The 70,979-nt window shown below is 51.4% G+C and overlaps 1 protein-coding gene, 1 long non-coding RNA gene and 2 other non-coding genes across 4 annotated transcripts; all 4 read right to left on the reverse strand.

Annotated features, from left to right (window-relative positions):
- Nucleotides 1-27,464: 27,464 nt before the first annotated feature.
- On the reverse strand, nucleotides 27,465-27,546 carry TRNAS-GCU (transfer RNA serine (anticodon GCU)). The gene has a single exon. It is a non-coding gene; the product is annotated as a tRNA-Ser (tRNA).
- Nucleotides 27,547-51,101: 23,555 nt separating this feature from the next.
- On the reverse strand, nucleotides 51,102-51,183 carry TRNAS-GCU (transfer RNA serine (anticodon GCU)). The gene has a single exon. It is a non-coding gene; the product is annotated as a tRNA-Ser (tRNA).
- Nucleotides 51,184-52,798: 1,615 nt separating this feature from the next.
- LOC127054331 (uncharacterized) lies at nucleotides 52,799-54,316 on the reverse strand. The gene is made up of 3 exons (XR_007775224.1): nucleotides 54,282-54,316; nucleotides 53,203-53,346; nucleotides 52,799-52,884 (listed from the first exon to the last, which is right to left on the reverse strand). It is a non-coding gene; the product is annotated as an uncharacterized LOC127054331 (long non-coding RNA).
- A 3,856-nt stretch (nucleotides 54,317-58,172) lies between these two features.
- Nucleotides 58,173-61,466, reverse strand: LOC127053871 (zinc finger protein 707-like). Its single transcript, XM_050959227.1, has 4 exons — nucleotides 61,376-61,466; nucleotides 60,511-60,637; nucleotides 58,639-58,689; nucleotides 58,173-58,177 (listed from the first exon to the last, which is right to left on the reverse strand). The coding sequence occupies exons 1-4, from the start codon at nucleotides 61,454-61,456 to the stop codon at nucleotides 58,173-58,175; spliced, it is 264 nt and encodes an 87-aa protein (XP_050815184.1). The 5' UTR covers nucleotides 61,457-61,466.
- Nucleotides 61,467-70,979: the final 9,513 nt, after the last annotated feature.

The raw sequence follows: 70,979 nt of genomic DNA on the forward strand, positions 1-70,979 counted from the left end.
AGCAAAGCCTATCAGGGCTCAGTGGGGATTGGCAGAGTCGGGTGTGGGCAGACACAATGCTTTAAGCAGCGGCAGGCACCATGGCTTAGCTGGTTACAGCACCTGCTTTGTAAACAGGAGATCATGGGTTCAACTCCTAGTGGTGCTTAGTTGAGTGGCTTCTGTGGCACCTGCTGTTAGCAACTGTCAGAAAACAAGGCTCAGAACTAGATGGACCTTTGGTCTCACCCAGTGTGGTTTTTCTTATGGTTTAAGTTACACTCACAGGCACTGTTAACAGAATTAATGAAAGTTTGGGTGTTAAGAGTTGGTAGGTCAGTGGTCCAGTCCCCTTAATACAGATTTACCATTTCCACTTGCTAATCTCCCTCCCGACCTGGGCTCCTAGAGCAGGGGACTGAGCCTGAGCCGAGACACGGACACTGCAACTTTACAGCCCAATCCGCATGACCCTGATTAATGTGACCCAGGCCAGCCGTGGTGTTTCATTGCACTGGAGACGTAGCCTAATGTTATGTCATCACTGCGATTAACACACCCAGGGCACCTGTCTCAAAGCCCAGCCAGCTGACTCAGGTTGATGGGGCTTCGGCTCCAAGACTATAAAATTACAGTGCAGACAGATGGGCTTGAGCCCAACATCTGAGACCCCAGGAGGGGTGAGGGTTTCTGAACCCAGGCTTCAGTGTGAACACAAATATCTGCACCACAGTTTTTAGCCCCTCAGCTTTAGCTCCATGGGCCCAAGTCAGATGACCCAGGCCGGCCATGCTGCCATCTTTATCTTAGGAGAAATGGACTCTAAGGGTACATCTCCATTGCAATGTCAGCCCAGGTGTGGCATGCTGTGCTCAAAGCAGCACCTGGAAGCCCCATATTCATCACTCTCATATAATGATGATACGGTTTGTACAAAGTCTGCCTGGTGAGGTATCATTTCAAAAGTCTTGATCTGTTGAACATTAATATTGTGTTGGACTGTGTGTGTAGCATTGATTGGGAAATTATGAAGTTTGCTGTGTGTGTGTTACTGAGATATGGTGTGAGTTTGGGAAATGCCCACCAACAGCCTTTCAGGTGTGACAATGGACTATTTCTAAAAAGACTTTTGGCTACTACAAGCTCACCTCTACTATGTATCTGAACCTCAAGAATTGAATTCAAGTCTGTATGTGTATTGATCTTTTAACCAACACTCTCTCTCTTTTCTTTTCTAATACATTTTAGCTTACTTAATAAGAATTGGCTATAGCATGTATTTTAGGTAAGATCTAAGGTATAATTGAACCTGGGTATGTAGCTGATCCTTTGGGATTGGAAGAACCTTTTTTTTAATAAGTTGAACTAAGATTTTTAGGAATCATCATCATATCTGACAGGTGTGACTGGACGGAGGCCTGAGGTTCGGTACTTTAAGGGAACTGTGTGGTTTAAACTTCTACGAAACCAGTGAGGTACTACAGAAGTTGTTTTGTGCTGGCTTGGTAAATCTAAGTATTGAAATCACCACCAGCGTTTGGGATTTGTCTGCCCTGTTTTGTTTGCAGTTCACTCTGATTAAGTGACCTCAGCTGGCTCCCACAGGGAGCACCGTCACACCTACATCCAGGCTGTAGGGGTTCGAGGGATCTTAGGGGCCCTCAGGTGCACAGATAACTACGTCCAGGCTGTAGGGGTCCCTGGGGGGCTTAGAGAGTTTTGGGGGGGGACACAGATACCAATCTCCAGGGTCTAGGGGTCCCAGGGGGACTTAGGGGGTTTGTGGGGGGCATAGATACCTACGTCCAGGCTGGAGGCATCCTGGGAGTCTTAGGGGATTTTTGGGGGCCCAAGTTACCTATGTCCAGGCTGTAGGGGTACCAGGGGGTCTTAGGGGTTCGAGTGGGCACAGATACGTATGTCCAGGCTGTATCAGTCCCAGGGGCAATTAGAGGTTTTGTGAGGGGCACAGATATCTACACGCAGACTGTATATGTCCCGGCAGAGGGTTAGGGGGGTTTTGGGGGTAGAAATACCTATGTCCAGGCTGTAGGGGTTCCTGGGGGGTTAGGGGGTTTCTGAGGGGCACATATACCTACATGCACACTGGAGTATCTCGGGGGGCTTATGGAGTATATATGGGGCACAGATACCAATGTCCTGGCTGTATAGGTCCCTGGGGGGTTTAGGGGGCTTGTGAGGGGTACAGATACCTAAGCCCAGGATGGAGGGGTCCCAGAGGGGCTTAGGATCTGTCACGGAGTGTGGGGGAGTCCGGTCCTGCACCTCTCTTCCTGGGACACACAGTGACTCCCAGCCAGCCAGTAAAACAGAAGGTTTATTGGACAACAGGAGCGAAGTATACAGCAGAGCTTGAAGGCACAAGTAGGACCCCTCAATCGAGTCCTTCTGGGGGTTCAGGAAACTTAGCTCCCAGTTTGGGATTCCCTGAATTCCAACCACCCAGACCAAAACCGAAACTGAACTAACTTCCTCCAGCCGGCCCCTTCCTGTGTCCAGCTTTCCGGGCAAAGGTGCTGACCCCCTCCCCGGGGCCTAGCTCAGGTTACAGGCTGAGCAAGTGTCCGGTCCTAAAGTCACCACCCGCTCTCCCATCCCCCACACAGACAGTCCCTACTCCATCATAGTAATGCCCAGAGCATTTCCCGCATGGAGCAACAGTGACACCGTGTGGCCACGCAGGGTAATGCACAGAGGATTTCCCACATGGAGCAACAGTGACACCGTGTGGCCACACAGTGTAATGCACAGAGCATTTCCCTCACGGAGCAACAGTGACACCGTCTGGCCACGCAGGGTAATGCACAGAGCATCACACCCATTTAGAGGCTGTACAGATCCCTGGGGGGCTTAGGGGTCGTGGGGGGCACAGATCACTACGTCTAGACTGGAGACATTCCGGTGGGGATTAGGGGCTTCATGTGGGACACAAATATCTACATCCGGGCTGGAGAGGTCCCTGGACGGCTTAGGGCGTTGTGGTGAGCACAGACACATACGTCCAAGCTGTAGTGGTCCCTGGGGGTTTAGGGAGTTGGTGAGGGGCTCAGAAACCTATGCATGGTCGGGAGGGATCCCTGGGGGACTTAATGGGCTGTGGTTGTGCACATACCTGCATTCTGGTTGGAGGGGGCCCTGGGGAGCTTAGGGGGTTTGTGTGTGGAACACATAGCTACAACCAGGCTGGTGGGGGCCCTATGGGTCTTAGGGGGCTTGTGGGAGGCAGAGATATGCATGTCCAGGCTGGAGAAGCCCTGGTGAGGGCTTAGGGGGTTCCTGGAGGTCACAAATATCTACATCCTTGCTGGAGGGGTTCTGGGGGTATTTAGGAGTTGTGGGGGGGGGCACAGATACCTATTTCGAGGCTGTAGGGGTCCTCGGATTGCTTTGAGGCATTTTGGGGTACAGATACCTACGTCCATGCTGTAGGGGTCTCTAGGAGGATCAGTGGGTTCGTGAGGGTGCACAGATACCTATGTCCAGGCTATGAGGATCCTGGTGGGCCTTAGGGGTTTGTGAGGGGCACAGATACCTGCGTCTAGGCTGGAGGGGTTTCGGGGGTCTTAGGAGGGTTGTGGGGTCAGAGATACCTATGTCTAGGCTGGAGGAGTCTCGGGGAGGATTAGGTGTGTTGGGGGGAGCAGATACCGACGTCCCAATTCTAGGGGGCCCTGGGTAGCTTAGGCACTTTGTAGGGGTCACAGATACAAACATCCATGCTGTAAGGGTCCTGAGGGTCTTTGTGTGGCTCTGGGGGTCACAGGTACCTACCAACAGGCTGGAGGGGTCCTGTGAGTCTTAGGGGTTTGTGGGGCTTACAGATGCCTACATCTGGGCTTGTGGGTTCCCTGGGGGGCTTAGAGGTTTGTGGGGAGCACAGATACCTTTATACAGGCTAGATGGGTCCCGGTGGGATTAGGGGGTTGTGAGGGGCACAGATACCTATGTAAGCAGAAGCAGGATGAGCTCTACTCTGACATCTGGTGGTGAATTATGGCAAGTGTGGAAAAGAATTTCAGGGGCTGATCGTGTTTGCATTGGCACACCCATCCCGCATGACAAGGCAACGGCAGCCTGGGATGGCTGCTTTGGCAGCTGTGGTATCCCCAGTTTATTCGTTTTTGGGGCATGAGATGTGGAGTGTTCTCACCCTGATTGTGTGGATGAGGAACTGTGAAACTGCTTTGAGACAGGGATTCTCACCATCAATTGAGTGGCACTTGCTAGACAAGGGAGTGGGCTCCTTGGGTGAGTCAGAAACATGAATTGCATTTTTTTTTCTTTTAGCAGTTGAATAGTAGAATTGTTTTTTGGTTCTTTTAACAATTGAAGTTCTAGGTTCTTGAGCTGAAATCACTAAAGAGCTGTGTTAGCCAGTGGGGGAGTTTGAACCTATGTTGCAGAACAGAGCAGTTGATGGAGAGGAGCAGTTTGTGAGATGATTGGAGTGTCCCATGGAGTGAGGTGAGCTGAGCAGTGTTTTAAGATAGCTAAGGCAGATCACAGGTCGGCTGGTGGAGCAGAACAGCTGGTGGATGGAGCTGAGCAGTTCGTGGGGAAGGCGGAAGCAGAATCCCACAGAGATGCAGGGCTGTCGGTAGTGGACCATTAAGGTGCCCCTTTCTACTCAGGCTGGCAGGGTGAAAAACCCTGCAGATGGACTCTTGAATTCTGGGGTTGCGGGACTGTGGGTGATTTTGGGGTTGCTGGACTCTTGAAACATTTGAGGCATCGGACTTTGAAGTCTTGGGGTTATTTGGGGATTGCTGGACTCAAGAGCCCAGGGAAAAGGACACGGCTTAGTTGAGGTGTTTCCCCAATTTAATGCTATGTTGTTTATCTCACGTTATTAAACATTTTCTGCTACCCCAGACTCTGTGCTTGTGAAAGGGGAAGTATTGCCTCTTTGAGGCACCTAGGGGTGTGTATGTAAATTTTCCCCATGTCATTGGGTGACGGCTCGAGCTGGTTTGCATTACGTTGTAGAGAAGGGACCCCTGTGTATTGAACCCAGTCCTTGCTGCTATCAATTCAGCCTGGCAGAAGGGTTCCACCTACGTCCAGGCTGAAGGGGTCCCTGGGAGGCTTAGGGGGTTCGTGGGGGGCACAGATATTTAGGTCACGGAATGTGGGGGAATCCGGCCCTGCACCCCTCTTCCTGGGACACACAGTGACTCAGCCAGCCAATAAAACAGAAGGTTTTTTTGGCCAACAGGAGAGAAGGATACAGCAGAACTTTTGGGCACAACCAGGACCCCTCAATCGAGTCCTTTTCGGGGTTCAGGAAGCTTAGTTCCCAGTTTGGGATTCCCTGAATTCCAACAACCCAGCTCCAAACCAAAACTGAACTAACTCCCTCCAGCCGGCCCCTTCCTGTGTCCAGCTTCCCAGTCAAAGGTGCTGACACCCTCCCCACTGCCTAGCTTGACTTACAGGCTTAGGTCCTGTCCCTCACCTAAAGTCACCCCCTGCTCTCTCATTGCCCACAAAGACAGTCCCTACTCCATCACAGTAATGCCCAGAGCATTTCCTGCATGGAGCAACAGTGACACCGTGTGGCCATGCAGGGTAATGCACAGAGCATTTCTCTCATAGAGGAACAGTGACACCCTGTGGTCATGCAGGGTAATGCACATAGTATCACACCTACGGAGAGGCTGTAGAGTTCTCTGGGGGGCTTAGGGGTCATGGGAGGTACAGATAGCTACGTCCAGGCTGGAGGCATTCCGGGGGGCTTAAGGGGGTTCGTACAGTCACAGATACCTACATCCAGGATGGTCGGGACCCTGGGGGAGCTGGGGGGTTGTGGGGAGCATAGATACTTGCATCCAGGCTGCAGAGGTCCTGGTGGGGATTAGGGGCTTCATGGAGGACACCAATACCTACGTCTGGGCTGGAGGGATCCCTGGATGGCTTTGGGGTTTGTGGTGAGCACAGTGATCTGTGGGGGTTTAGGAACTTGGTAAGGGGCACAGATACCTATGTATGTCCTGGACGGGTCCCTGGGGGGCTTGGTATTGTAGGGGACACAGATACCTACGTCAAGACTATAGGGATTCTGGGGTTCTTAGGGAATTGGGGGGGCACAGATACCTACATCCAGGCTGGAGGGGTCCCAGTGGACTTAGGGGGGTTGTGAGGGGCACAGATATGTACGTCCAGGCTGGAGAGGTTCTGGGGAGGATTGGGGGGTGTGCGGATGGCAGAGATACCTATCTCAAAGCTCTAGGGGTCCCTGGGGGGCTTAGGGTTTTTTTTGGCAGGCATAGATATCTATGTCCAGGTTGGAGTGGTTCCTGGGGGGTTTAGGGGGTTCCTGGGGGGCACAGATACTAGATCCATGCTGTATGGGTTCCTGGGGTGGATTAGGGGTTTTCTGAGGGGCACAGATACATACGTCTAGGCTGTAGGGGTCCCTGGGAGGTTAGGGGGTTTGTGGGGGGCTGAGATACCTACGTCCAGGCAATTGGGCTTCCAGGGGGAATTAGTGTGTTGGGGGGCACAGATACCTAGGTCCAGGCTGGAGGTTTCCCAGGGTCGGGGGCTTAGGCAGTTTGTGAGGGGCACAGATACCTGCATCCAGGCAGGAGGGGTCCCTGGTGGGCTAAGGGGGTTTCTGGTGGGCACAGATACCCACCTCCAGGCTGGAGGGGTTCCTCGGCACTTAGGGATTGTGCGGGGCAGAGATACCTCCATCCATGCTGGAGGGTCCCTGGCGGGCTTAGCGGGTTCTTGGGGGGCACAGATGCCTAAGTCCAGGCTGGAGAGGTACAGGGAGGGTTTATTGGGTTCGGTGGGCACAGATACTTATCTCTAGGCTGTAGGGGTCCCTGGTGGGCTTTAGGGGTTTTGGGGGGCCCCAGATACCTAAGTCCATGCTGTAGGCGTCCCTACAGATGCTTATGGGTTATTGGGTGCACAGATACTTATGTCAAGGCTGGAGGGGTCCCGAGGGGGGTTGAGGTTTCGTGGGGGGCACCGATACGAACCTCCAGGCTGTAGGAGTCCCAGGGGGGCTGTGGGGGTACAGAGACCTACATCTAGGCTGGAGGGGTCCTGGGGGTATAGGGGGTTTGTGGGGGGCACAGATACCAAGGTCCAGGCTGTCGGTGTCCCAGGGAGATTAGGCAGTTCACAGAGGGCTCAGGTACATCCAGGCTGGATGTGTCCCGAGGAGCTTAGGGGGTTCATGGGGTGCTCAGACACCCTGAGTCCAGGCTGTAGGGATCCCTGGGGGCTTCGGGGGTTCGTGGGCGACACAGATAGGTACATCCAGGCTGAAGGGGTGGCTGGGGCGTTTAGGGGGGTTGTGGGACCACAGATACCTACGTCCAGGCTAAAGGGATAATGGGGGTGCTTAGGGGATTGGGACGGACACAGATACCTATGTCCAGGGTCTAAGGGTCCCGAGGGGATTGGGGGTAGAGGGGGGAACAGATGCCTAACTCCTAGCTGGAGGGGTCCTGGGTGGTGTAGGAGGTTTGTTGGAGTCACAGATACCTACTTCCAGGCTGTAGGGGTTCCTGGGACGTTAGGGGGTTTCTGGGGGTCACAGATATCTACATGCAGACTGGAGAGGTCACGGAGTACTTAGGAGATTTATTGGGTGCACAGATACCAATGTCCTGGTTATAAAGGTCCCTGCGGGGCTTTGCAGGTTCGTGGGGGGCACAGATACCTACGTCCAGGCCGTAGGGGTTCCCGTGGGGATTAGGGAGTCTGTGGGGGGCATAGTTACCAACGTCCTGGCTGTAGATGTTCCTGGGGTGCATAGAGGGCCTGAGGTGGCACATAACCCGACATCCAGGCTGTCGGGGTCCCGTGGGGGATTAGGGGGTTCGTGGGGAGCTCAGATACCTTCGTCCAGGTTGGAGACGTCCTGGGAAGGATTAGGGAGTTTCTGGGGTTCACAAATACCTATCTCCAGGCTGTAGGGGTCCCTGTGGGCTTTACGGCTTCGTGGGGGGCAGAGATAACTATCTCCCACCTTTAGAGGTCGCTGGGTAGGCTTAGATGATTTGTGGGGGGCCCAAATACCTACATCCAGGCTCGAGAGGTCCCTGGGGGGCTTATAGGGTTCGTGGGTGGCACAAATACCCATGTCCAGGCTAGAGGGGTGGCTGAGAGGTTTAGGGAGGTTGTGGAAGCACAGATACCTAACTTCAGGCTATAGAGGTCTCAGGGGTGCTTAGAGGTCGGGGCGGGCACAAATACCTATGTTCAGGCTGTAGGGGTCCCGAGGGGATTGGGGGTTGTGGGGGGCAGAAATACCTATGTACAAACTGGAGGGCTCCCAGGGGGTTTAGTGCATTTGTTGGGGTCACAGATACCTACGTCCAGGCTGTAGGGGTCCCGTGAGCACCTTAGGGGATTGTGGGGGGTACAGATACCTAACTTCAGGCTATAGGGGTCCCAGGGGTGCTTAGGAGGTGGGGGGGTGCAGATACCTATGTCCAGCCTGTACGGGTCCCTTGGGGGGCTTAGGGGGTTGTGGAGGTAAAGATACCTATATCCTGGCTGAAGGAGTCCTCAGGGGGTTCGTGTGGGTCAGAGATACCTACGTCCAGGCTGTAGGGGTGTTGGGGGGCTTAGGGGGTTTCTGGAGGTCACAGATACCTCCATGCAGACTAGACGGGTCCCGGGGGGATTAGGAGGTTTATGGGGTGCACAGATGACATCTTCCAGGCTGTCCAGGTCCCTGGGGGACTTAGGGGGTTGTGGGGGGCACAGATACCTATGTCAAGGCTGGAGGGGTCCCTGGAGGGCTTAGCGGTTCATGGGGGCACAGATACCTATGTCCAGCTGAGCTTTTCCCTGGGACAGCCTGCGCGCAGCTGCGATCAGCTGTTTGCTGGGCAATCTCCGCTCAGCTGCTCCCCCCTCCCTGCTCTTGCGGGGGCTGAGTGAGTCCCCCCCATAAATAGCCTCAGGGGTCGGGGTGGGTGGGGGTGCGGGTCCAGCAGCAGCACAGCCCGCCCTGCTCCCTGGGGCTGCCCCTCACCTCTTGGGCTGATGGCTCTGCCATAGCCTCCGCATGAATCACTGCTCCCTGCCCGCCAGGATCGGCTGTGGCCACAGCAGCATCGGGTGCCCCAGAGAGCCTGGCTAGGCTGGGGCTGGGGGCAGTGGGAGGTTGGAGGGAGGAGAAGCTCCAGATAGTGGCAGGGGGCGCGGGGGGAGAGGAGTCCAGCTGGAGTGAAGGAGGAGATGCCCCGAACTGGGCTGGAGCCACGCTGGGGAGGGGGCGGGGGAGGAGAAGCCCAGACCCCAGCAGGAGCTGCAGTGGGGAGGGGGAGAAGCGCCAAGCTGGGGCAGGGGAGGAGAAGACACGCAGGGTTGGGAGGCGGGGGGGGGGGGAGAAGCCCAGACCCCAGCAGGAGCTGCACTGGGGGGGATGGAGGGGGAGAGGAGCCACCCTGGGGCAGGGAGGAGAATCCCTGGACCCTGGCAGAAGATGTGGGGCTGAAGTTCCCATCTTGGGAGCTTTTTAACAGGTCTGTGCATTTCATCATTTTATTTCTGTCTTATGATTAAATTCAGTTCTTTGAGTAATGAGTTCTAAAATGCCTCACCTCTCCTGGCTGCAGTAATTATCATTATTACTGTTATTACCATATTGTACTGCTTCTCCTCCCCCTAAATTCCCACCCCGAACCCTGAGGCTGTTTGGAGGGGACTCACTCAGCCCCCGCAGGAGCAGGGAGGGGGGAGCAGCTGAGCTGAGACTGCCCAGCAAACAGCTGATCGCAGCTGCGCGCAGGCTGCCCCCAGGGAAAAGCTCAGCAGGACGTAGGTATCTGTGCCCCCCACAACCCCCTAAGCGCCCCAGAGACCTATACAGCTTGGAAGTTGTCATCTGTGCACCCCATAAAACTCCTAATCCCCCCTGGGACCCGTCTAGTCTGCACGGAGGTATCTATGACCTCCAGAAACCCCCTGAGCCCCCCAAGACACCTACAGCCTGGACGTAGGTATCTCTGACCCACACGAACCCCCTGAGGACTCCTTCAGCCGGGATGTAGGTATCTTTACCTCCACAACCCCCTAAGCCCCCCAAGGGGCTGGACATAGGTATCTGCACCCCCTCCGCCTCCTAAGCACCCCTGGGACTCCTATAGCCTGAAGTTAGGTATTTGTGCCCCCCACAATCCCCTAAGGCCCCCCGGGAATCCTACAGCCTGGACATAGGTATCTGTGACCCCCACTAATGCACTAAACCCCCAGGGAGCCCTACAGTTTGGACGTAGGTATCTCTGCCCCCCACAACCCCCAATCCCCTCGGGACCCCTACAGCCTGGACTTAGGTATCTGTGCCCGCCCCGACCTCTAATCACCCCCGAGACCCCTATAGCCTGAAGTTAGGTATCTGTGCTCCCACAACCTCCCTAAGCCCCCCAGCCACCCCTCTAGCCTGGACATGGGTATCTGTGCCACCCACGAACCCTATAAGCCCCCCAGGGACCTCTCCAGCCTGGATGTAGGTATTTGGGCCCCCACAAACTATCTAAGCCTCCCCAGCGACCCCTAAAGATGAGAGATAGTTATCTCTGCACCCATGAACCCGTAAGGCCCACAGGGACTCCTACAGCCTGGAGATAGGTATTTGTGCACCCCAGAAACTCCCTAATCCTTTCCAGGACATCTCCAACCTGGACGTAGGTATCTGAGCTCCCCACGAACCCCCTAATCCCCCCCTCGGGACCCCCACAGCCTGGATGTAGGGTTATGTGCGACCATGGCTCCTATATGTGCCCCAGGAATATCTACAGGCAGGACGTTTGTTTCTGTGCCCCCCCAAAACCCCCTAATCCCCACGGGAACCCCTACAGCCTGGACGTAGGTATCTATGCCCCCCACAACCCGCAAAGCCCCCCAGGGACCTTTACAGCCAGGACATTGGTATCTCTGCCCCCCATAAATCTCCTAAGCCATCTGGGACCCCTCCAGCCTTCACATAGGTATCTGTGACGCCCAGAAACCCCCTAACGTCCCAGGAACCCCTACACCATGGACGTAGGTATCTGTGACTCCAACGAACCTCCTAAACCACCCAGGACCCCTCCAGCTAGGAGTTAGGCATCTGTTCCCCCCTCTACCCACAATCCCCTCGGGACCCCTAGACCCTGGATGTAGGTATCTATGTCCGCCCCGATCCCCAGAGCACCCCCATTATCCCTTTAGCTTGGACGTAGGTATCCGTGTTCCCACAACCCCCCTAAACGTCCCAGCCACCCCTTCAGCCTGGACGTAACTATCTGTGACCCCCCACGAACCCCCTAAGCCCCCAGGGATCCCTACAGCCTGAACACAGGTGTCTGAGCACCCCACGAACCCCCTAAGCTCCTCGGGACACATCCAGCCTGGATGTATCTGAGCCCCCAGTGAACTGCCTAATCTCCCCGGGACAATGACAGCCTAGACCTAGGTATCTGTGCCCCCCACAAACCCCCTATACCCCCCAGGACCCCTCCAGCCTAGATGTAGGTATCTGTACCCCTACAGCCCCCCTGGGACTCCTACAGCCTGGAGGTTCGTATCTCTGAGCCCCACGAAACCCCAACCCCCCTGGGACCCCTCCAGCCTGGACATAAGTATCTGTGCACCCCACGAACCCATAAGCAACTGTAGGGACGCCTACAGCATGGACTTAGGTATCTGGGGACCCCAAACCGCCTAAGCCCACCAGGGACCCCAACAGCTTAGAGATAAGTATCTGTGCCCCCTCGAACCCCATAAGCCCCCCCGGACCCCTCCAACCTGGACTTAGGTATCTGTGCCCCCCACGAACCCGCTAATCCCCCCAAAGACCCCCCAGCCTGGACGGAGGTATCTGTGCCCCCCACAACCCCTAAGTGCAGAGGAACCCCTCCAGCCTGGATGCAGGTATCTGTGCCCCTCACAAACTGCCTAAGCTCCCCCCCGGGAACCCTCCAGCCTGGACATAGGTATCTGAGCCCCCCTAACATACTAATTCCCCCTGGAAGCCCTATTGCCTGGATGTAGGTATCTCTGGCCCTCACAAACCCCCTAAGCCTCCCAGGAACCCCTACAGCCTAGATGTATATATCTGTGCCCCCCAGAAAACTCCAAATTCCCCCGGGGACCCCTACAGCATGGATCTAGGTATCTGTGCCCCCCAGGAACCCCCTAAACCTCCCAGGAACAACTCCAACCTGGACATAGATATCTGTGCCTCCCAAAAAAACCTTTAGCCCCCAAGGGACTCCTAGAGTCTGGAGATAGGTATCTCTGCTGTCCGCAAAAGCCCCTAATCCTTTCCAGAACCTCTCCAGCCTGGACATACATATCTGTGCCCCCCACAAACCCGTTAAGCCCCCCGGGACCCCTCCAGCCTGGATGTAGATATCTGTGCCCCCCGACACCCTAAGCCCCCCCAATCCCTATAGCCTGGACGTAGGTATCTGTGTCCCCTACAATACCATTAAGCCCCCCCAGGGACCCCTCCAGGACATACAGAGGTATCTGTGCCCCTCACCAAGTCTCTAAACCCCCAGGGACCACTGTGCTTACCACAACCCCCTAAACCGTCCAGGGACCCCTCCAGCCCAGACATAGGTATTGGTGTCCTCCACGAAGCCCCTAATCCCCACCAGGACCTCTACAGCCTGGATGCAAGTACATATGCCCCCCACAACCCACCTAACTCCCCCAGGGTCCCGACCATCCAGGATGTAGGTATCTGTGACCCTACGAACCCCCTTAAGCCCCCCCGGAATGCATCTAGCCTTGACGTTGCTGTCTATACCTCCCATGACCCCTAAGCCCCCTAGGGATCTCTACAGTCTCTACGTAGGTGTGATGTTCTGTGCATTACCCTGCGTGGCCACACAGTGACACTGTTGCTGCATACAGGAAATGCTCTGTGCATTATCCTGCATAGCCAGACGGTGTCACTGTTGCTCCGTGAGGGAAATGCTCTGGGCATTACTGTGATGGAGTAGGGACTGTCTGTGTGGGGGATGGGAGAGCAGCGGGTGACTTTAGGTGAGGGACAGGACCTAAGCCTGTAAATCGAGCTAGGCGTGGGGAGGAGGTCAGCACCTTTGACTGGGAAGCTGGACAAAGGAAGGGGCCGGCTGGAGGGAGTTGAGTTAGTTTAGTTTCGGTTTGGGGTGGGTAGTTGGAATTAAGGGAATCCCAAACTGGGAACTAAGCTTCCTGAACCCCTAGAAGGACTCGACTGAGGGGTCCTGGTTGTGCCCAAAAGCTCTGCTGAATCCTTCATTCCTGTTGGCCAAAAAAACCTTCTGTTTTACTGGCTGGCTGAGTCACTGTGTGTCCCAGGAACAAGGGTGCAGGGCCGGATTCCACCACACTCCGTGACACCCCCTAAGCCCCTCCGGGACCCCTGCAGCCTGGACGTAGGTATCTGTGCCCCCACAAAATCCCTGACCCCCCCAGGGACCTCTTCAGCCTGGACATAGGTGGAACCCTTCTGCCAGGCTGAATTGATAGCAGCAAGGACTGGGTTCAATACATACGGGTCCATTCCCTATAACGGAATGCAAACCAGCTCGAGCCCCCACCCAGTGACATGGGAAAATTTTACATACCCACCCCTGGGTGCCTCAAAGAGGCAATACTTCCCCTCTCGCAAGCACAGAGTCTGGGTGTAGCAGAAAACTTTTAATAATGTGAAATAAACAACATAGCATTAAATTCGGAAAACACCTCAACTAGGCCATGTCCTTTTCCCTGGGCTCTAGAGTCTAGCAATCCCCAAACCACCCCAAGGCTCCAAAGTCCAATACTTCAAACGTTTCAAGACTCCAGCAACCCCAAAATCACCCACAGTCCCACAGCCCCAGAGTTCAAAAGTTTATCTGCAGGGTTTTTTCCCTGCCAGCCTGGGTAGAAAGAAGCACCTTACATGGTCCACTGCTAACCGCCCTGCTTTTATCTTTCCCACTAACTGCTCAGTTCAGTCCACCAGCTAATCTGCTCCAGCTATCTCCAAAAACTGCTCTACTTATTTCACTCAATGTACCACTCCAACCATCCCACAAACTGCTCTTTTTTTTCAGCCCCACTGCAATATAGTTTCAGACTGCCTCACTAGTTAACACAGCTTTTTAGTGATTACAACTTAGAAACCTGAAACTTCAATTCTCAAGAGAATCAAGAATAAACTCTACTATTCAACTGTTAACAGAAAAGAAAGTGCAATTGGTGTTTCTGGCTCATCCAAAGAGCCCACTCCCTTGTCTGGCGAGTGCCACCCAATTGATGATGAGAATCCCTGTCTCAAAGCAGTTTCACAGTTTCTCATCCACACAATCCGGGTGACAACACTCCACTTCTCACACCCCAACAACAAATAAACTGGGGATACCACAGCTGCCAAAGCAACCATCCCAGGCTGCTGTGGGTGTGTCAGGTGGGGTGGGTGTGTCTATGCAAACACGATCAGCCCCTGAAATTCTTTTCCACACTCGCCATAATTCACCACCAGATGTCAGGGTAGAGTTCATCCTACATAGGTATCTGTGCCCCCCACAACCCCCTAATCCCACCGGGACCCATCTTGCCTGGATAAAGGTATCTGTGCTCCCCACAAACCTCTAAGCCCTCCAGGGAACCCACAAGCCCAGATGTAGGCATCTGTATGCCCCACGCACCCCCAAAGACCCACAGGACCCTTCCAGACTGGAAGTAGGTATCTGTGACCCCCAGAGCCCCACAAAGACCCTCACGACCCCACAGCATGGATGTTTGTATCTGTGACCCCCCACAAACCGCCTAAGCTATCCAGGGCCCCCTACCATCAGGACATAGGTATCTGTTCCCCCCCCCAACACACCTAATCGCCCCCGGGACCCCTCCAGCCTAGACATAGGTATCTCTGACCCCACGAATCCCCTAAGCCACGACAGGACCCCTCCAGCATGGAAATAGGTATCTGTGCCCCCACAACCCTCCAAAGATCCCTGAAACCCCTACAGCCTAGACGCAGGTATCTGTGCCCAAAATGAACCCCCTAAGGTCCCTAGGACCCCTCTTGCCTGGATGCCCCTTACAAACCCCTTAGCCCCCCAGGATCCCTATAGCCTGGACGTAGGTATCTGTGCACCCTCACTAACCCACTGATCCTCCCAGCGACCCCTACAGCATGGAAGTAGGTATCTGTACCCCAAAATGCCCCAAAGCAACCCCAGGACCCCTACAGCTTCGATATAGGTATCTGTGCCCCCCCCCAAACTCTCTAATACTCCCAGAACTCCTCCAGCCTGGATGTAGATATTTGTGGCCTCCAGGAACCCCTTAAGCCCTCCCGAGGACTTCTCCAGCCTGGACATAGGTATCTCTGCCCCCCACAAACCCCCTAAGACCCATAGGGCCCCCACCAGCCTGGTTGTAGCTATTTGTATGCCACACAAACCCTCTAAGCTCCTCAGGACCTCCTAAAACTGGGACGTAGGTATCTGCGCAACCACAACCCCTTAAGACCCCAGGGACCCCTCCAGACCATACGTAGGTGTCTGTGCCCCTTACCAACTCCCTAAACCCCCAGGGACCACTACAGCCTGGAAGTATGTATCTGTGCTCGCCACAACCCCCTAAGCCGTCCAGGGACCTCTCCAGCCCAGACGTAGATATTTGTGTCCCCCACGAAGCTCCTAATGCCCACTGGAACCCTCCAGCCTGGACGTAGCTATCTGTGCCCCCCCATGACCCCTAAGCCCCCCAGGGATCTCTACAGCCTCTACATAGGCATGATGCTCTGTGCATTACCCTGCATGCCACACAGTGTCACTGTACCTCCATTCAGAAAATCAAGAATGCCTTAGCCTGCGTGGCCACAAAGTGTCACTGTTGCACCATGCAGCAAATGTTCTGTGCATTACCCTGTGTGGCCACACGGTGTCACTGTTGCTCCATGCAGGAAATGCTCTGTGCATTACTGTGATGGAGTAGGGACTGTCTGTGGGGGATGGGAGAGCAGTGGGTGACTTTAGGACCGGACACGTGCTCAGCCTGTAACCTGAGCTAGGCAGCGGGGAGGGGGTCAGCACCTTTGCCTGGGAAGCTGGACACAGGAAGGGGCCGGCTGGAGAGTTGGGTTAGTTTAGTTTTGGTTTTGGGCTGGGTGGTTGGAATTCAGGGGATCCCAAACTGGTAACTAAGTTTCCTGAACCCCCAGAAGGACTTGATTGCGGGGTCCTGCTTGTACCTCCAAGCTCTGCTGTATCCTTCGCTCCTGTTGTCCAATAAACCTTCTGTTTTACTGGCTGGCTGAGAGTCACTGTGAGTCCCAGGAAGAGGGGTGCAGGACCCTACTCCCCCACACTCCATGACAGACCCTAAGCCTCTCCGGGACCCGTATAGCCTGTAAGTAGATATCTGTGCCCCCCACCAAACACCCAAGACCCTTGGAGACCCCTCTAGCCTGAACTTAGGTATCTGTGCCCCCCACAGACCCCCTAAGCCCCCTAGGGACCTATACAGCCAGGACATTTGTATCTGTACCCCATATAGACTCTATAAGCCCCCTGGGACACTCCAGTGTGCACGTAGAAATATGTGCCCCTCAGAAACCCCCTAACCCCCCAGGAACCCCTACAGCCTGGACAACCCCCCTAACCCCCCCCCCTCGGGGACATCTACAATCTGGACGTAGATATCTGTGCCCCTCATGAAACCTCTAACCCCCCCGGGACCGATACAGCCTGGTCATAGGTATCTGTATCCACCCGAAACCCTAAGACCCCCTGGTACCCCTACAGCCTGGACATAGGTATCTTGGGCCCCCACAAATCTCCTAAGACTCCCAGGATGCCTCCAGCCTGGACGTAGGTATCTTTGCCCCCCACTAATCCCCAAAGCCCCCTGGTACCACTACAGCCTGGATGTAGGAATATGTGCCCCTCATGAACCCTCTAAGCTTCTGGGACCCCTAGAGCCTGGAGATTGGTATCTGTGTCCCCCTCAAACTCTTTAAGCCCCCCAGGGACCCCTATGGCCTGGATGTAGGTATCTGTGCACCTCAAGGCCCCTAAAATCCCCCGGACCCCTACAGCCTGGATGTAGGTATGACGGTGCTGCCTGTGGGAGCCAGCTCAGGTCACTCAATCAGGGTGAACTGCAAACAAAACAGGGCAGACAAATCCCAAATACTGGTGGTTATTTCAAAACTTAGATTTACCAAGCCAGCACAAAACAGCTTCTGTAGTACCTCACTGGTTACTTAGAAGTTTAAACCACGCAGTTCCCTTAAAGTACCCAGCCTCAGGCCTCCGTCCAGACACACCTGTCAGATATGATGATGATTCCTGAAAATCTTACTTCATCATATAAAAGAAAAGATTCTTCCAATCCCAAAGGATCAGCCACATACCCAGGTTAAATTATATCTTAGATCTTACCTAAAATACATGCTATAGCCAATTCTTATTAACTAAGTTAAAATGTATTAGAAAAGAAAAGAGAGATAGTGTTGGTTAAAAGATTAATAGACATATAGACTTGAATTCAATTCTTGAGGTTCAAATACACAGTAGAGATGAGCTTGTAGTTGCCAAAAGTCCTTTTAGAAATAGTCCATAGGTTATAGTCCAATTTCCATATTCAGGGTGGCTCCAGTCAACGACTGGGGATCTCAATCCTTGAGGCTTAAGGTTTCCCCCTCTTGAAACCCAAAGCAGATCTGAGATGAAGAAGGATCGTGTCCCAGGTTCTTATACATTTCCAGCAGCCTTTCGGCCTGAGAAAACAATAGGCTTAACTCTCCTTCCAAACATCCTGGCAATTAGTACAGGGTAATTTATTCATCAAACAGTTCAAATCCACACTGGAGACCTGCTCTACATGCCTATGGGTCCCAATCTGGCTGACTCATTATACAAGGAGCACTTCCATGCTGGGCAAACAATGTTAGCCAATGAGGGAATTTATCAGATTCCAAGTTCAGACTGCAGGATACGTGAATGCTGACTCCCGACGCTGTGGTTTAGTCCAGGCCTGCATAACTCGTAAAGTGGCAAGGGCAATATTACTCCAAAGAAAACAGCTGAGGGCTGAAACCTCACAGAACGCCCCCCAGCACCGCCCAGCCCCTCCGAAACACAACCCCCCCAACACCACCCACCCTGCAAAAACAATGTCACCAGCGCCGCCCAGGCCCCCCAAAACAATCCCCCCCCCAAGTGCCGCCCGCCTAGTGGAAACAAACCCTCCTTCCCCAGCACCGCCCTGCCAAAACAGGGGTAATGAACCTTGCTAATATGTTATAGGGGGCCCCTAAGGTAGTGTAATTAAGGTAAAAGAAAACTATCTCTTTGCTAGAAGTAGAATAAGATCTTCCCCCCACTTGGTAATCAGTTGCCCTGTTGACTGAATGAGGTATGACTGAGGAAGGCGTGGAAGGCAGCACCTCCAGAGAGCTGCAACCCTTGGCGCGGGGTTGGGAGCCAGAGCAGATCAGTAGAACAGGTCAGCCACTGACTCACCATTCACCTCCTCAGCCCCTTGCTCAACTCCTCAACCCCCCTCCCCTGCTACTGGCTCACCTGCCCTGTCTGTCACTGCCCACCCACTCGCCTCAGCCCCCGCAGCTCACCTGCCTGCCCACCCGCTCGCCTCCTCAGCTCTCCTCCCCCACCGCCAGCTCACCTGACTCCCCTGCCAATGCCCGCCCGCTTCCCTCCTCAGACCCCCACTCCCCCAGCTCACCTGCCCGCTGCTCACCTCTGTTCCCCTCCTCCCTGGCTCACATACTCACACCCCGCCATTGCCCACCAGCTCGCCTCCTCAGCCTAACACCCCTGGCCAGTGATGAACTGCCAAAATCTTAACAACCAGTTCCCTCCTCCCCCCACGTGGGGGTTGTGGCCCACCCCTGCCCCTTGGGACTCCTGCCCCATCCAACTCCCCATGTTCCTTGATGCCCCCCCGGGAACCCCTACCCCATCTACCCTCCTTCCCTGTCCCCTGCTGCCCCATCCAACCTCTCCTCTCATTCCTGATGCCCCCCGGGACCCTTGCCCCATTATACCACCCTTCTCCCTGTCCCCTGATGGCCCCTGAAACCCCTGCCCATGACGGTTCACATGGGAAGGCTGGGAAGGCTGAGAAGCAAACGGCGGCTTCTTGCTCAGGCCCAGGGAGGCAGAGGGGAGGTAGGTGAGCTGGTGTGGGAAGCAGTTCCCCAGTGCCCCCCGCGGGTTATCTGCTGCGGTGCGGGCAGCCCCCTTGCCCCAGCTCACCCTTTTCTGCAGAACTGCTGCCTGGCCATTCGGTCCCTAGTGTGTAACAGTGAATGGGATTCTTCCATCCTAAGTGCAGGATTTTGCACTCGTCCTTGCTGAACCTCATCAGATTTCTTTTGCCCCAATCCTCTAATTTTTCTAGATCCCTCTGTATCCTATCCCTACACTCCAGGATATCTACCACTCCTCTCAGTTTAGTGTCTTCTGCAAACTTGCTGAGGGTGCAATCCACACCATTCTCCAGATCATTAATGAAGATATTGAACAAAACCGGCCCCAGGACTGACCCTTGGGGCGCTCCACTTGAAACCAGCTGCCAACTAGACATGGAGCCTTTGATCACTGCCCATTGAGCCTACGATCTAGCCAGCTTTCTATCCATCTTACAGTCCATTCATCCAGCCCATATTTCTTTAACTTGCTGGCAAGAATACTGTGGGAGACCATATCAAAAGCTTTGCTAAAGTCAAGGAATAACACATGCACTGCTTTCCCCTCATCCACAGAGCCAGTTATCTCCTCATAAAAGGCACTTAGGTTAGTCAGGCATGACTTGCCCTTGGTGAATCCATGCTGACTGTTCCTGATCACTTTCCTCTCCTCTAAGTGCTTCAGAAGTGATTCCTTGAGCACCTGTTCCATGATTTTTCCAGGGACTGAGGTGAGGCTGACTGGCCTGTAGTTCCCCGGATCCTCCTTCTTCCCTTTTTTAAAGATGGGCACTACAGTAGCCTTTTTCCAGTCATCCGGGACCTCCCCCGATCGCCATGAGTTTTCCAAGTTAATGGCCAATGTCTCTGCAATCGCATCCGCCAACTCCTTTAGCACCCTCAGATGCAGCACATCCAGCCCCATGGACATGTGCTGGTCTCCAGTTTTTCTAAATAGTCCCAAACCACTTCTTTCTCCACAGAGGGCTGGTCACCTCCTCCCCATGCTGTGCTGCCCAGTGCAGCAGTCTGGGAGCTGACCTTGTTTGTGAAGACAGGGGCAAAAAAAGCATTGAGTACGTTAGCTTTTTCCACATCCTCTGTCCACTAAGTTACCTCCCTCATTCAGTAAGCGGCCCACACTTTCCTTGACTTTCTTCATGTTACTAACATACCTGAAGAAACCGTTCTTGTTACTCTTAACATCTTTTGCTAGCTGCAACTCCATGTGTGATTTGGCTTTCCTGATTTCACTCCTGCATGCCTGAGCAATATTTTTATACTCCTCCCTGGTCATTTCTCCAATCTTCCACTTCTTGTAAGCTGCTTTTTTGTGTTTAAGATCAGCAAGGATTTCACTGTTAAACCAAGCTGGTCGCCTGCCATATTTACTATTCATTCTACACATTGGGATGTTTTTTCCTGCAACCTCAATAGAGATTCTTTAATCCTTTAGAGAACTGGAACTGATTTCAGTGGAGGCACATGTTTGCTAGGTTTTTATGCATTTGCACAGGAAAATATTGAGTGTTTCCATTCATTTCAGGGATCCCTATTCAGTGGAACGCCTGAACATAAAGGAAATACCATTACTTTTGTTGAAGGAAGAGGTTTATAAGGTGCCAATAGGATTTGAACCAAGGACTTTTATTTTGCAGTCAAACACTCTGCCACTGAGCTACACCCCCATGACAGCAGTGGAGGTAAGTCAGTGATCTTAATGATTTTGAAGGACACGCCCTGCCTCGGAGATCTCCTGTTGTCTTCCCAGACCACAGTGCTTTTAAAAATGGGGTTTCATTAAACTTATAGATACATGTAGACACCACAGCTTGCACACCCACCCACATAGCTTCCCCCAGTGACATAGCTACCACCTCTTGGGGAGATGGATTAACTCCATGAAGAGAACAGCTCTCTCCCCTCTGCTTAGAGCATCTTCATTCTTTATGAATAGGTAGGAAAGAACCTCCTGAATGGACAGTAACCAATTGATCAAATATTGTTGGGTCTGCATTCAATACTGGTAACTGGTCATGTTGGGCTGGATGAGTAGGAGCATCACCAGCAGATTGAGGGAAGTGATTATTCCCCTCTACTCAGCAGTGGTGAGGCCACATCTGGAAGGGACCTTGAAAAGGTCATCGAGTCCAGCCAGCTGCTTCCACTAGCAGGACCAAGTACTGATTTTTGCCCCATATCCCTAAGTGGCCCCCTCATGGATTGAGTTCACAACCCTGGATTTAACAGGCCAATGCTCAAACCACTGAGCTATCCCTCCCCTCCTTCTGGATCATTGCGACCAATTTTTGCCCTTCCACTACAGAAACAAATTGGAGAGAGTCTAGGGGAGGGAAACAAAAATGATTAGGGGGCAGGGGACTTATGAGGAGAGACTGAGAGCAGGGCCACCCAGAGGGGGGGCAAGTGGGGCAATTTGCCCCAGGCCCTGCAGGGATCCCATGAGAATATATTATTCTATAGTATTGCAACTTTTTTTTATGAAAGGGGCCCCCAAAATTGTTTTGCCTTAGGCCCCCTGAATCCTCTGGGCAGCCCTGCCCACTCCACCCCCTTGACTCATTCTCCTCCCTCTGAGGCCCCACCTCTGCTCTGCTCTCACTCCCATTTGGCCACTCTCCCACCCCTGCTCTTTCTCTTTGGCTGAGGCCTGCTGGTCCACCTTTTGCTCACTCCTCTCCTCCCCGAAAGCCTCCTTGTGTCTCTCCACCCCCACCCCCAAGGTCTACCTGCTACCCCCACCTCTCTGCCCTTCCCCTGAGACTCACCCTGCCCAAACCTCTCTGCCCCCTCCCCTAAGACCAGCCCTGCCCAGCACTCACACCTCTTTATCCCCTGCCCTGACCTGCCCTGTCCACCACCCACACCTCTTTGCCCTGCCCATGAGACCGGCCCTGCCCACCACTTGCACCTCTCTGCCCCTCACCTGAGGCCCGCCTTGTCCACCTCTTTCCTCGGTCATCTGTTGTTGTTCCTTGAAACATCAAGGATGGAATAAAAAGCTGAGTTTACTCCAGGGTGAGGAAAGAAAGGAGCCACCAACCCCCTGACAAAGCTCAGTGCCCCAGAGAAAACCTGCCCCCTGCTATTGCAATCACTGATGTGCTGGGGATATGATAGTAAAGGAACTGTCTGAATGATCAAGGCAGGAAATGGACAACAATCTACAGGAACGTCATTGACCACAAACACACTCTCCTCATGCTCCAGCCAGAAGGGAAATGAGCAGGAATTCTTGCAGTTCAGCCAGGGACACACTTACACAATGGCACAGCAGTGTGTGAGTTGTAGAAGCTGGTCTGAGGGAACAACTGGAATTGATCACTCAGTGAGAACAGAACTGGAGTGTAGTGAGAAACAAATCTCAAGCAAGTAGTTGCGGCCGAGTGGTTAAGATGATGGGTTAGAAATTCATTGGGGTCTTCCTGCACAGGTTCAAATCCTGACAACTCCGAAGGAAGTTGTGGTTCTTCAGTTTCAACAGAGCTGAGTCTTGTCCCACTCTCAAGCTGTGTCTACACTATTGGGTAATGTGGCTTTAAAGTGTTTCAATTAAACAGCTATTGCATGTCCACACTATGCCCCTTGTGTTACCAGAGCACATCCAGGCTAGACTCTTGGATGGCCAAAGATAGCAGTGCATTGTGGGTAGCTGTGCAACTGGCTGGAGGTGCTTTGGGAAAGGTTTGAAATGCCTCACAGGCTGGTACAGCATCACATGATGCGGGTTTCTCTATCCCATTGTTCCATGGGAATCCTACTAGTTTGCCAGCTGCTTTTCAATTGCAATGTGTTTGTGTGGGGGGGGAAGAGTGAGTGACTGTGTGGGCACACTGTCTCTAAGTTAAGACAGCTGCTGCAAGCAACCAGTCCTGAGGCAGGGGGAGGGGCACAGCCCCAACATCAGCCCCTGCTTTCCTCACTGGATCAGCTCAGCACAGCAGCCTCTGTGACACACACACACTGCTGCCTGCTTAGCTGTGTGTCAGGGGTGCTGGAACAGGGGGTTAGAGGGCCATGGCCCCACCACTCTTTACTGGCTGTTAGGACAAATGATGGAGTGGGGGGAAGGGTGGAGTCTTGGGGGGAAGAGGATTTCTGTGGGTGTGGCCTCTGGGGGAGGGGTGGTGTGAGTGTGGGTCCTTGAGAAAGGGGTGTCATGGGAGTGCCACAGTGCGGACAACGGTGCCCCCCCCACTGTAAGGAAGCTCCCGCCCCCCCTGTTCTATGTTTATAGCGCAGGCAAGAGCAGCCTTCCACAACAGTGATTTGCTCCCCGGAGCTCTGGCAGGGGGGCTCAGGCGGCCATTTAAAGGGCCCAGGACTCTGGCCTCTGCAGGGAGCCCTGGGCCCCTTAGATCACCAGCTTGGGGAAGCCGGGCCAGGCTGGCACAGCGTACCCACTCTTGCCAGTACCCGACACTGGAACGTACCAGCTTTTTGTTAGTAATACAGGAAATTGGGGGCTAATCCTGAAAAGCTTCTTTGATGTAGTTTACCCCCCTTGGCCTAAAATGTCCTGATGTTAAACCTGACTCCAAAGGATGGGGTGGGGGAATGTGTGTGAGAGATAGAGCAGAGGAGAAAACTGATCCAGTGTTGATTTGAATGATTTGTATTTCAAAAGTAACTTATTTTGTTTGGCTTCCAAGTCAATTTCTGTGTAGGTGTGTTAGCTAAAAGAAGGTCAGAGAAAGTGTGGGCCCCTTACTGAATGGGGCAGGCAACCTAGTGACAGATGATGTGGATAAAGCTGAAGTGCTCAATGCTTTTTTTGCCTCGGTCTTCACAGACACTGGCAGCACAGTACGGGGAGGAGGTGAGCAGCCCTCGGTGGTGAAAGAACAGATTAAGGACTATTTAGAAAAGCTGGACATGACCAAGTCCTCAGTTCCAGATCTAATGCATCTGAGGGTCCGGATGGAGTTGGCAGATGTGACTGTAGAACCGTTGGTCATTATCTTTGAAAACTTGTGGTGGTTGGGGGAGGTCTCGGGTGATTGGAAAAAGGCAAATCTAGTGCCTATATGTCTCCACTGCAATTTGAGTCTTGCAGCCCAAGCCCCATAAGCCTGAGTCAGCAGACCGGGCTTTGAGACAGGTGCCCTGGGTGTCTTAATCATAGTATACACATAACATTAGGCTACATCTACAGTGCAATGAAGCAGCCACGGCTGGCCCCTGTCACATTAATCAGAGTCATGCAGCTTGGGCTGTGAAGTTACAGTGTACGTATCTCGGTTCAGGCTCTGTACCCTGCTCTTGGAGCCCAGAAGGTTAGGAGAGAGTTTAGCTAGTGGAAATGGTAAAACCGCAATGAAGTATGGACTCATGGCATTTCTCCATTGTTCTATCTGCTTTGGGGCAGGCACAATGACACGTCCAGATGCATTTGTTATTTCAAAGGGTAGTTTAGGATTTTCATTCTCACTCATGGTGCACAAAGCAGGACTCATCCCTTGGTGTTAACTAAACGAGCTGCCCACAGATTCTGGCAGCCACAATGAGCCTTTTGGTGTGAGAGTTCAGACCTGCCCCTGTCCCAGAGGGAGGGGGTCATCTGTGACGGGCTGGAACACTGACCTATCAGCTCTTAACTTCCAAACTTTCAGTAAGTCTATTATCAATGCCTGTGAGCATAATTTAAATCATAAGAACAGCCATACTGTACTAAAGCTGCATCTAGCTCTGTGTTTTGTCCTCTGGCTGTAGCCAATACCAAGTGCCTCAAGAGCTACTCAGCAAAGCACCCCTGGGAGTTGAACCCAGGATCTCCTGTTTACAAAACAGGTGCTTTAGCCAGCTAAGCCATGGTACCTGCCTGTTGTGAAAGGGCACTGTCTGTGCACACTTGACTCCCTGCCATTCCCACCAGGGCCTGACAAGCTTTGCATGTGTTTGGATTCTGCAAAGCAGAGGAGCAGGTGACATTTTCCTTGCAAACTGTGTGTATTTAAATCTTTGGCCAGGTCTGCACTACAAAGTTATTTTATCATCAGGTGTGTGAAAAACACACAACGCTCCCTCGGTCAGCACCCTTCTCCTCTGTCCCAACCCACAGCCCTCCTATTCCCAGTGCCCCTCAATCCCAACCTTGACAAGAGGCCTAGAGCTTTTTTCAGCAAACTTAAAGCGACAAATTGTCAGTGTAAATGCTGCTGTTCATTATATCACCATAACTAGCCTCCTCCAGTATCCCACAATGCCCGCCGTGAACTCACCTGCCCTGCATTCCTGCTACAAAGGCTGGGCCCCTCCCCTTTCATAGCTCCAGAACGTTCTGACAGCTGAGCTGCTAGCTACACCGGCATTGATTTGCTATAACTGCATTGCTTGGGGGAATGTAAATTTTTTATACATCTAAGTAATGTAGTTACACCAACCTAATTTTGTAGCGTAGACTTGTCCAAATAAACACTCACACACTTTGGGAGTAAACCTTCCCCTGCTCCTCTGCTTTACAGAATCCAAACACGATAAAAGTTTATCAGGGCTCAATGGGGATTGGCAGAGTCAGGTGTGGGCAGACATGATGCTTTAAGTAACAGCAGGCACCATGGCTTAGCTAGTTACAACACCTGTTTTGTAAACAGGAGATCCTTGGTTCAGTTCCTAGTGGTGCTTAGCTGAGTGCCTTTTGGGGCACCTGGTGTTAGCAACTGTCAGAAAACAAGATTCAGAGCTAGATGGACCTTTGGTCTAGCCCAGTGTGGCTTTTCTTATGGTTTAAACTACACTCACAGGCACTGCTAATAGAGTTACTGGAAGTTTGGGTGTTAAGAGCTGGTAGGTCAGTGGTCCAGTCCCCGCAATGCAGTTTTACCACTTCCACTCGCTAAACTCCCTCCCGACCTTCTGGGCTACTAGAGCAGCGGACTGCGCCTGAGCCGAGACACGGACACTACAACTTTGCTATAGACCAAGCCGCATGACCCTGATTAATGTGACCTGGGCCTGCCGTGGGTGTTTCATTGCACTGGAGACATAGCTTAATGTTATGTCTACGCTGCGATTAACACACTCAGGGCACCTGCCTCAAAGCCCGGCCAGCTGACTCAGGCTTATGGGGCTTGGGCTGCAAGACTATAAAATTACAGTGCAGACAGATGGGACTTGAGCCCAATCTCTGAAACCCCAGGAGGGTTGAGGGTTTCTGAACCCAGGTTACAGTGTGAACACAAATATCCGGACCACTGTTTTTAGCCCCTCAGCTTTAGCTCCATGGGCCCAAGTCAGATGGCCCAGGCCGGCCATGCTGCCATCTTTATCCCAGGAGAGATAGACTCTACGAGTACGTTTCCCTTGCAATGTCAGCCCTGGTGTGGCACGCTGTTCTCAAAGCACTACCTGGAAGCCCCATATTCACCACTCTCATATAATGATGATACGGTTTGCACAAAGTCTGCCTGGTGAGGTATCATTTCAAAAGTCTTGATGTGTTGAACACTAATATTGTGTTGGACTGTGTGTGTAGCATTGGTTGGGAAGTTATGAAGTTTGCTCTGTGTTACTGAGATATATTATGAGGTTGAGAAATGCCCACCACCAGCCTTTCAGGTGTGACAATGGAGGAGCCAGACTCGCTGCTGGCCCATTAGAAGGGATCCACACTCCAAAGGATCTATCCCAGGAACTGTGTACAATGCAGACTTCTCCGAGATAGCACAGTGACAATGGACACTGCTTGACTCACATCCTAGCAAAGGTACTTCCTAGCAAGTTGGAGGAAACTATGAAAGAGGGGAAGAGACATCATGAGTTGGCCTCTCTCCCCCACAACTCAACACCTGGTAACACATCTGGAGGACAAACACTGAACCGAAATAAATCAGAAGAGAATAATAATAATATATTCAAATCAAAGTCTCCAAACAGACGAGTATTGGTTTTTCAGTTTGGGGAATTTTCTTTCCTCAGTCAGACTTTGCCAAGAGAAGTGGAGAAAAAAATATTTTTGAGTTGCTTCTTTCAGAACAGCCTGGCCTAGACACTAGCTCTGGTTCACTGTTTTGGTCTTGCTCAGGATCGGGGTATTTTAATTATTTTGGAAGGTCCCAGGGTGTTTGTGGGAGATTATGAGGATGTTCCCTTTTGAGATAAAAACTAAGAAATACAGGACTAGAGAATTTTTTTAGAAATCTGAGATTTAGACTTTTTATTTGAAGCGGGGGGAGTTGGTTAGATTCTGAGAAGGTTTTTGTTTGCAAGAAGAAACATTGTTTGATCTGTCATTGTACCAAAGGGGGAGATGGTTGTCTATAAAGGAGGAGTGAAGACTAAATGCTTCCGATAAAGATGGAATTTGAACCCATGCATGCAGAGCATAATGGATTAGCAGTCCATCACCTTAACCACTCGGTCACCTCATCTGAGCTGTCGTTGAAAGGGACAGGAAGAGAAATCTAAGGCCGGCAGAGATAGGGACACAGGAGTTTTTAAATACTAAGCATAAGCAGGGTCTGAATGAGCTCCCCCCTCACATCTAGTGAGGAGCTTGGGATAGACTTCAGGAACAGACCGTGTTTGCACAGACACACCTACTCTGCGTATGATGCGGCCGCTTCCCCAAAATGACCAGTTTGGGATGGTGGTGGGTTACAAATCACTTTAGGATTGAGTGCAATGAAATGTTATTCTCCTTCCTGTATGAGTGAAGGGCAGCAGAACATACCTAGTCTGTCCTGACGGAGGGTTAGGTGGGTGAGGAATAGCTTTTATTGGACTGCAGAGAAGTGATTGAGGACATCACCCTAAACCAGTGGTCCCCAGACATTTCACATTGTGCCCTCTTAGCCATGGCTGTGGCCCTTGGAAGCCACGATTGAGAACCGAGGCTGGGAGGAGTGGGGCTGTTGCTTTCTGGGGAGAGGGGTGCAGACAGGTGTAAAGGGGTCGAGGCCGGGCTGGGAGCCAGAGTCTCAGGCTGAGGGTGGGGTTGGGGAAGAGCTGGGACAGAGTGGGGCTGAGTGGTGCTCCCTCCCTGCCCTCCATGGGGACTGGCTCAGACCCTAAGGTGCCCCCATGAATGTTCCTCTGTGTCCCTCTAGGAGTCATGCTCCACATTACAGGGACCACTGAACCCTACTCGCTAAGCAGGGGCTAATGATGCCAAAGCCCAGGGAAAGGGAAAACAAGTGCAGGGGCCCCAGCACAAGAACCATGGCCCCAAACCCTCTTCTGTCTGTGGCCTTGCCCTCTTTGAACCTTTCCACCCATGGCCCCATCCACCAGTCACCTCTTTTCCACTCCTTCCCCACTGGCCCCACCCTGCTCACTCACTTACTCCTCCCCACACACACTGCAGCCCTGAGACCAGAGAAGCTCTGTAGCCCCTGGGCCATAGAGGGGAGTGGGAGGTCCTCCAGCCCTAGGGCCGACATGGGGGTGACTTTTCCAGGGGTCCCAAATCAGCCGGGGCACTCGGGCAGCATGCGGCAGTGCAAAGGTGCACGCTGCGGGTGTAGTGTCAGACACAGCTTCCTGGGGGGACTCCCACATTTCTCCCTGCGTGTACCCGGTGGAGGAGCATTGTGGGGGGAGGGGCAAGTGGTGACACAAAGATACAGCTCACCCGCCCCCAGCGTTCCTCTGTGGCCCCATAGAGGGTTGGGAGGGAGCGAGGAGCAGCACTATGTGCTCCATGCGTCCTGGTCACTTTCCCCACCTGGGTGTGCTGTGAGGGGAGAATCTGAAGCTGCTGCTCTCTACCCTCCCCTTATGCAGCCCAGCCGAGGAAAGTGACCTGGATGCAGGGAGCTCGGATGATCTCGCTTCTTGCCCCCACATCCCACAGCCCCTAGGGGTGCCTGGAGGAGCAGCGTTCCAGGGAGGAGTGGGGGGCAGCAATACCAGCTGCTCCATGCACACAGGTCAGTGTCCCCACATGGGCGCAGGAGCGGGTGCAGGGGTTTCTGTGATGCCTATTCTATCAATATCGTCACTCAATACCAGGCACTCAAATTCACCCATCTTATTACTTAGACATTTAGCATTTGTATTTAAGCACTGATAAAATGTGTCCCATTTTAGCTGTGTTCTATTACATAATGTAATTGAGGGAGACTTTCATTTCATTGTTTCTGATCAGATCCTACCTGTACATTATCATCTTCCATCCTCTCCTCCTTACTAGGCTATAGAGAATCCCTGTGAATAGTTCCTCTCCTAACGAATGTCTCTGTCTGAACCCTGTGCTCCTCAGCGCCTGTCTGCTTTCCCCCAGCTCTGAGGCTGTGTCTACACTGCGCACCTTACCACGGTGCAGCTGTGCCACTCTAACCGTGCTGTTGTATGGTGCACTGTGTGGCCATCCTTATCTCTGGGAGAGAGCTTCCTCGCAACAAAACCAAACCACTACAACGAGGGGCAGGAGCGTCGTCACCAGGGGCACAGCTCCACCAATGAAGCGCTGTTCACACTGCTGCTTTGCATGGCTCAAATTTTGGCATTCGGGGAGTGTTTTTTCTCACCTGAGTGACAAAATTTTTAGCAACAAAAGCCTTAATTTTAAAAGAACTCCTCTGCAACCTATTTAATGTAACCTTTATACAACCTTTAAACTGCCTCCAGTTTTGGTGTCCTCATTTGAAAAAGATGTTCTGAAATTGGAGCTGGGGCAGCAAAGAGCCACCAAATGTTCTGAGGGCTGGAGAAAAATGCCTTCTAGTGATCTATTGAAAGAGCTCAACCTGTTTAGCTTTTCAAAAAACGATTGAAAGGTGAGTTCATTGAAGTGTTGAAGTGCCTTAATGGAGAAAAAAGATTGGGTGTTAAAGGGCTCTTTAATAGAGCAGAGAAAGACATAACAAGACCCAATGATTGGAAGGTGAAAAGAGACAAATTCATGTTACAACTAAGCCCGAAATAGTCAACAGTGAGGATGATTCACCACAGGAGCAAGCTACCAAGGAAAGTGGTGGATTCAGCATCTCCTGATATCATTCAATGAAGACTAGATGCCTTTCTGTAATGTGTTTGCCCCAAAAGTAGCTATTGTGTTATACAGGAGGCTTGTGATAATGCAGGGGGTCAGATCAGATGCTCTAATGTCTCTTCTGGCCATAAAGTCAACTAATTTCTGAAAAACTGAGTTTAGCATTGGGAGCAGCGTCTGATGTTTTCCTTTCTAGCCAGCTTGCTGCCTAGAACGAACGCTCCTTGAGTGGGGTGATCCACAGGAAGTAGCTCAAACCTCCAAAGTGTAGGGTCAGGGGCAGGACATTGGCACAGCAAGGGAGGAGTGTGGCAGTGACATCACAAAGGCCTTTTGCAGGACCTCAGACTATTGGTCCAAGGTGGTGGGAGGGTGGTGACCTCACAGAGAGATGCTGACATCAGCCAGGCAGGACAGGGGGAGGGGCCAGGGAAATCTCAGAGACCCCTGTGGCTTTGCTTCAGCAAGTCTCCTTCTCCAGGTCTCTCTTTGAGGACTGAGAGAGTATTCGGGTTCACGGACGTGAGTGCCAGGAGGAACCTCTTTTGAGTTTTCTCCTTCCCTTTTAGTGATTTTACTAGAAAACAGCCATCCCTGTTTAGAAGGTAAGAGCCTTCTGGAGGTTTGAAACCTGTTCAGTCTGATCCATCTGGTGACAGTTGAATTCTAGGCATGGAAAACACGTGTTAAGGAGGCAGAATTTTATTGCGCACCTGGGATTTTGTCCCTTAGAATCATGGAGACATTCGGGTTTCACCTTTTCCTCCATCCCTCCCTCCCTCCTGTCTCTTCGTCTCTTGTTTCTTTTGTCCTTTCTCCTTTTCCCCTCCCAACACCAGAAAGGAGGGGTGTGTGTGTGTGTGTGTGTGTGTGTGTGTGTGTTGCGGGCGAGTGCTTTGCAGATCCCACTGTGGGAGGTCCACCCAAAAATGTGGGGCTGAACTAGTGCTCAGGCAGTGATCCCCAGCAGTGAAATGGGCCATCTTTTGGGATCTCTGATGAGAACCTTCAGCCTCAGTCTCTACCCTGATTGGCTGAGCAAGGGGTTATTGACAGGAAGGAGACTCAGGTCCTTGTTGGTCTCTTTTAAGACCAAGGTAATAAGTCATAACCAGTTCTATGTTTGATGAATTTTGCTGCTTCTCTGCATTAATGGTCTCTGAGCAGTTCATGATTCTCTCTAACACTGAAGTTCTCCTGAAATACTTGCTGAATAATTACTGTGCACTGTTGTTGGTCTGGAGCTCATCTGAGAGCACTTTATTCAGGTCATTCAGTGTCTGAAATTCAAGATCCGATGGTTAGTTTAAAAATCAGGGCTCTTGGGTCCTATTCCCAACTCTGCCACTGCCTGTCTGTGTGACCTAAGACAATTCAATTCTCCCTTCTCAGCCTTAGCTTCTCCCTCTTTCAAGTAGGGATAATAATGATCCGCTCTTACCTACCTCACGGTGGATGGAGGATGGGAATCTATTGGAGAGCGTCACTAGGAGTAGGGCATAATATGAGGTGTCGTATCACGTTTACTCAGAGCAGATTAACACATAATAGAATAGCTGAAATAGTCTATTTTATTTGTATTTTTTTATTTTGAAATTGTTAAGAGCAGCAACGACTTAGCTCAGACTGAAGCATCTTATCTAATGTTTGAGTTCTAAGTGTCTCCTCATTGTGTGCAAGGAGACAATTTAACACACTGTAACGAACAGGAGATGCTTTTGTTTTGCAACACAATATTTTTGCAAAGAACTTTCATCCCACTTGTTTTAATTCTGAGAATCAAGCTGGTTTAGTCTGAATGGGATTTTCAGACAGAATCGGTTTGAATGAAATTTCTCCACCATCTCGATTCCTGGGCTTTATCCCTTCCTCGGGGGTGGTTTACTGTCTGTTAGAACAGGAGTCGGGACTGGTGGCTTCTCTTTCTGGCTCTGCCAGCGCTTTGCTGTGTAGGCGCTTGGGTAGGTCACTTCCCTTCTCTGGACCTCAGGCTCCTCCCATCAGTCCAATGGGAACAGGGACAGTTCTCGAACTCCGGTCAGTTGTGAGCCTGAGTGAGATAAGGGGCGTTAAAGCCCTCTGTAAAAGAGAAAGGGGAGTTTCACAGTGTTCAGCACCAAGGAATTCTAAAGTTTGCTAAAATGTCTAGTCTGTGGAAACGAGAAATGGTCGAGGCCAATCTTTAACCAGTGCCTTTTTTAAAGCCCATTCAGGGATGTGAGTTCCTGTCTTTTAGGTATCTGGGGTTCTTTGCCAGCATGAGAGAAGAGGTTCCTTCCTCCATTTTTGTGGCCTTAACAAACCAGGTGTTCTGTCCCAGTTGTCGTCTGAGATCCCTGAAAAAGAACATTTTCCCATCCATAAACAAGACAGGACCTTTCTCTAAAAGGGGAAAAAAGAGACCCCTGGGACTTACAGACTAGATAGCCTCACTGCCACAGCTGGAGAGATCCTGCTATACATTCTTAAACACTCAGTTTGTCAGCAGCACCTACAGGATCATTTGGTTCTTAGGACTAGTGAGCATGGATTTGTCAAGAACAAATCATTCCAAACGAATCCTCTTTCCTTCTTTGGCAGGGTTCCGGGCCTGGTGGAGGTGGGTAAACAGTAGATGGGATCTAGCTTGGGGTTACTAAGGCTTTTCACACAGTCCCGCAGGACATTCTCACAAGCGAATGAGGGAAATGCAGTCCAGCTGCTATCAGTGTAATGTGGGTGCAGAGCTGGTTGAAAGCCCAGACTCCAGAAGCCCTTCTCCAGATCTGGCTGTCCAACGGAGAGGGTGTACCTAGTGGGTCCGGCAGGGATCAGTCCACGGTTCGGTACTATTCAATATTTTCATGAATGATTTGTAAAATGCAGTGGAGACCATGCTTCTAAAATTTGTAGCTGACATCAAGCACTTAGGAGCACAGGACTGGAATTCAAAACGCCCTTAACAAATTGGAGACTTGGTCTTCTTGAGCCAAACTCCATGGTTGGGCCCCTCTCTCTACACTGGGCTGAAGTGAAACCCCAGAGCCAAACACTCCTCCTGGGCAGTGATCTCCTCCCTTGAATGGTCAGATTCTGCTTAGCACTGTCAGAGCAGCTTTGGCTGGGAGATTCTCCCAGCACTTTCCAATAGCGGGAAAGTATGAAACTTGCCCGAAGTCCCCCAGGAAAAGGAAAACAACCAGGAGTGGAACCAACAGGAAACCCAGCAATGGAACTCAGGAGTCCTGGGGGTGTGCTAGGGTGACCAGATGTTCCGATTTTATAGGGACAGTTCCAATTTTGGGGTCTTTTTCTTATTTGGGATCCTATTACCCCCCACCCCGTCCCTATTTTTCGTATTTGCTGTCTGGTCACCCTAGGGTGTGCACATGTGTGGGTCCCAGCTGCTCCCTGCCCCCATCATTGAAGCAGATGTGCAGGGTTACTGCCCTGGGAACTGCAGGGCACCAGTGGACATGGAGTTAGCTAGAGGTAGGGTCTGGCTGCAGGCAGGGCAAGGGATGCTGGGCTGGCTGGCCTCAGGCGGGGGGTGCATCAGAGGTTGGCTGGAGACAGGGCAGGGGGTGCGGGGCTGGCTGCAGACAGGGCGTGCAGGGCTGGTGCAGGCTGGGGGTGTGTTGGGGCTGTCTGGCTTTGGGCAGGGCCACAGGGGGGTGTGGCAGGAGTTGGCTGGAGACAGGGCAGGGGATATGTCGGGCTGGCTGCAGGGCTGACTGCAGGCAGGGCAGGGAGGATGCGGCTGTGTGGGCAGGGCAGAAGGTGCAGGGCTGGCTGGAGACAGAGGCTGGCTGCAGGCAGGGCAGGGCAGGGGGTGCAGGGCTGGCTGCAGGCAGGGAATGGGGCAGGGCCGGTGCAAGGATGTTTCATGCCCTAGGCGAAACTTCATTCTTGCGCCCTCCCCTCCTGCACCCCCGCCCTGAGGCGCCCCACCAGTGGCAGCTCCCCCCCCTTCTCCCTGAGGTGCCCCTCTAGTGGCAATCTCCCCGCTCTGCCCTGTGGCACTCCCCCTTGCCCCAGCTCACCCCTGCTCTGAGCATGAGTACCCCGAGTACGCCATGGATGCTTCACTTCTCCTGCCTCCCAAGTTTGTGGTGCCTAGGCCTGCCAGGAGTCAAGCACCCTCCTCTGAGCCACAGCAGCCCTGACAGCTGACAATAGAGGCACCTTAACCCCTGAGTTCCTTCAATGTGTCCCCCTCCAGGATTCACTTCCAATCTCCAGATACTCGGGGTATGTCTATACCAGCTGCCGAATCGGTGGACAGCGATTGATCCAGCGGGGGTCGATATATTGCGTCTAGTGTAGATGCAACACATCGAGTGCTCTCCTGCCAACTGCTGTACTCCATCATATCTGACAGGTGTGTCTGGACGGAGGCCTGAGGCTGGGTACTTTAAGGGAACTGCGTGGTTTAAACTTGTAAGTAACCAGTGAGGTACTACAAAAGCTGTTTTGTGCTGGATTGGTAAATCTAAGTATTGAAATAACCAGCAGCATTTGAGATTTGTTTGCCCTGTTTTGTTTGCAGTTCACCCTGATTGAGTGGCCTCAGCTGGCTCCCACGGGCAGCACCGTCACACCTACATCCACGCTGTAGGGATCTGGGGGATCTTAGCAGCCTTGGGTGCACAGATACCTAAGTCCAGGCCGTACGGGTCCCTGGGGGGCTTAGAGAGTTTTGGGGGGACACAGATACCAATCTCCAGGCTCTTGGGGTCCTTAGGGGGATCGTGGGGGGCACATATTCCTACATCCAGGCTGTAGTGGTACCGGGGGGCTTAGGGGGTTAATGGGGCCATAGATACCTACATCTAGGCTGGAGGCATCCTAGGAGTCTTAGGAGATTTGTGGGGGCCCAAGATACCTAAGTCCAGGCTGCAGGGGTAGCAGGAGGTCTTAGGGGTTCGGGTGGGCAGAGATACGTATGTCCAGGCTGAATCGGTCCCGGGGGGGTTAGAGGTTTCATGATGGGCACAGAGATCTACGTCCAGATTGTAGATGTCCCTGGGGGGTTAGGGGAGTTGTGGGGGTACAAATACCTACGTCTAGGCTGTAGGGGTTTCTGGGGGATTAGTGGGTTTCTGAGGGGCACATATACCTATATGCAAACTGGAGTGTCCTGGGGGGGCTTCTGGAGTCTATATGGGGTACAGATACCAATGTCCTGGCTGTTTAGGTCCCTGAGGGGCTTAGTGGGGTTGTGGGGGGCACAGATACCTAAGTTCAGGCTGGAGGGGTCTCCGGAGGTCTTAGGAGTTTGGTGGGGGGCAGAGATACCTATGTCCAGGCTGCAGAAGTCCTGGGGAGGGCTTAGGGGGTTCCTGGAGGTCACAAATATCTACATCCAGGCTGGAGGAGTTCTGGCAGTATTAGGGAGTTGTGGGGGGGGGCACAGATACCTATTTCGAGGCTGTAGTGGTCCCAGGGTTGCTTTAGGGCATTTTGGGGTACAGATATCTATGTGCATGCTGGAGGTGTCGCTGGGAGGATCACTGGGTTCGTGAGGGTGCACACATACCTACCTCCAGGCTATAGGGATCCTGAGGGGGGATCTTATGGGGTTGTGGGGGAACAGATACCTTCATCCAGGCAAGAGGAGTCCTGAGGGCCTTCTGGGGTTCGTGTTGGTCACAGACACCTGCGTCTAGGCTAGAGGGGTTCCGGAGGGATTAGGGGGGTTGTGGGGAGCTCAGATAGCTATGTCGAGGCTGGAGAGGTCCCATCATGGCCTAGGGGGTTTGTGGGGGACACAGATACCTGCATCTAGGCTGGAGGGGTTTTGGCGGTCTTAGGAGGGTTGTGGGAGCACAGATACCTATGTCCATGCTGGAAGGGTCCCGTTGTGGCTTAGGAGATTCGTTGGGTCAGAGATACCTATGTTTAGGCTGGAGGGGTCCTGGGGGGGATTAGGTGTGTTGGGGGGGGAACAGATACCTATGTCCCAATTGTACGGTGCCCTGGCTAGCTTAGGAGGTTTGTGGGGGTCACAGATACAAACATCCATGCTGTAGTGGTCCCAAGGGTCTTTGTGGGGGTCTGGGGGTCACAGATACCTACCTACAGGCTGGAGGGGTCCTGTGGGTCTTAGGGGGTGTGTGGGCCTACAGATGCCTACATCTGGGCTTGTGGGTCCCCTGGGGGGCTTAGAGGTTTGCGGGGAGCACAGATACCTTTATCCAGGCTAGATGGGTCCCGGTTGGGTTAGGGGCTTGTGGGGGGGCACAGATACCTATGTAAGCAGAAGCAGGATGAACTCTACCCTGACATCTGGTGGTGAATTATGGCAAGTGTGGAAACGAATTTCAGGGACTGATCGTGTTTGCATAGGCACACCCACCCCGCCTGACACAGCCACGGCAGCCTGGGATGGTTGCTTTGGCAGCTGTGATATCCCCAGTTTATTTGGGGTGTTGTTGGGGTGTGAAATGTAGGGTGTTGTCACCCTGATTGTGTGGATGAGGAACTGTGAAACTGCTTTGAGACAGAGATTCTCACCATCAATTGAGTGGCACTCGCTAGACAAGGGAGTGGGCTCCTTCGATGAACCAGAAACACCAATTACACTTTCTTCTCTTTTAGCAGTTGAATAGCAGAGCTGATTTTTGAGTCTCCTAAGACTTGAAGTTGTAGATTCCTGAGTTGAATTTGTTAAATAGTTGTGCTAGCTAGTGGGGGAGTCTGAAACTATATTGCAGAGCAGAACAGCTGATGGAAAGAAGTAGTTTGCTGGATGGTTGGAGTGGCCCATGCAGTGAGGTGAGCTGAGCAGTTTTTAGGGACAGCTGGAATAGATCACAGGTTGGCTGGTGGAGCACAGCAGCTGGTGGACCGAGCTGAGCAGTTCGTGGGGAAGGGGGAAGCAGAATCCCACAGAGAGGCAGGGCAGTCGGCAGTGGACCAAGTAAGATGCCCCTTTCGCTTGCTCCTCTCCTGCCCAAAGGCCTCCTTGTGCCTCTCCACCCCCTACCCCAAGGCCTGTCTGCTGCCCCCACCTCTCTGGCCTTCCCCTGAGACTCACCCTGCCCAAACCTCTCTGCCCCCTCCCCTAAGACCAGCCCAGCCCACGACTTGCGCCTCTCTGTTTCTCCTCTGAGATCCACCCTGCCCAGCACTCACACCTCTCTACCCTCTCCACTGACCTGCCCTGTCCACCACCCACACCTCTCTGCCCCTCCCCTAAGACCCGCCCTGTCCACCTCTTTCCTCTGTCATCTCTTGTTATTCCCTGAAACATCAAGGATGGAATAAATAGCTGAGTTTACTCCAGGGTGAGGAAGAAAGGAGCCACCAATCCCCTTGCAAAGCTCAGTGCCCAGGAGAAAACCTACCCTCTGCTATTGCAATCCCTGATGTGCTGGGGATATGATGGTAAATGGGAATGTGCTAATAAAGTTTGTGGATGACACGAAGCTGGGGGGTATTGCTAACACGGAGAAGGACAGGGATACTATTCAGGAAGATCTGAACCACCTTGTAAACTGGAGTAATAGAAATAGGATGAAATACAATAGTGAAAAGTGCAAGGTCATGCATTTAGGAATTAATAATAAGAATTTTGGATATACGTTGGGGGCGCATCAGTTGGAAGCGACGGAGGAGGAGAAGGACCTTGGGGTACTGGTTGATAGCAGGATGACTATGAGTCGCCAATGTGATACGGCTGTTAAAAAAGCAAATGCGATTTTGGGATGCATCAGGCGGGGTATTTCCTGCAAGGATAAGGATGTGTTAGTACCGTTATATAAGGTGTTGGTGAGACCCCATCTGGAATACTGTGTGCAGTTCTGGTGTCCCATGTTCAAGAAGGATGAATTCAAACTGGAACAGGTTCAGAGACGGGCTACAAGGATGATCCGAGGAATGGAAAAACTGCCTTATGAAAGGAGACTCAAAGAGCTTGGCTTGTTTAGCCTGGCAAAAAGAAGGCTGAGGGGGGATATGCTCGCTCTATATAAATATATCAAGGGGGTTAACGTTAGGGAGGGAGGGGAATTATTTAAGTTTAGTGCTAATGTAGACACGAGGACGAATGGGTATAAACTGGATATTAGGAAGTTTAGACTTGAAATTAGACGAAGGTTTCTGACCATTAGGGGAGTGAAGTTCTGGAATAGCCTTCCGAGGGAAGTAGTGGGGGCAAAAGACTTTCCTGGCTTTAAGACAAAGCTTGATAAGTATATGGAGGGGATGTTATGATAGGATCGTTAATTTGGGCAATTGATCTTGAATAACCACCAGACAGGTCTGCTCAATGGTCTGCGGGGAGATGTTGGATGCGATGGGTACTGAGTTACTGCTGAGAATTCCTTCTTGGGTGCTAGCTGGTGACTCTTGCCCACATGCTCAGGGTTAGGCTGATCGCCATATTTGGGGTCGGGAAGGAATTTTCCTCCAGGGCGGATTGGCAGGTGCCCTGGAGGTTTTTCGCCTTCCCCTGCAGCGTGAGGCATGGGTCGCTTGCTGGTGGTTTCTCTGCAGCTTGAGGTCTTCAAACCATTTTTGAGGATTTCAATAACTCGGTCCTGGGATAGGGGTTGTTATAAAATTGGATGGGTGGGGTTCTGTGGCCTGCCTTGTGCAGGAGGTCAGACTAGATGATCAGATTGGTCCCTTCTGACCTATGCGTCTATGAGTCTATGAGTAAAGGAACTGTCTGAATGATCAAGGCAGGAAATGGACAACAATCTACAGGAACGTAATTGACCACAAAAACACCCTCCTCATGCTCCAGCCAGAAGGGAAATGAGCAGGAATTCTTGCAGTTCAGCCATGGACACACTTACACAATGGCACAGCAGTGTGTGTGTTGTGGAAGCTGGTCTGAGGGAACAACTGGAATTGATCACAGATTGAGAACAGAACTAGAGTGTAGTGAGAGACCCATCTCAAGCAAGTACTTATAGCTGAGTGGTTAAGGTAATGGATGAGTAATCCATTGGGGTTTCCCTGCACAGGTTCAAATCCTGTCAACTATGGGGGAAGTTGTGGTTCTTTAGTTTCAAGAGACCTGGGTCTTGTCTCACTCTCAAGCTATGTCTACACTATTGGGTAATGTGGCTTTACAGTGTTTTAATTAAACAGCTGTTGCATGTCCACACTATGCCCCTTGTGTCACCAGAGCACATCCAGGCTAGAATCTTGGATGGCCACAGAGAGCAGTGCATTGTGGGTAGCTGTGCAACTGGCTGCAGGTGTTTTGGGAAGGGTTTGCAAGACCTCATGGCTGGTACAGCATCACATGATGCAGGTTTCTCTATCCCATTGTTCCATGGGAATCCTACTAGATTGCCAGCTCCTTTTCAACTGCAATGTGCCTGGTGGGGTAGAGAGTGTGTTTGCGTGTGTAGGGGGAGAGTGAGTGTGTGGGCACACTGTCTCTAAGTCCAGACAGCTGCTGCAAGGAACCAATCCTGAGGCAGGGGGAGGGAGACAGCCGCAACATCAGCCCCTGCTTCCCTCACTGGCTCAGGTCAGCACAGCATCCTCTGTCACACAAATACACACACACACTGCTGCCTGCTTAGCTCTGTGTCAGGGGTGCTGAAACGGGGTTAGAGGGCTGTGGCTCCACCACTGTTTACCAGCTGTTAGGACCAGTGATGGAGTGGGGGGAAGGGTGGAGTCTTAGGGGGGGAAGAGGTGTTCTGTGGGTGTGGCCTCGGGGGAGGGGTGGTGTGAGTGTGGGTCCTTGAGGAAGGGGTGTCATGGGAGTGCCACAGTTCAGACAACGGTGCCCCCCCCCAACTGTAAGGAAGCTCCCACCGCCCCTGCTCTGTGTTCGTAGGGCAGGAGAGAGCAGCATCCACGGCAGTGATTTGCTCCCCGGGGCTCCAGCAGGGGGGCTGGGGAGACGATTTAAAGGGCCCGGGGATCCGGCCACTGCAGGGAGCCCTGGGCCCTTTAAATCACCAGCCTGGGGAAGCCGGGCCAGGCTGGCACAGCGTACCCGCTCTTGCCGGTATGCCATACTGGACTGGACTGACTTACTTTCACCTCTGGAAGGTCCTCACGTGGATCAATAACTGGTTAAAAGCTAGGAAACAAAGGGTAGAAATAAATGGTCAGTTTTCAGGATGCAAACAGGTAACTAGTGGTGTCTGTACTGGGACCAGAACTAGTCAACATATTGATAAATGATCTGCTAAACAGCGAGGTGACAAAATTTGCAGATGATCCAAAACTGCTGAGGATAGTTAAATGCAAAGCAGCCTGTGAGGAGTTAATAAGAGATTTCACAAAACTGGGTGAAAGGGCAACAAAATGGCAGATGAAATTCAATGCTGATGAATGCAAAGTGATGCACATTGGCAAACATAATCCCAGCTCTACATATAAAACGATGGGATGTCAAATAGCTGTTGCAACTCAAGTGAGAGATCTTGGAGTCACTGTGGATAGTTCTCTGCAAACATCCACTCAATGTGGAGCAGCCGTCAAAAAGCGAACAGAATGTTGAGAGTCATTAGGAAAGGGATAGAAAATAAGAGAGAAAATCTTATTGCCACTGTATAAATCCATGGTACGCCCACATCTTGAATGCTGCATGCAGATACGGTCACCCCATCTCAGAAAAGATGTATTGGAATTGGAAAAGGTTCAGAAAGGAGTATGGAGTGTCTGCCATCTGAGGAGAGAATAATAAGACTGGGACTTTTCATCTTGGAGAAAAGATGACTAATGGAGGATATGATAGAGGTCTATAAAATCATGGCTGATGTGGAGAAAGTAAATAAGGAAGTGTTACTTATTCCTTCTCATAACACAAGAACTTGGGGTCACCAAATAAAATTAATAGGCAGCACGTTTAAAACAAACAAAAGGAAGTATTTTTTCACACAATACACAGTCAACCTGCGGAACTCCTTGCCAGAGGATGTTGTGAAGGTCAAGACTATAACAGGGCTCAGAAAAAGAGCTAAATCGATTCATGGAGGACATGCTCTGAGCCAGGATGGGCAGGGAAGGTGTCCCTAGTCTCTGTTTGCTGGGAGCGGGTGACAGGGGATAGGTCACTTGATGATTACCTGTTCTGTTCATTCCCTCTGGGTCACCTGGCTTTGGCCGCTATGGGAACACAGGATACTGGGCGAGATGGACCCAGTCTGACCCAGTCTGGCTGCTCTTACGTCCTTATGCTCCTTTCATACAGATGCCTGGGATTCTGACTCACAATGTGTCCCTGAGGTCTCAGCCAAAATGCCCAGACTGGCAAACACTCTGGGCTCCTGAAGCCTCTGCCCCCCACCTAGTGCCTATGGCTCATCCCTGACCCTTGCTGCTGCTCCTTGCTGTAGAAGGTGAAAGGAGGGGAGGCAGCGCAGGAGCCTTCTGGGGATGCAGATCTGAGGCTTTGGGAGAGACACATTGTCTGAAACATCAGGGCGCTGTAAACCATGCAGCTACCCCCTCAATCAGGGGCCTGTTCCAGCCCTGACTCTGGGTTACCGTGATCCCTCCCACACAGCAGGGTGCCCACTGTTCTGTATTTGGTTGTCATGTTTTTTGTTCCCATGGCAACTTAGTTAGATTATTAGGGGTTAGCCCAGCCAGCTTCGGCCGGTTGGGTTAGCTCTGTGTCTGTAAATAAATGGTAGTTTTGTTACCTGTCTGCTGTCTGGCCTCAAGTGATTTCTTCCTAAACCGGCTGCCCCCAAGGATATAACAAGTGGCGACGAGGATGGGATTCTGGTGCTGCTCCAGCAACACAAGGAAGTAGAAGTCAAGGTACAGAAAGTGAAACTAAAAATCATGGCTACTGTGACCGGGCCACTGGAACCTTTTGATGAGAATATAGAGCAGCGGCCTGCGTATACTGAGTGTTTTGAGCTTTTTGTTATTGCAAATGACATTACAGAAGAGAAGAAGGTGCCCATATTATTAAGTGTTGTAGGAGCTAAAACCTACTCCCTGCTACGCAGCTTACTATACCCTCTTAAGCCTGAGACTAAATCTTACAGTGATATGGTGGAAATCCTGGGGTCTCATTTTTCCCCAAAACCACTGGTAGTTAATGAAAGATATCGGTTCCACAAAAGAGACCAAAAAGAAGATGAAAGAGTTGTACAATTTGTAGCAATTTTAAAAAAGCTAGCAGAACACTGTGAATTTAAAGAGATGTTAAATGATGCCCTGCGTGACAGGTTAGTGTGTGGCCTCTACAGAGAAGCTACATGGAAGCGCCTATTGACAGAGGCTCAGCTTACATTACAGAAGGCTGTTGATATTGCTGTATCCATGGAACTGGCTACAAGGGAGGTGCAATACATCGGTGCATCCCCTAGGCTGCAAAAAGTGTCACAAGAACCTACCCACAAAACTGTGCAGAGTCAGGAACGTTACCGCTGTGGTAAGCCGGGTCACCAGGCATCAGAATGCTGGTGTAAGGACCTGGTGTGTCGACACTGTGGCAAAAAGGGACACATTGAGTGTGCCTGTAAACAAAAGAACGAGAGGCCTGTGGTCTGGCCGACAAAAAGAGGAACCCTGCATACCCTAGAGCAGACCCAGGATGATCAAGGTGACATCTCATCGCAAGCGGAAGTGCCACTGTATGTTTTGTCTTTGGCGGTGGGCTCACGTGAATACGGGGTAACCCCGTTATTGGATGGCAAACCTATACGCACGGAACTGGACACCGGTGCAGCCATCTCGCTGGTCTCTGAAACTGTGTATAAAGAAAACCTACAGCATCTTCTGCTTAAGGCAACAAAAACTGTTCTGAAGAGGTATACGGGAGAAGCTGTGCCCATGTTGGGCACTAGTGATGTTAAGGTGGAGCTCAATGGACAGGCTGCTAAATTGCCACTGTTTGTGGTGAGAGGTAACTACCCAGCCTTAATGAGTAGGTCTTGGCTTGGGCAGATTCAGCTGACCTGGGCAGAAGTGCACCGGATGACTAAAGAAGAAACCAGTCTAACCCCTATACTAAGGAAACATGCTGCTGTTTTTGGAGATGATTTGGGAAGTATGAAGGGAATCACTGTGACATTGAACATTAAACCTGATAGTCCATCAAAATATCTGAAAGCCTGTACTGTGCCATATGCCATCAGGCCAAAAGTCGAAACAGACCTGGAGTGCCTGGTCACCAATGGAGTCCTAACACCAGTTACCCATAGTTCATGGGCCACTCCTATCGTTCCAATAGTGAAGAAAGATGGCTCTCTCCGGATTTGCGGTGATTTTAAAGTCACTGTCAACCCAGTGTTGTGTGCAGAGCAATACCCTCTTCCCTGCATAGATGACCTCTTCGCAGGCCTGGCTCGGGTACAAAAGTTCAGTAAGATTGATCTGAGTCAAGCATATTTACAGATGCATGTCGATTACAAGTCCTAAGATCTGTTGACTATTGTGACTCATAAGGGGCTTTATCGATACTGTCGCCTACCCTTCAAAATAATGTCTGCTCCCGCCCTGTTCCAGAGGGCTATGGACCAGATCTTGTGTGGCTTGTCAGGAGTTCAGTGCTATCTGGATGATATCCTGGTCACTGGAAGGAATGAAGAGGATCACTTAAAGAATTTAGAGGCTACCCTACAAAGACTGGAAGAGTATGGCCTATGACTTCGCAAAGACAAGTGTGAATTCTTCAAGCTCTCTGTTGAATATTTGGGATGCATCATTGATTCTGCAGGTTTTCATAAGACCCCTGCAAAAGTTAAAGCTATGGTAGAGGCTCCCCCACCTTGAAATGTAAGCCAGCTGCACTCATTTCTAGGACTACTGAACTATTATGGAAAGTTCATCTCACAGTTAGCCACACTGCTAAAACCACTTCATGAGCTCCTGGGGCAGAACAAGGCCTGGAAGTGGACTGAAGCCTGTGATGTTGCATTTAACAAAGCTAAGGATGCACTGCTAAATTCTGAAGTTCTAACGCACTTTGATCCATCCTTACCCCTACAATTGCCTGCGATGCCTCCCTTTATGGAATGGGAGCAGTCCTGTCACACATTATGCCTTCTGGAGAAGACAGACCTATTGCTTTTGCTTCATGCACTCTAAGCAAAGCAAAAACTAACTACTCCCAAATCGAACGTGAGGCATTATGAATTGTTTCTGGAATTCGGAAGTTTCATCAGTACCTGTTTGGGTGAAAGTTTACTCTTCTCACAGACCATCGACCTCTGACGTCAATTTTTGGACCCTACACAGGCATTCCCCCATTAGCTGCTAGTTGTATGCAACGTTGGGCATTGTTACTTTCAGCACACACTTATAAAATTAAATATCGGAAATCCACTCTGCAGGGCAATGCAGATGGCCTCTCAAGGTTGCCTTTGCCGATCAAACATCAAGATAGTGCCCAAAAGGAAATCTTCTACTTTGATCAGGTATAGAATACACCCATCACTGCTACTCAGATAAAGAAGGCAACTCGTGTTGGCCCAGTATTGTCCCAAATTTTGGACCTGGTGATGCATGGAAAATCTCGACAAACCTTTCCGGTCTCATCCGACCTTGTTACCTACATGTCCAGGAGGACGGAGTTATCGGTCCAATCTGGTTGTTTGTTGTGGGGGAGACGTGTCATTATTCCACCACCACTGAGATCACAGATGTTAGAACAGCTACATTCCAGTCACTGTGGAATAGTGCACATGAAGGAAATTGCACAAAGCTATTTTTGGTAGCCTGGATTGGACAGTGCTATTGAAGAGAAAGCAAAAGCTTGTATGTCATGTCAGAGTATGAGGAATGCACCCCAGTGGGCACCCCTACACCCATGAGACTGGCCTGAAAACCCGTGGCAACGTATTCACATTGACTTTGCTGGCCCCCTTGAAGGAAGCATGCTCTTGGTGGCAGTAGATGCCCATTCTAAATGGCCAGAAGCCTCTATAATGCAGTCCACTACTGCAGAGAGTACTGTCCAAAAACTACAGGGACTCTTTAGTCGTTTTGGTCTCCCAGAACAACTTGTGAGCGACAACGGACTGCAGTTCGTCTCTCAGGGGTCTCAAAATTTTATGAAGGCAAATGGGATACACCACATCACGTCAGCACCATATCATCCATCTACCAATGGATTAGCTGAAAGATTTCTGCAGACAATGAAACACGCTTTGAAATCAGCAAGGGGACAACACTCCAATCAAAAGCGTCTGGATACCTTCTTACTTTCCTACAGAAACACACCTCATGCTACCACCCAGGCATCCCCGGCCTTTCTAATGATGGGACGACAGCTGTGCACTTGCTTTGATCTGCTGAAACCTTCTGAACCCTGACAAATTGTGCAACATCAGCAGCAACATCAAGTCATCAGACGTGCACCCAGAGCAAAAGACCTAACCTTTTGCCTGGGAAAGCCAGTTTTGGCTTGGAATTATACTTCTGGAGCTAAATGGGTCCCTGCCACGATCATCACTCAAACAGGACCTGTTTCCTACACAGTTCAGACTGCAGAGGATCTTACCTGGCGGCGACATGTAGATCAGCTGTTGCCAGATCATGCCAGTCCTCAGACACATCTGCAGTTGAGTGGTGTGACTTCACCTCTTCTGGTCAGACACTGACTCACGAATCACCTATTCCTGACTGTTCTCCTACCTTACTGCCAGCGGCTGAGATACCCCTTTGCCCAGCATGAGCTGATACCACCTCCTCACCTGTTCGTGCTGCAGACCCTAAGCCCATGGTACTTTTGGGTGCAACAACACCAGAAGTTTGCCGTAATCCACCTAGAGACAGAAGGCCTCCTCATCGGCTGGATCTTTAGCTAGAGTGAACCCACAGTTATGGGACAAAATAATCCCTGGGGTTTAGCCTGGAATGGAGGCAGTCTACCCTCCTTCTCTAGTCTAGTATCAGAGGGGTAGCCATGTTAGTCTGGATCTGTAAAAGCAGCAAAGAATCCTGTGCCACCTTATAGACTAAAAGACGTTTTGGAGCATGAGCATTCGTGGGTGAATACTCACTTCGTCAGATGCATGTAGTGGAAAGTTCCAGGGGCAGGTATATATATGCCCGCAAGCTAGAGATAATGAGGCAGTTCAATCAGGGAGGATGAGGCCCTGTTCTAGCAGTTGAGGTGTAAAACCAAGGGAGGAGAAACTGGTTTTGTAATTGGCAAGCCATTCACAGTCTTTGTTTAATCCTGAGCTGATGGTGTCAAATTTGCAGATGAACTGAAGCTCAGCAGTTTCTCTGCTGTACCCAGCAGCCTCCTACTGCAAGACAAACCCAAGAAAGAAACCAGCAGGACTCCACTGGCCATCACATACAGTCCCCAGGTAAAACCTCTCCGACGCATCATCAGGGATCTACAACGCATCCTGGACAATGATCGCACACTTTCACAGGCCTTGGGTGGCAGGCCAGTCCTCCCTCACAGGCAACCTGCCAACCTGAAACATATTCTCACCAGTACCCGCACTGCTCCATAGTAACTCTAGCTCAGGAACCAATCCATGCAACAAACCTCAATGCCAACTCTGCCCACATATCTACACCAGTGACACCATCACAGGACCTAACCAGATCAGCCACATCATCACCGGTTCATTCACCTGCCATCATATGCCAGCAATGCCCCTCTGCTATGTACATAGGCCAAACTGGACAGTCGCTACGGAAAAGGGTGAACGGACACAAATCAGATATTAGGAATGGCAATATACAAAAACCTGTAGGAGAACACTTCAACCTCCCTGGCCACACTATAGCAGACCTTAAGGTGGCCATCCTGCAGCAAAAAAACTTCAGGACCAGACTTCAAAGAGAAACTGCTGAGCTTCAGTTCATCTGCAAATTTGACATCATCAGCTCAGGATTAAACAAAGACTGTGAATGGCTTGGCAATTACAAAACCAGTTTCTCCTCCCTTGGTTTTCACACCTCAACTGCTAGAACAGGGCCTCATCCTCCCTGACTGAACTGCCTCATTATCTCTAGCTTGCCTGCATATATATACCTGCCCCTGGAACTTTCCACTACATGCATCTGACGAAGTGGTTATTCACCCACGAAAGCTTATGCTCCAAAACGTCTGTTAGTCTATAAGGTGCCACAAGATTCTTTGTTGCCTCTAGTCTAGTGTGTGTTTTATTTAGGGGAGGTGTTCTTATTAGCTGGGGAGGAAAATGTTGTGTATTTGGTTGTCATGGCTTTTCTTCCTATGGCAACTGAGTTAGATTATTAGGGGATAGCCCAGCCAGCTTCAGCCTGTTAGTCGAGCTCTATGTCTGTAAATAAATGGTAGTTTTGTTAACTGTCTGCTGTCTGGCCTCAAGTGATTTCTTCCTAAACTAGCTGCACCCAAGGATATAACACCAACCCAGCGTGGCTTCTCCTCCTCTTCCCCAGCTTGGTGCTTCTCCCCCTCCCTCCCCCAACTGCAGCTCCTGCAGGGGCCCAGGGCTTCTCCTCCCCCCTCCCCTACCCAGCGTGGCTCCAGTCCAGTCCGGGGCTTCTCCTCCCTGACTCGGGGGGAGGAGAAGCTCGGCTTCTCTCCCCTCCCCCGCCCCTTCTGCCACTATCTGGAGCTTCCTCTTCCCCTAACCTTCCACTGCCCCCAGCCCCAGCCTAGCTGGGCTCCCTGGGGCACCCGATGCTGCTGTGGCCGAAGCCGAGCCTGGCGAGCAGGGAGCAGCAATTCATGAGGATGCCATGGCAGAGCCATCAGCCCGAGGTGTGCGGGGCAGCCCAGGGAAGCGGGGCAGGCTGTGCTGCTGCTGGCCCCGCACCCCCGCCCACCCCGACCCCTGAGGCTGTTTGGGGGGGGACTCACTCAGCCCCCGCAGGAGCAGGGAGGGGGAAGCAGCTGACCTAACATCCCACTGCCCCCAGAGCCCCGCCCCCAGGAGCTGCCCCATCCCTTGCCTGTGCCAGAGCCCCTCCCTCAGGAGCTGCCCCGCCCATTGCCTGTGCCAGAGCCCCGCCCCAAGGAGCTGCCCTGCCCCAGGCAGTGCCAGAGCCCCGCCCCCACGCTCTGGGCTTTGTTCTCCTGCCTCCTTCTTCCCAGTACCCCCCACTCCCAGCTGCTCCCTCCCTGTGTCTGCAAACACTGCCCCGGGCGGGTCGCTGGGGCTGACTCTGCTGGCTGAAGTAGCCTCCATCTCTGCTCACCTCGGGGGGAGAGGAGGGACGAAGAGAGGAGATGGTCCCAGGGCGTGAAAGCAAAATTAGGGGGCAGGGAAAGGAGGACTGTTTGGAAAGGTGGGTTTTTTGCGGGGGGGGTGAGCCAGAGGGAGTCAGAAGAAGTTGGGCAGCAGAGGCTCATGGAAATTGAGGGGAACCCCGTGGGTGTCCCAATGTTGGCCAGGGATTGTACAGCACCTAGTGCAATGTGGGGTCCTGATCTCAGTCATGGTCTGTGCAGCACCTGGGAGCCCTGATGTCTATTTCCTGATCACAGGCACTGGGAATGGACAGAGGGAAAACCTCAGCACCTGAAGGGTTAGTGCAGCCCTGTGTGCAATCCCTGCTTGGTGGTGCTGCTGCTCTCATGACGGGTTGACTGAGTAGACCAACAGCACAATCTCAGTCCCATGTGGTTTAGTGATCTGGATTCCTGGTTTTCACCCAGGTGGTCTGGGGTTCAATTCCCAGTGTGGGAATAATGCAGAGCTTTTGCTCAGAGGGGAGGAAGGGCAAGGGGGAGGGATCCTAGAAGCAGGGCATTTGTACAGTGTCGGGAGGGGATCCCAGAAGTGGGGGTTGGGGGCAGAGGTCTGAGGGGAGATCAGGGATGGATCCCAACATTGCGGAAAGTGGGCAGCATGGAGAGCATAGGCCTGGCACGGGGACAGGGAAAAGTGACTCTGTCCTTCTAAACTCAGCACCGGCAGACTAGGCAGGCTTGGAAGAATTACTTATTTGTTAGTAAATGTCAATTTTTGTGTAAACACACAACCCAATGGCAAAATATTTCCATTGATAATCATCAAAATTGACAGATGGGCAAACTAAAGGAACATGTTGCTTGAGAATTTATCCTATTCTAATCCTATAAGGTTCCCTTCTGCCTTAGATGCCACCATGTGGGTGTTTCATTAACCTCCCCATTTTCACACAGAGACACAATTTCCTTTGCATGGATCCATGAAGAGTAAAATCTTCCTGTGTCACTTGTCTGAGCCAGGGCATTCAATTCCACTGAAAACTTCTCTCCTGCAATGGCAATGGTCAAACAGAGGGGACGTGGCCACCTTCACCCCTGGCAGTGAGATATTCCCTCTCCTCTTTCTTCAGGCTGCTGCTGTTATTCCATGAATCATCAAGGATGGAATAAAAAGCTGAGTTTACTCCAGGATGAGGAAAGAAAGGAGCCACCAACTCCTTGAAAAATCTCAGTGTCCAGAGAAAACCTGCCGCTGTTATTGGAATCCCTGATGTGTTGGTAGCTTGTTTATTTACACTGAGGATTGAGTCTTGCTTTGTGCACCGTGTTTGAGAATGAAAATCCTAACCCACCCTTTGAAATAACCACTGCAGCAGGACATTTTTATGTCCCTCTCTCAAAGCAGACAGACCGATGGAGAAATGCCATGAGTCCAGGGTAATACTTCACTGTGGTTTTACCATTTCCACTCGCTAAACTCCCTCCCAACCTTCTGGGCTCTTAGAGCAGGGTACAGAGGCTGAGCCGAGATACGTACAATGCAACTTCACAGACCAAACCGCATGACCTTGAATAATCTGACATGGGCCAGCCGTGGTGTTTCATTGCACTGTAGATGTATCCTAATGTTATGTCTACACTGTGATTAAAACACACAGGGCACCTGTCTCAAAGCCCGGCCAGCTGACTCAGGGTTACGGGGCTTGGGCTGCAAGACTATAACATTACAGTGCAGACAGATGGGCTTGAGCTCAACCTCAGAGACCCCAGGAAGGTGAGGATTTCTGAACCCAGGCTTCAGCGTGAACACAAATATCTGCACCACGGTTTTTAGCCCCTCAGCATTAGCTCCATGAGCCCAAGTCAGATGACCCAGGCCAGCCATGCTGCCATCTTTGTCCCAGGAGAGATGGACTCTACGGGTACGTCTCCATTGCAATGTCAGTCCAGGTGTGGCACGCTGTGCTCAAAGCAGCACCTGGAAGCCCCATATTCACCACTCTTATATAATGATGATACGGTTTGTACAACGTCTGCCTGGTGAGGTATCATTTCAGAAATCTTGATGTGTTGAACACTAATATTGTGTTGGAATGTGTGTGTAGCATTGGTTGGGAAGTTATGAAGTTTGCTCTGTGTGTGTTACTGAGATATGTTATGAGGTTGGGAAATGACCACCACCAGCCTTTCAGGTGTGACAATGAAGGAACCAGACTCGCTGCTGGCCCATTAAAGGGATCCACCCTCCCAAGGACTATCCCAGGAACTGTGTACAATGCAGACTTCTCCGAGATAACACAGCAACACTGGGCACTGCTTGACTCACATCCTAGCAAAGGAGCTTTCTAGAAAGTTGGAAGGAACTATGAAAGAAGTGTAGAGACATCATGATTTGGCCTCTCTCCCCACAACTCAACAGTTGGAAACACACCTGGATGACAAAATTGATTCAGAAATCAGAAGAGAATAATAATAATACATTCAAACCAAAGTCCCCAAACAGACTAGCATTGGTTTTTCAGCAGAAAATTTTCAGTTTGGGGGATTTTCTTTTCCCAGTCAGACTTTGCCAAGGGAAGCAGAGAGAAAATGTTTGAGTTGCCTCCTTCAGAACAGCTTGGCCTAGACACTAGCTCTGGTTCACTGTTGAGGCCTTGCTCAGGATGGGGGTATTTTAAGAATCTGGGCAGGTCCCAGGGTGTTTGGGGGAGATCATGAGGATGTTACCTTTTGAGAGAAAAGCTAAGAAATACAGGACTAGAGAAAAACATTTTAGAAATGTGGGATTTAGACATTTTATTTAAAGCAACAGAGGCTCTGAATTTCTCAGAAGGTTTTTGTTTGTAGGAAGCAACATTGCTAGAGCTGTTATTGTACCAAAGGGGGAGATGGTTGTCTATAAAGGAGGGGTGAAGACCAAATGCCTCTAATGAGGATGGGATTCAAACCTATGCATGCAAAGCACAATGGATTAGCAGTCCATCACCTTAACCACTCGGTCACCTCACCTGAGCTGTTAGGAAATGGACAGGATGAGAAATTTAAGGCCGGCAGAGATAGGGATATGATGGAGTTTTTAAATACTAAGCGTAAGCAGGGGCTGAATGAGCTCCCCACTCACATCTAGTGAGGAACTGGGGGAAAGACTTCAGGAACAGACCATGTTTGCATAGACACACCTACTCTGCCTAGGAATGCAGCATGATGGGGCTGCTTGCCCAAAATGACCAGTTTGGGATGGTGGTGGGTTACAAATCACTTTAGGATTGAGTGCAATGAAATGTTATTCTCCTTCCTGTATGAGTGAAGGGCAGCAGAACATACCTATTGCATCCTGATGGAGGGGTAGGCACCTCAGGGCCTGAGCCAGCCCCTATGGAGGGCAGGGAGGGAACACTACTCAGCAGCACTCTGTCCCAGCTCTTCCCCAACCCCACCCTCAGCCTGAGACTCTGGCTCCCAGCCCGGCGTCGACCCCTTTACCACTGTCCACATTCCTCTCCCCAGCAAGCAACAGCCCCACTCCCAGCCGCAGTTCTCGACCGTGGCTTCTGAGGGGCCACAGCCATGGATAAGAGGGCACAGGGTGAAATGTTTGGGGACCACTGGTTTAGGGTGACATCCTCAATCACTTCTCTGCCACCACGGGCAGCCCAGAGCCCTTAAATGTCAGCTGCTGCCGGGATTCAAAAGGGCTCAGAGATCCCTGTGGCTGCAGGCAGCCGAGAGCCCTTTCAATCCCGGCCACAGCTCCAGCGGATGGAGTGGGGCTGGGATTTCAAGAGCTCAGGCTCCTCTCAGCAGCAGCTCTGGGCCCTTTAAATCGCTGCCCCAGCCCCACAAAGCTCCGGGATCCCCCAGCCACCAAGCCCCAGGCCCTTTAATTTGACTCTGAGGGCTCCCAGCCACCTCTTCAGCTGGGAGCCCCTGGTTGATTTAAAATCAAGTATCACCTCCCTACCCTCAACCTTCCTTTTTGACTCACAGCTGTTTTGGTGGGGCGGTGCTGAGGAAGGAGGGCTTGTTTCTGCCGGGCTGGGCGGGGTGTTTCCACCGGGCCAGGAAGTCCTGAGGTGGGGGTGGTTCCACGGGGCCGGGGGTTTTCCACCTTTAGCTGTTTTCTTTATAGTAATGTGGACCTCGCCGCTTTACGTGTTGTGCAGGCAGGGTGACGGCATTCGCTGGGCCTCTCGCTTGTGTGGATTCTCTGATGCATAATAAGGTGTGAGCTGCGATTGAAGGTTTTCCCCCACTCACGGCATTCGTAGGGCCTGTCCCTGCTGTGGATTCTCTGATGCCTAATAAGGGCTGATCTTTGAGTGAAGAGTTTTCCACACTCATGGCATTCATAGGGCCTCTCCCCTGTGTGGATTCTCTGATGTTGAGAAAGGTGTGATCTGTAAGTGAAGTTTTTCCCACACTCAGCGCATGTATTTTTTTGCTTTTCCCTGCAGATTTCCTGCTGTATTCTGGTTTCCTTAAGGCCCTTCTGAGTTCCCTGACAGGAAATAAATTTATCCATTTTCTCCCCTGGCTGGTTTCCCTGCTCTTTTTCTGGTCTGTGCTGAACCTCACAGCATCTTCCCTGCTCGTGACTGCTGGACACATTCCTTTTTATTCTTTGCGATAATGCTCTGTGTTTATCCACTTGCTCAACATTTCCCTGCTGAGAATTCTGCTCCTCTTTCTCACACGTCATTGCATCACCTGCTCTGATAGAGACAGAAACTTCAAACAGGGATGGAAAGAGGAAGGCCAAACCAAAACAAGTGCTGGAAAGAGGTCAAATAAAAATCAGGAACTCAGCTCCCCACAACAGGAGAGAGGAGGGGATCAATTCAGCCTTTACATCCCATCCAACTTCGCAGGGGGAAGGGAGAAAGCTACTGCCCGGTGTCTGCTAGGATGTATAGGAAGACTTGAGCTATATTTACCCTGCTGATGCGACCCCTGCTATGGACAATAATGAACTGAGAGACTTCCCAAGAGCTTTGTAGGGCATCCCAGATGTTTCCTTCACGCATTTACAGATTCTGAGTTGGTTTAATGTTTCCTCATCTGTGCGGGGAGATCTCAGGATCTCTCTTTCCTCTGAACCCTGGAGCTCTGGGACCCATGGCTCTTCCCCTTGTTCCAGCTGGGAGATCACATCACGTTGGAAAACCAGAAACCCTGCTCAGATGAAAGAAAACAGAGGAATTAAGTTGATTTCATAAAACTTGATCATAAAAAACATTCTATTAATTTATCTTCAGTGCTTAGTGTGACCTGGTGTGCCTGGGGCAGTCCTCACTGAAAATGCCAAGGTCAAAGCAGGCTGAAAAAGGGAGAGCAGATGCTCCCCAAACTGGTGGTTAACACTGAAGTTAAACTCACCGACCAGTCACAACCTGTACTTCTGATCCCACACACTGGTTAACGAGACTCTGAAAAAAGAAATCACACGGCCCCCTTTATTGCATGACAGTTCTCTGACTCCTAATCAGCAACTAGGTCCCGTACAGTGAGAGGTTATTTAAAAACTCTGCTCACTGTGATACAGCATGGCCAGAGGGCAGCAGGAGAGTGATCCTAATTGGATCCAGGAAGTGGGTGGGTGGAAGGTCAGCCACATTACCCAGTCACTATAGGTTTGGATCTCATCCAAAATACCATGCTGCCAGCCAGTCCTTTACCAGTTAAACTAACTGTTTAGAAGAAAGAACGAATGAAAGAATGAAGTTAAATTCCATCCTTCCAGACAATTCTTTAGCATCTAAATTAAAGGTTTAAAAGAAAGAAGGACAGAAAGAAGTTAAATGGAAAAGCAGTCAGATACATTCCAAAATGGATATATCAGGTTCTTAGCAGTATTGGTGAGTTGCTGGCTTGAAAGTCTGTCTGGAACGCATCCATAGCTTGGATGGGTCATTCAGTCCTTTGTTCCAGGGTTCAGTTTGTAGAGAAGTTGCTCCAGAGGTAGGAAGGGGGATTGAAGACAAGATGGAGATGATGCAGCTGCGCTTTATATTCCTTTTGCCATGTGGCTTGTACTTCCTGTGTCCCAAACACAAGCTTCACAGCACATGGCATGGAAAAGCTTTGGAGGTTTCATTACACAGGCATACCCCAGCATGTCTTGCTGACTCAATAGGTGTATCCCTTTGGTCCATGGGCTCATTGTATAGCTGATGACCCTCAATGGGCCATGAAACAGGCTAAGCAGTGTTGATGTCAATATGTCTGGGAGTGTCACCCAGAAAAACTGCACAAGTCTGGAAATACAGATATACCCTACATATCTGTAACTCACAATACAAAGGTGATAGAAACATAGAAACAAAATTATCATACTTGGCAAATCATAACATTTTCACTGACACTTTACATGTCATACCTAGCATGATTCATTGCAATTTTATCAGATGATATTATTTTATTATTAATACCAAGGTGTCTCACAATTTCATGCAGTCTCACACTTGCTAAACTAGTGAATTCCCAGGACCAGTTTCCCAGGTCCTTGGGGATGCCTAACATTGTGCTTATGAGGGATTGAAATACCCACATATTTGCTGGGAACACACACACAGACACAGTGTCAGTCTATACCCTTGTGTTCACTCTTCTAGAAAATTATGATAAATTTTGTACCCAGTATGGCTTGTGAGGTATCATTAGAAAACGCATAACCTACTGAATATTATCCTCCTGTTAAAATGTGTAGTAACACTGTATGTAAAATTGTGAGATTTTACAGTATGATATTACTGAAAAAGTTACAGTTCTGGGGAACACCCACAGACCAGTTCCTCAGAGACAGCAAGGCAAACAGCTGGTCAAATAGCCATTCTCTTGCCCAGGGAAGGTGTGAAGACATTAAGGGCTGGTCTACACTACGGGGGGAAATTGATCTTAGATACGCAATTTTAGCTACGTGAATAACGTAGCTGAAGTTGAATATCTAAGATCGGATTACTCACCCATCCTCACCGCGTGGGATTGATGTCCGCGGCTCCCCCTGTCGAATCTGCAACTCAATTGGGGTTGGTGGAGTTCCAGAATCGATATAAGCGCGCTTGGGGATCGATATATCGCATCTACATGAGACGCGATATATCGATCCCTGAGCAATCGATTTTAACCCACCGATACGGTGGGTAGTCTAGATGTAGCCTTACATTCCATCACAGGGACCTATTGAGGCTGTTGTGGAAAACAACCACAGGATTAATATTTGAATCAGTTCAGCCTGAGGCTCTTTTCTTGGTTACAAGCACGCAGGGGGCGACAGCTATTGGAGTACTGTCCCCGAGCTAAAAATCACACAAGCCTTTTACAGCTTAAAACCACAAACAATGACACATACGTTGCACGTTAATTTCCTTATTTGGAATATATTGCAAAATATGATGCAGGTCAAAAGCAAGCTGAACAATCAGTTTTCCATATTTGGCCTTTCCTGTTATTTTTATTACACCTGGTGATATGGGAGCAAGACTCTCCATGTCTCAAGAAATGTCACTACCAACCTAGGCCATTTTCACATCCTGGGGTAGAATCTAGATCAGTGAGGAGTTGTGTCATCTGTAATCCTGGGTGAGATTCAGTGTTCTGCTGCTGGAGCTCCCCTGTCTGGATACTCCCAGCCAGCGTTCAAGGATGCACTGAGTGTCTGTATGATAAGTAACCCTGGACCGGCAGCTCTGACTCCAGCCGCCTGCTTGTTACACCCCAATCACATTCTGGTTTGGGTAGAGAAGGCTCAGGATTTGAGAGAAGGCTGGGGGTAGGAAGCTTCTGTTCATTATGCTGGACCTAACCCCCAGTTTTAATTGAGTAAAGAGGAGATATTTGACATTGTGTGATACTGCTCCTGTGCTCTGTTCCCAAAGTGTTCTGCAGCAGAGGAGGGTCTCCGGTAGTATGTGTGTCACTGGCCTATTGGGGTGATGCTGAAACAGGACAGGGTACAGATGGCATTGTGGGGGTGGCATGAACCTTCACTCTTCATTTCCCCTTCCAAGAACAGAAGGGACAGGAATCCTTACCCAGCAAGACCACCGTCTCATAGTTCTCCTGCATGACATCCCAATAGAGGGCTCTCTGAGTGGGGTCCACCAGAGTCCCCTCTTCCCTGGAGAAATACACAGCCACTTCCTCGAAGGTCATCGGCCCCTGAAAGTGCAAGAGTCCAACGCTCAGTACCTGCTGACCCACTCACAACCCCACTATTCACGGAACAGCAGCACCAGGGAAATGGAAGCTCCGGAAGGCACATGTTAACAGAGTCCCACCCCACCTTGCTTACAGCAGCCAGGAGGCATCAGAGGGTAGAAAGAGAGAACCTTTGTGTCTCCCAGCTGACAGACAGAAGCAGGGTCTTCACATTTATCACATAGCTACTAGCCAGAGCTTAATATAGGAGATGGGGCTGTCTCTGGACCCTGACAGTGGCTCCCTGGTAGGAATCCCAGCACTCTCCAAATAAAATATATGCAAGAAAGGGGAAGTCAATAGTAAAGAATAGAAGTTAGAAGGTGAGAATTGTAGTGCCCATTAACAAAGGTTTAGAGAAAATAGAGCCTATCAAACTAACAGGATATCCTTATTGGATGAGATCAAAAGTTTGGTTGCAGCTAATAGTATTGATGTAATATACCTAAACTTCTGTAAGGGACATGACTTGATCAGCACAATACTTTTACTAAAAAAACTAGAATGATACAAAATAAACACGGCATACATTAAATAGATTAAAAACTCTGATAGTAAATGGGGAACCATGGTTGAGTGGATTTCTTTCTAGCAGGTTCCTGCAGGGACTGGTTCTTGGCCCTGTGCTATTTAACATTCTTATCCATGACTAAGAAGAGAGTACAAAATCATCATTGATAAAGTTTACAGTTGCCACAAAGATTGGGGTTGGTGGTAATTAATGAAATGCCAGTAGATTCAGGCTCCATCACTGGAAGTCTGGGAAGTTGTCCCAGCCCTGGCTGGAGGGTTATTTCCTGTTCCACAAAGAGGGGAAGTTCCATTCCCAACTCCTGTGCCTTGAAATTAGGACCTATCTGACACTACACCCCCATATTCATCATAGTGGTATGATTATAATATGATTAGGACATAATTATGTTCTATTTTGTACAAGATGCCTCATGTGTGGTGTCACTGGAAAAGTTCTGATTTGCTGAATATGATTATCTTATTTGTGTGCACATATCATGTTCGTATCTGAAGTTATGGATATTGACTCTGTATCTGTATTTCAAATGTGCTTACTCTGGGTAACACCCACAACGAGCCTTTCAGGTACAACAATGAAGAAGCCAGACAGTGCTGATGGCTCAACAAAGACAATGGACTGTGGAAGAGCTTAGCCTTCCTGTGAATATTTCAGCCAGCCTATGAGTCATGGCTACTATGACTCAGTAGGGCCTGTGACCAGACCACATGACACTAAACTCCATTTTAGAACCTGTATTTTTCCACAAACTGGACTAGGAACTGAGTTTGGAACAAAAGGTTCGCACCATATGGAAAAGCAATATAAGGTGGGGTGTGACATCATCTCTTCGTCTCACTCCCCACACAACAGAACTCCTGGAAACACCTGAGAAACAAAAACGGATGTGGGGGAAGTGCTGCTCCCAGGATTAAGAGATTTCTAGCTTGTGTATGGAAACTTGAGGGACTGCTTGTACCATCAGTCAGGGTGAGAAATTGCTAATTCAAATTCTATCCATCTAGTATCTTAGGCTTAGTCTGAGTTTTGGTTATTTGCTAAATAATCTGCTTTGATCTGTTTGTTATCACTTATAATCACTTAATCTATCTTTCTGCAGTTAATAAACTTGTTTGATGCTTTATCTTAACCAGCGTATTTTGAGTGAAGTGTCTGGGGAAAATCTCAGCTTGTTGTGCACATCTGTCCCATATCGAGGGGAAGGGGAACTATATTAATGAGCTTGCATTATAGAGATCCCCGTGCATTATAAGATGATATAATTCTGGATTTATACTACAGCAAGTGTGCAAGGTGGGGCAGTGGGAAATTGGCTCTTGTCTTCTATCTGTCCTTGAGTGGCGTAGGTAAAGCACTCAGGTAGCTTAGTTGGCTGCATGGCGCCACCTGCTGTTGTGTTGGGTGATAACAGGCCCTGGAGAGGCTGGCGAAATCTCCAGCAAAGCGGTGTGAGAAGGGCCAGCCCAGTGTGAGGGTTAGAGGACACAGCAGTTCCCAGAAGCTCCACAAACTGCCCCCCTGGGGGTGACAACCCATCACGCCCTACACTACACAAGTCTCAACAGGTTTGTCACATGCTGTCCCCTCCCTTTCTCCACCCGAGATATTTCCTGCTTCCCACCACCTCTAGCAATTCCCACCCTCTTATGCATTTACTGCTCCTCAACCTCCAAGCAGAGCCCACCACCCTGATAATCTCTTACCTGAGCAAAGCTCCATTGCAGCCATTTCCTTGCCCCTGGGAGGACAAGATGATCTGAAGCGAAACATGGATGTTATTCTCTGGCCTGCCGGGGTGAAAAGGGCAAGGTGAGAATTCAGACTAGGCTTTTGTCCATTCCACAAGCCGATTCCCCCCAGCTTTTCCCCTGCTAATGCACATTCTAGGTTCTAGCACACTGTGAAGCACAGAGTGACCTTATTCCAGTACAGGCGTAGCGCCATCCCACCAGGGTGTAACCCTCTGACACATGGGGAAACCCTCCCAGTAACAGTCTCTCTCTTACACGTATCAAGTTTGCGGACAACACCAAGCTGGGAGGGGTTGTAAGTGCTTTGGAGGATTGGATTAAAATTCAAAATGATCTGGACAAACGGGAGAAATGATCTGAAGTAAATAGGATGAAATTCAGTAGAGACAAGTGCAAAGTACTCCACGTTGGAAGGAACAATCGGAGGCCAGAGAAGAGCAGAAACAAAGGAGTCACTTTGGGGGATTCTCCCTGTCATTGTCCCCAAGGCAGCTGTCTCAGGTTTACAAAGGTGTTTCATGTTCCAGCTTTATACAGTCTCTCCTGGGAGTGCCCCTTTCATGGACTGGGCCTAGTTTTAGTTTTTGGTAGTTAACAATCTTGGTTTATTGTTCATCTAACCAGTATGTGTGGATTGAAGTGTGTTGGAAACTCTGTTTGGGATAACAAGCTGGTGCATGTCATTTTCCGCTGATGAAATGACACACTTCATATGAGCTTGGGTCGTTCAGTAGCGTGCTGGACAGTGCAAGATGCACATTTCTGGGGGAAAGTTGGGCACTTGAGAATTTGCTGGTTTTCTCCTGAGGTGTAATTCATGAGTGGCTGTCTAGCAGCATTCAATACTGTGTAGCTGGGAGTGAGTTACATGCTGGAGACTGTGTGTTAATTGGCCAAAAGGGGCTGTTCTCCCGGGAAAACAGTGGAAAAGGGACCCCTGGTTGGAGAACTGAGGGGACACAGCTATTTAATAGTCCAGATTGTACTCTGGGTAATGTCACAGACACTCATTATGAGAAAGCCTCTTACAACACAGAGAAAGTAAATCCATGTCCCAGAAATCGAAGACTCCAGACAGAGGGCAAGTGTCCCTGGCACTGCTTCTTGCTGACAGAGAGGTTCAGAGACAGTGCGAGAATCCTGGGGAAGCTGGGAACAGGAAGCATGGGCTGGCGGGGTTCGGCGGAGAAAGGGAACAGGAAGGGCAGGGATATTACTGAATCCAGGATCTCAGCAGTGCTAGATGACAGGATAGCACATAGTGCAGCCCATTTGAAAACACAATCCCAACTATACATACAAAATGATGGGGTCTAAATTAGTTGTTTCCACACAAGAGATGGATCTTGGAGTCACTGTGGATAGTTCTCTGAAAACATTCACTCAATGTGCAGCAGCAGTGAAAAAAAGTGAACAATGTAGGAAATAATTAAGAAAGGGATAGATATGACAGAATATTTCATAGATCATATTTGTATAAACAGCAAATAAATCCATGATACACCCACATCTTGAATACTGCATGCACATGTCACCCCATCTCAAAAATAGGTATATTGGAATTGGAAAAGGTTCAGAAAAGGGCAACAAAAATGATTAGGGGTATGGGACAGTTATGCCAGACCTAACCCCCAGTTTCACTTGAGCAAACAGGAGATATTTGACACTGTGCAATACAGCTCCTGTGCTCTGTTCCCAAAGTGTTCTGCAGCAGAGGAGAGTCTCTGGTAGTATGTGTGTCACTGGCCTATTGGGGTGATGCTGAAATAGGACAGGGTACAGATGGCATTGTGGGGTTGGCATGAACCTTCACTCTTCATTTCCCCTTCCAAGAACAGAAGGGACAGGAACCCTTACCCAGCGAGGTCACAGTCTCATAGTTCTCCTGCATGACATCCCAGTAGAGGGCTCTCTGAGTGGGGTCCAGCAGAGCCCACTCTTCCCTGGTGAAATACATAGCCACCTCCTTGAAGGTCACCGGCCCCTGAAAGAGCAAGAGTCCAACACTAAGGGCTTGCTGCCCCACTCACAGCCCCACTATTTGTGGCAGAGAGGAGTGAATCAAATGGAAGTTCTGGGTGGATCGTAACCAGGAGACTCCCACCTCGACCTGGCTCAGAATATCCAGCAAATTCCAGGATGAGAGGATGAAGAGCAGCAGAGTACCCCCTGCCCAGCCACCCAGAGGCCACCCCTTACCACCAGAAGAGTCTCTCCCAGCAGATCCATCACCTCCCTACTAGCCACTGACTGATACAGGAGATGGAGGCTCTAGCAGGGTCCAGGGAGAGCTCGCTGGTAGGACGCCCAACACCCTCCTCATTGTGAGGAGCGGGATATGAAGGGAGAGGCAGCTCCTATAAGCCTGACTCATGGGTGTTTCCTTCATATCTCACAGCAGCTGCTGGTTAGTGAGGTCAGGCTCCAGCACTAGGAGTCTAGTCAGTTGAACTAGCTCCATGTAGGTTGGGTTATTTTCTCTCTTCACAAATTAGGGCATTTCCACCTCCAAACCTCCTGGGTCTGTTCCTAGAATCTAGGCCACTTATTAAATAACTCCCAGCAGGTTTGCCAAACCCTGGCCTCCTCCTTTCCCCACGCGGTGAATTTCCTGCCCCGCTCCAACCTCCAAACCAGACTTTGCAAACCTTCCCACCTCTGGTGTATTTGCTCTCCCTTTCCTCCAGCAGGAGCCCACCAGCAACCCCCCGATAATCTCTACCTGGACTGACTCCACTGCAGCCATTTCTCTTCCCTGTCCCACGCCAGGCTGGGATGAGCTGGAGCAAAACATGGACGTCATTCTGCAGCCTTTCTGGGGGAGAAGGGCAGTTGTGGGCATTTCAGAACCGGTTTTAGTTACTTTCACATCACAGTTCCCCCAGGCCCTTTCCCTGCAGACAGACACCCTAGATTCTGTTATGCTGGGAAATGCTCAATCTGTTTATTACAATTTAGACCTGGCCCCTCTTGCCAGGCTAAGTCCACAGACACATTTTTAACCTCCCTTCTCCCTCCCCTCACCCCTTCTCTGAACACAAGGCTAGAAAAGAGCAGAACCAAAGGAGTCACTGTGGGGGATTCCCTCAGACACTGACCCCACGGCAGCCACACCCCAGCAGGGGGAATATGGAGTCAGGAACTGGCTTTTGCTCTGTCTGATCCTTGTTTTGTTCACTGGAAAGTGGTTCTGCCCCAGGATGCAGCAATACATGTGTCTGGGTGGACTAGAGAGCTGGAAATCTCTCCCCTACATTCATTTATCCCACTGCCCCTTTCAGTCTCTCCTTCCCCTGTCCTCTCTCCCTGCCCCTCTGGCTGGGACAGTCCCATTCCTGGGGGCTTTGCTCTCCCATGGCTGGATTTCTTCCTGGCAACCGCTAATGGGAGGAGAAATGAGGTGGGGTTGTTTGTGCAGTCACTTTCTTGCCAGACCCTAGGACATTCCCGGAGGTCTTTCAGTTACCTGGAGACTCTGGCTCAGAATTTAGTTGTAACAGGGCCCAGGGCTGCCCTAGGGGGCTAGAACCAGCTGCAGAAAGTCATCCCCTGGGTCGGGCAGAGAAGAAGCTTTAATTAAGGTCACTTCCCAGCACAGAGTCTCACTGAGGGAGCAGCAGCTGCCAAGCCTGGTCTCCCAGATCACAATGGAGGCTGCAGTCTCTGATCCAGGAAGCTGAACCCCAATATCCTGAGAAGAGAGGGACAGAGCATTTGAGCAGCTTCCCTCCTTTAGCTCTCTGGGGAGAGCAGCTAATGGGAACCTCTCCTCCCAGGGAGAATTGCTGATCTCATTTGCCCCACTGTCCATCTGGAATCACTCCTTGTCTTTCCATACAGTGACTCTGGATTAACAATGGTCTCAGTGACACCAGATTTCAAAAAGAATGACTCCAGAATGCTGTGAAAAGACCATCATGTGGCAGTGCTGACTCCCTTCCCACCTCCCTCACCCCGCAGATCTAGGACAAGGACTGGGGGCACAAATTTTCCAAACGGAACCGAAAGTTCCTGCAGTTTTCAAAAGAGGAGAAAAGCAAAATCTGTGATTTCACACTAACAGTGTTTGCTACGTGGACAGAAAGTTATCCCAGTGACAGGGCACATGATTGGGGAATGCTGGGCAGTGCTTGGAGCCAGGACTCTGCCACAAGTTGACCAGAGAGAAGGATCATGGTTAGCAGCAGCCCCCAGACACCGCTTAGTACCCAGAGCCCAGACCCCCCAGCCAGGGGCCCCAGACACCCCCCAGCCAGGATCCCATCAGATATTCTCTGGGACGCAGCCCCCAGAGTCCCTGGCCAGGGACTCCAGATACCCCTCAAAGTCCCACCGGCCAGAGAACCCCTACTAGACCATGATTGCCAGGTTGGGAATCCCAAAGGGTTCCTCCCACCAAGAACCCCCAGCAGCCAGGGACCCTCTCAAGGGATCCCCCCACTGGGAACTCAGTCCCTCACTGCCTGCCTAGGAACTCCCCCACCCTCCAGAACGATCTACCCTGACATTTGCCTGGGACCTCCTCCTCTGCCCAGTGTGACCCCCTGATGCTTTACAGTGGGACCCCTCACTCTGCTTCCCTGGCATGCCCTGACCTAGTGCCAGGGATCCCCTCCCCCAGCTCTGTGCACTGGGCATGGCAACAAAACCAGGAACCAGCAGGGGAAGCACAGACAGAGCCCCTGGCTCAGAACCCAGGCTCCCGCTAACCCTCTGTCCCGCCCCCACAAGAGACATCCACCCCCACTGTTCTGCAGCCAACTGGCCCCCAGCCATATCCACCTCCGGGACCCATAGCCTCAGGGATGGGCACATCACAACCACCCCCCCAAAACCCCAAACCTCCACAACCCACCAACCTGACTAGGGTACCCCCTGCCCAGCCACCCAGAGGCCACCCCCTACCACAATGCCCCTTCAGCTGCAATCTCCCCACACAGAAACCTTCCCTGCCCCTGCAAGTGTTACCTCACAGAGTGTGAGAAGTGGCTAGAAAGTTAACACCACCTCCTGCTGGCTAGTCACACAGGCAGAGGAAGCCTGGGAGGTGCTTCTTTAACAGGAGAATGGAAGGCCTGGAGGGCAAGAAAGGTCCACGGGCTGTCACTAGCAAATAATGGCCACCATGGATCCACCCGGAGGCGGCTGCATCTTAGCACATTGGGAAACAACCCATCATATTCAATTAGAAATAAAACAACTAGAGAGAAGTGGGGCAAATGTTTGGGGTATTTTATATCAATCTTTGAGACACGCAGAGAGAACCCTGTCACAAACGACCTTTGATAACATGAGAGAAAATCACCAAGATCGGAGGGGATTTGATGTTGCTATTAAATAACTAGTGGAAAAAGGGGACTGTTGGACTGGCTTTTATATGACTGTCCAATACATAAACAGAATGTGATTGTCCCCCCCGGCCCCGTGGCAACCATTCACGTGAGCAGCTCAGAGCCCTTTGAGGAGCTGATTTAAGAGGGAGGCGGAGCTGGAAGGCTCCCTGGACAATGGAAGGGGGCCACAGGGGTATTGAGAAATGGGGTCTGAGCTGTCTCCATGGGGGATGTGCTCCTCCCTTCCCTGCCCTGCCCTGGCAGAGAACGGGAACTTCATCCCATCCCACTCCAGGGGGAGCCATGTTCTGGGGAATGACCCAGGGCAACAATTTCCCACCCGAACAAGGACAAATCGCTGCAGATAAAATGGGTGGGAAAATCCACCCCCCATCGGAGAGATTTTAAATTGACATTTGAGAAGTATGGAGAGAAAAGGGAAAATCGGAGGCAATTAGAGAGCTGATCATTGGCGGGGAGGAGAATCTCCTTGGATTTTATAGCCACGTGTGATAATGAGAGAGAAAAGGGGAAATCTTGAGAGAATGTGTGTGTGGGAGGAAGTGGCAAAAACAGGGACAAGATCCAGTTAACTCACCTCCCCCACCCCGGGAATGTCCTGGCTGCCCAGAGACAGTTCTACCCCCCCACCCCAGTGATCTCCCACTCCCTGCAACTCCGGCTTCTCCCCGCACGACACCTCCACCCTCACACCAAAGGGGGGGCTCTGCCAGCTCCTCCCTCTGAGCTCAAGACCTGCTCCTCCCCCCAGCCCGGACTGTGCCCTTTAGCCCCCTCCCGAACCCTGTCTCCAGCTGCCTGACCCCCCCGCGCCCATCAATGTCCTGCTCAGCTCCCGCCCCCCCCGCTCCCTGTTACTCCCCCGCCCCACTCCAGCCCCGCCCCCAGTTTCCGGTGGAACGTTACGGCTGGTCCGGGCAGGGGGAAAGGCAGCGGCTTCAGCAGGTGTTACGGGGCATGCGCAGTGCCCGGGAGTAGCACATTGCCATGGGGAGCGATTTAATACACCGCCCCCCCCGCCGGGCCCCGGCCCCCCCGTCCCAGCAGGGCGGGCTGATCCTGCTGCAGCTCCACTGGGGCCGAGGCGGCTCCAAGGCTTCTCCCAGGCTTCCCGGGGCAGAGTCACTTTCCCACCCACCCCGGGGTCTCTCACTCCCCGGGGGCTCCGGCTTCTCCCTTCCCCTCCCCTCCCGCCAGCCACACCAAGGGGAACCCCCGGGCCCCAGTCTCTGTCCCCACCTGGATCCCAGGGGGGCCGGGGGCAGATCCTGGCTGCAGCTGAGAAGAGCGGCTCCGCTCCGGCTCCGGCAGCTCCAGCGCTGCTGGCAGCACGTGGAGAACCAGGGAGCAGTTGCTCAGCCCGGGCTCCGCGTCACAATGTGCCAGAGCCCCGACCTCAGGAGCTGCCCCGCCCCTGGGCTGTGCCAGAGCCCCGCCCCCAGGAGATGCCCCGCCCCCGGGCTGTGCCAGAGCCCCACCCCCAGGACCTGCTCTGCCCATGGGCGGTGCCAGAGCCCCGCTCCTAGGAGCTGCCCCTCCCCCGGGCTGTGCCAGATCCCCGCCCTCGGGAGCTGCCCCGCCCCTGAGTTGTGCCAGAGCCCCGCCCCCAGGAGCTGCCCAATGTTGGGTCTCTGGGCTTTGTTCTCCTGCTTCATCTTCCCAGCACCTCCCCCCCTCAGCTGCTCCCTTCCTGTGTCTGCAAACACCCCCCCCCCGGGCTGGCTACAGCGCTCACTGAGGCTGTCTCCAGTGGCTGAAGTTGCCTCCATCTCTGCTTCACCAGGTGGGGTGGGATGAAGGGAGGAGATGGTCCCAGGGTGTGAAAGCAGAATCAGGGGGCAGGGAAAGAAGGACTGTTTGGAAAGGTGGTTTTTTTGCGGGTGGGGGGTGATCCAGAGGGAGTCAGAAGAAGTTGGGCAGCAGAGGCTCAGGGAAATTGAGGGGAACCCCCTGGGTGTCCCAATGTTGGCCAGGGATTGTACAGCACCTAGCGCAATATGGGGTCTGATCTCAGTCATGGTCTGTGCAGCACCTGGGAGCCCTGATGTCTGTTTCCTGATCACAGGCTCTGGGAATGGAGAGAGGGAAACCTCAGCACCTGAAGGTTAATGCAGCACTGTGTACAACCCCTGCTAGGGTGACTGGACAGCAAATGTGAAAAACTCGGACAGGGGGTGGGGGTAATAGGCAGCTATATAAGAAAAAAGACCCAAAAATCGGGACATCCTGTCACACTAGTCCCTGCTGTTCTCATAAGGGGTCCGCTTAGAGAGAGTTTGGCTACGCTTGCAGCTGTACATTGCTGGGAGTTAAACCTGTCTTCGTACAGCTGAGTAGGGAAAGCGCTGCAGTGTGGACACACTGACAGCTACCAGCGCTGCAGTGTGGCCACATTTGCAGCGCTGTTGGGAGTGGTGCATTGTGGGCAGCTATCCCAGCGTTCAAGTGGCTGCAACATGCTTTTCAAAAGAGGGGGAGTGGGGTGGAGTGTGACAAGGAGCGTGGGGGAGACAGAGCGAGTGGATTTTTGGAGCCGACACTGTGTCAGCTCCCTGCCTTGCAAGTTCCAACCCCCTCTCCAACCCCTCTCTCATTCACTAAATGCAAATAGCTGCCTTTGTTTTTTTCCTCACAGACCAGATAAGCAGCTGCTCCAAAACAGACCCCCGCCCCTGTGCCCACCGGGCTGCTTCTCTCCTCAAGCAAACACCAGCTGTGGGCATTCCAAAGGGATCCCCCTGCCTCTGCTCATTCACCGCAAACAGTAACTGTGTTTGGTTTTTAGATAAGCAGCTCCGGGAGCCCTGAGCTCACACCAAAACAAAGAGTGTTATCTCTACTTAAAAGCATTATGGGAAGGTTCCGGAGGTCAGTGATAGCGTAGTAAGATTAATCACTGTTTACACTGGCACCCCAGCACTGCAGCACCAGCGCTGTTCTCTTTATTCCTCTCGTCGAGGTGGAGCACATGCAGCGCTGTAGCCAGGGAGATACAGCACTGTATGGGCCTTGCTAGTGTGGACGGGGAGTAAGTTACAGCGCTGTAAAGCCACCACCAGCGCTGTAACTCTCCAGTGTAGCCAAGGTCTGAGTTGTAGTAATAATAGCAGCCAAGAGTCTGGTGGCACCTTATAGACTAACAGATGTATTGGAGCATGAGCTGTCGTGGGTGAATACCCACTTCGTCAGATGCAACAATAGTCCCATATGGGCTAGTGGTCAGGATTCCTGATTTTCAGCCAGGTGGCCTGGGTTCAACTTCTGGTGTGGGAAGAGTGCAGATCTTTTGCCCAGAGTGGAGGCAGGAAATGAAAGGAACGGGAAGGGATCCTGCCAACAGGGGAGTTAGACAGTGTGGGGAGGGGACCCCAGAAGTGAGGGTGGGGCAGTGGTCTGCGGGGAGATGAGGGAAGGATCCCAGCATTGTGGGAAGTTGACAGCCTGGAGAGCACAGGCCTGGCATGGGGACCTGGAAGAGTGAATGTGTCCCTCTAAACCCATCAACTGCAGACTAGGCAGGCTTGGAAGAATTGGGTATTTGTTGGTAAATGTCAATTTCTGTGTAAACACACAACCCATGGAAAAATATTTCCATCGATAATCATCAAAATTGACAGATGGGCAAAGTAAGAAACATGCTGCTTGAGAACTTACCCTGTTGTAGGAGCAGCAATGATCTGTGTGCTCTGTATAACCTGTATGCTCAAAAGGTCTGTTACACCTCCCACCCCCCTGCTTGTCTCCTCTCCCTCTTTGAATGCCTGCGAAGTGGCTTTCCCCCTCTCCTTTGTACCTCCAGTGAATGCCCTTCGCCCAGCCCGTCTGGCCAGTGGTTCGCTGTGTTACATTCCATCGTGCCTCAGGGAGACTGACCTTCGTCGCACCATCCATCACTGCACTGTGGGACACTTACCTTAAAGGATCCTGACATCTCCACTGCCAGGCCTGTCCTGGGAGCATGAGTATGTGACTGTGAGTGTGACACCCTCCCTATTTCTTTCTCTGGAGCTTAGCTATCAAGCTAATAAATGTGCTGCTTTCTGCCGAACTCTGCAGGGGAGGGGTGTTATTAGTCCTCTCTAAGTTTACTAACTGACCCAATTTTGGGTAACACAAGCAACATTGTTTGATCTGTTATTGTACCAAAGGGGGAGATGGTTGTCTATAAAGGAAGGTGAAAACTAAATGCCTCTGATGAGAATGGGATTTGAACCCATGCGGGCAGAGCATAATGGGCTAGCAGTCCATCACCTTAACCACTCAGTCACCTCATCTGAGCTGTCAAGAAACAGACAGGAGGAGAAATCTAAGGCTGGCAGAGATAGGGATATGATGGAGTTTTTAAAAACTAAGCGTAAGCAGGGTCTGAATGAGCTCCCCCCTCACATCTAGTGAGGAGCTGGGGAAAGACTTCAGGAACAGATCGTGTTTGCACAGACACACCTACTCCGCCTAGGTATGCAGCATGGTGGGGCCGCTTCCCCAAAATGACCAGTTTGGGATGGTGGTGGGTTACAAATCACTTTAGGATTGAGTGTAATAAAATGTTATTCTCCTTCCTATATGAGTGAAGGGCAGCAGAACATCCCTTGTCTGTCCTGACGGAGGGGTAGGTGGGTGAGGAATAGCTTTTATTGGACTGCAGAGAAGTGATTGAGGACGTCACCCTAAACCAGTGGTCCCCAAACATTTCACATTGTGTCCTCTTAGCCATGGCTGTGGGCCCTCGGAATCCATGGTCGAGAACCGGTGCTGGGAGTGGAGCTGTTGCTTGCTGGGGAGAGGGATGCCGATAGGGGTAAAGGGGTCGACGCTGGGCTGGGAGCCAGAGTCTCAGGCTGAGAGTGGGATTGGGGAAGAGCTGGGACAGAGTGAGGCTGAGTGGTGCTCCCTCCCTGCCCTCCATGTGGGCTGGCTCAGGTCCTGAGGTGCCCCCATGAATGTTCCTCTGTGTTCCCCTAGGAGTCACACCACACATGATGGGGATCACTGAACCCTACTTGCTAAGCCGGGGCTAGTGATGCCAAACCCCCGGGAAAGGGAGAAGAAGTGTGGGGTCCCCAGCACCAGAACCATGGCCCCCCCTTCTGTCTGTGGCTCTACCCCCTTCCACCCATGGCCCCATCCACTGTCACCTCTGTTCCACCCCTTCCCCCACCAGCCCCACCCTATCACTCCTTTACCCCTGCCCCGCTGTGGCCTTGAGACCAGAGAAGCTCTGTTCCCCTGCTGCAGCCCCCGGGCCGTAGCAGGGAGTGGGAGCTCCTGCAGCCCTGGGGCTGACATGGGGGAGACTTTTCCAGGGGGACCTAACTTGGCCAGGGCCCCTGGTCATGGGCCCCACTGTCCCCTTGGCAAGGCAAGGTTTGGGGAGGCTGAGCCCCCTCCCCCCCCGAGCCTCCATTACAAGCCGCCCAGGCTACCACGGCTCAGTGGGTGGGCAGTCTCTGTGTTTTCTGCTGCTCGTTCTGGGGAGCCTGGCCGGCCTTAGGAGTGGGGCCCCCCGGCAGCTGCCCAGGGCTCCAGGGGTCAAAGGGCATCATGTAGCAGTGAAAAGGTGCTCACTGCTCTCCCCTGCCCCAATGCTCCTCCATGGGCCCATAGAGGGTTGGGGGGAGTGAGGAGCAATACTATGTGCTCCATGCATCCTGGTCACTTTTCCCACCTGGGCTGTGCTGTGAGGGGAGCATCAGAAGCTGCTGCTCTCTGCCCTCCCGCTATGCAGCCCGGCTGAGGAAAGTGACCTGGATGCAGGGAGCTCGGATGATCTCACTTCTTGCCCCCACATCCCACAGCCCCTAGGGGTGCCCAGATGAGCAGCGTTCCAGGGAGGAGTGGGGGGCAGCAATGCCAGCTGCTCCATGCACACAGGTCAGTGTCCCCACGTGGGTGCAGGAGGGAGTGCAGGGATTTCTGTGATGCCTATTCTATCAATATCGTCACTTAATGCCAGGCATTCAAATTCACCAGTCTTAGTACTTAGACATCTAGTGTTTGTATTTAAGCACTTCTAAAATGTGTCCCATTTTAGCTGTCTGTTATTACATGATGTAATTGAGGGAGACTCTTTCATTTCACTGTTTCTCATCAGATCCTACCTGTACATTATCATCTTCCATCCTCTCCACTCTTACTAGGCTATAGAGAATCCCTGTGAATAGTTCCTCTCCTAACAGATGTCTCTGTTTGAACCCTGTGCTCCTCAGCGCCTGTCGGCTTTCCCCCAGCTCTGAGGCTGTGTCTACACTGCGCACCTTACCACGGCGCAGTGCCATGGTAAGGTGCGCTGTGTGGCCGCGCCTTATCGCTGGGAGAGAGCTCCCCCGGCAAGAAAACCAAACCACCACCAACGAGGGGCAGGAGCTTCGTCACCAGGAGCACAGCTCCACCTATGAAGTGCTGTTCACACTGCCGCTTTTCATGGCTCAAATTTTGGCATTCGGGGAGTGTTTTTTCTCACCGCAGAGAGACAAAATTTTTAGCAAGAAAAGCCGAAATTAAAAAAAACTCCTCTGCAACCTATTTAATTTTACCTTTATAGAACCTTTGTACTGCCTCCAGTTTTGATGTCCTCATTTGAAAAAGATGTGAAATTGGAGCTGGGGCAGCAAAGAGCCACCAAATGTTCTGAGGGCTGGAGAAAAATGCCTTCCAGTGAGCTATTGAAAGAGCTCAACCTGTTTACCTTATCAAAAGAAGATTGAAAGGTGACTTCACTGAAGTGTTGAAGTGCCTTCAGGAAGAGAAAAGATTGGGTATTTACGGGCTCTTGAACGGAGCAGAGAAAGGCATAACAAGACCCAATGGCTGGAAAGTGAAAAGAGACACATTCATATTACAAATACTCAACAGCGAGGATGATTCACCACAGGAACAAGCTACCAAGGAAAGTGGTGGATTCGCCATCTCCTGATGTCATTTAATGAAGACTAGATGCCTTTCTGGAATGTGTTTGCCCCAAAGTAGCTCTTG

Source organism: Gopherus flavomarginatus, chromosome 6 (assembly GCF_025201925.1).
Source record: "Gopherus flavomarginatus isolate rGopFla2 chromosome 6, rGopFla2.mat.asm, whole genome shotgun sequence".
NCBI classification, from domain to species: Eukaryota; Metazoa; Chordata; order Testudines; family Testudinidae; genus Gopherus; species Gopherus flavomarginatus.

Bases quoted from the DNA above. Each gene is read 5' to 3' on its own strand.
- LOC127053871 (XM_050959227.1), bottom strand. From the start codon at position 61,456: ATGACGTCCATGTTTTGCTCCAGCTCATCCCAGCCTGGCGTGGGACAG. The intron at 60,638-61,375 runs GTAGAGATTATC...TTGCTCTTTCAG, and splicing joins CTGCAGTGGAGTCAGTCCAG to GGGCCGGTGACCTTCAAGGA. The intron at 58,690-60,510 runs GTAAGGGTTCCT...TCACCCCGGCAG, and splicing joins TGAGACTGTGACCTCGCTGG to GCCAGAGAATAACATCCATG.